Raw genomic sequence first — 68,656 nt, 5'->3', positions numbered from 1 at the left:
GGGGGGCTGCCAACGGCCAGGGCCATGTGGGGGGACTCCAGCTTCCGGGGGCGTCTCCGGCCACTGATGGAACAAAGGCATGCGCCTGCCTGCATGCACGCCTCCTCTGTGGCTGCGTACATGCGTGGGCCCTGGGCTAGCAGCTGGCCACACATGCAGTGCTCGGGGCAAAGGCTGCCCCCTCCAGGCTGCTACGGGCAGGGGCATGCCCTCCGCTCCCGGGATTCTGGCCCCTGGGGGTAGAGCAGGGCTGCCGAAGCCCAGGCCTGGAGGCCGGTCAGGCTGGCTTGGCATTCCCGGCGGGCCCCCCAGGGCTCGCCCAGCCCCCGCCCTTCCCCCTCCATCTGCCCCGGGGGCTTGCCAGCGCCGGTGCCGCCGTTTCCTGACAGCACGTCGGTGTTCCTTGGCTTGGCCCTGCCACTCGCCTGTGCCCCCCCCCCCGGACTGCACACCCCAAGAGCCTCTCCAGGTGGAACTGGGCCCCAGGTGCTGCAGCCAAGTACCAGCCGCACCTTCAGGTCTGAGCAGCTTTCTCGCAAGGAGGGTCCTTTCCAGCTCCGAGGGCTGAGCTCTGGCCAAGCGCGCTGAGTGGCCCTCGCAGCTTAGGCTCCGCAGAGCGAGGCCTTTGCCAAGGAGCTCGTTTGCTTGGGGGCCGTGGACACTTAACACAACAAGGGGAAATTGCCTGGCTGCGAGAGCAGTGCAGCAACGGGGCCGATTCCCTCCGGAGGTGGCGGGCTCTCCCACGCCGGAGACACAACCAGTCAGCCACCGGGGGGATCCTGCACTGCGCAGAGGGTGGACCCGAGGGTCCGCTGCTCCCTTCCAACTCCACTCCTGCAGGATCCTGTGAACCCTCTCCAACAAGGAGGAGCAGAACCGGTGTGGGCAAAGGGAAGATTCGGTGCAGATGCCTGGGAAACCGCCGGGCCTTCTTTGAGTCACTTCTCCAAAGCAGGAAGGCTGGCAGGCCTGCAGGGCCAAAGAGGGAACCGCAAAATGACATGCTTTCAACTTCTATATTTATCCACCCCCTTTATTGCTCTCACTTCCTCAGTTAGTGGTGTCATTATTTTATTTGTACGAAAAAGCAACTCACTCAGCCTGATCTCTGGTCTTGGCCCAGGAGTGGAGATGGAAAAAGGCTTTGCTAGAAGTTGACGACAGTTTAAGGAACCATGAGCACACACACAAGCCAAACAATTCAACAGTGGAACAAGCGATCTGCCCAGAGGAGCCGGTGCGATGGGTTTACACACTCGAAATGGAGGTGAAATTTGTTCTGCTTTTGCACTTTGGAACCACTATGCAAACTGAAGTCTGGAGATCCCTCAGTTCTCTTACTTGTCTCCTGACTTTCCAATAGGGATTCCCTGTAAAAAAAAAAGATGTTCAATATATAAAATCTATATATTATTTATTTTATTTATTAAAACATTTCTATGCCGCCCCATTCGCCAAAGCCTCGGGGCAGCTCACAACATTAAGTTAAAATATTAACTTAACATTAAGTTAAAATGTTTGTAAAATACAAACATTAAGTTAAAATACAAAAAATAACAATATAAAATAAGTCGCCCTGGCCAGAAATTATGGGAAATTATACTAGAATATTTGGAAGTGCGTGCAGTCAGATATATTAGGCAAGATGCATGGAGAAATTCATGTATTAGGACAAATGTGCAGAAAAATGATTGCGTTTGCACGCAAACTGTACAAAATATTCTCAAAGTTCAGCTTGAAATGAACTCAAGACATTCTCAAAGCTCAAGGCAAACTGAAATTCAGATAGGAAACGTGAGAAAGGGTCCCCCGAAGCAGCCCTTCTTTCAAACAACCTCACCCTGGGGAGCAGGGAGACCAGTCGGCCATCTCCCATTGGCCTGTTTTTGGCCTCTCGTTGCATTTTGCTGTGCGCAGAGAAAAATATAAGACAAACGGAAGAATGAGATCAGCCTTTCCCATCTGATGGCCTCCAGATGTGTTGCAGTGCAATGCCCATCATTCTGGGGGGATGATGGCAGATATAGTCCAACCTTTCTGGAAAGCATCCTACGGAAGAAGGCAGCTGAAGGAGGCTGAGGGACGGGGCTCTCATTCCTGGTCAGTCACTAGCAAGCAGGGAGTCTGTTCTTCTGGGAGGAAGCCAGGCTTCTCACGGTTGGCCTGTGGCAGCGCGTTCTGTCATTTTGCTGTTTGTAGATCTCTCAAGCAATGTTTGCCAAAGATATTAGCAGTTTGTTTCTAAGAGGCTTTTCTCTTGTTGGCAGGGATTTTGATTCTGTGGATCCAACTTAACAAATATCTGAGTTATTCCTCAGATAGATCAGAGAACTGAAATATGTTAGACCGAGTATGTTCAGTCATATTAAATATTTTTCAGAGATTGTAATCCTCTGCATGCTTCCTTGTGTGTAAGCCCCTGTGAAGCCAGTGAGGCTTAACTTCCGAACAGACACGCACAAGATGTCATTGTCAATGAACTCTTCAATTTCTACTTTGACAGCTATGAATTAATGCCCGCCTACCTGTCTGTACATCCTGCTAGGAGTTTATTTGTATTCATATTATTCCTTGGAAATATATTAAAATGACAGATTTGGAATTCATTGACTGGATTCAAGCAACACAGCATATTCACTCAGAGGTTGAACCCATAAGGATAAGCCACCCTGGAGGTCGGATTGCAAGTTGTGGGTTATTCTTGCTTAACAAATCATGGTTTGTTCATCTTGCTGGATTCAGACCTGGATCTACAGCAACCCACATTCAGCCCATGAATGTCCTTTATTGTGCTGTCTGAACCCAACCATTTTATCCTTAGATGTTGTTCTTTAACGTTTTTTAAGCTTAAGGGCGTCAATTCTATGCGTGGTTACCTGGGAGTAAGCTCCCCTGAAAACAGCGAACTTCTGATCAATCCCAGGAAGGCTTCCAGGGCAGATCTGTTCCCACCACCAACCTGTTTAAGTGAAAACGCCAAGCTGACCTTTGAGGCAGCAGTGTCAAACCGGAAGGAACGTGGCACGTGCATAAGCGTGTTCCCGTGGCACATCCAATACATGGTCTAAAACTGGAGAGACCGCCTGATGTCTGGGGCAAAGAGGGGCGCATGCAGCCCCTCCTCTCAGGGCTGTTCCAAGCCTGCTCGGTGGGAAGAAGGCCTGGGAACCCAGCGAAGCAAACGGCAGGCTGCTCGCATTGATGCGGAAGTTTCACTCTGCCCGCCGAGCTTGGGCTGCTCGGTGTTGCAAACCCCATGCCCTTCCGCACCCAGCAGCTCTCAGGACTGGGTATTCGGAGTCCCATGTGCCTGCTCAGCTGGGTCGCAGCCCACGAGGCTCCTGGACTGAACCTTCTGGCCCCCCAGACGTCCTGCAGTTCGGGTCTTCGGCAGGGAAACCCTGTGGCCAGAGCTGGCCATCTCGGAGGCCCAGGGCCAGCCTGGAGGACAAGCTGGCACCCCCGGTCCACGTACGGAGCTGCCTGGACCGGCCACTGGCTTCTCTTCCGCTCTGGCAATGGGCAGTCTCTCCACCCCATCTCATGCTGGCCAGGGGGGCGCCAGGCCCCAGCCCCCTCTCCTTGCTTAGGGCAGGTCGCCCTGGACGGAGCCTCTCTGCCCGAGGAACTGGCAAGATGACACCGGGGGGGGGGGGGGGGCTGTGCCCCCCTGCACCCCCCGCCGGACTTGGCCTGTCCCCGCTGCCCGCAGTGGCCTGGGTGCCCCCCGCGCAGGGCCGCCTCCCCCGCAGGGGCGAGCGATCGCTTCCGACAGCTCGGCTCCGGTCCTGCTCTCCGACGCCGTGTTCACCGCGGGCAGAGCGCCCCCGCCGCGCCTCGTGCAGCGCAGTGCCGCGTCGTGTCGTGTCGCGTTGCGTCGCTGCTCGTCTGGCAGAAATGGAGCAGCGAAGTGCCAGGAAGCGGCCCAGGCCTGGTGTCTTTGTCACAAAGATTTAGGCTCCGGGCCTTGAGGGGGAGGCAGACGCGGCTCTCGGCGGCCGGATAAGTGGCTGCGATGTCGGGCAATTAGGGCAGGCGCTGTTCTACCAAGGCTCCCTTACCGTGTCGCTCCGTTCTGCGGCTCTTTGCGGGGGCCGGGAAAAGGATCGCCCTCCTTCGATTTGCCACGAGCCATTAGCCGCTGGCAGGGCGCCGGGGGCGGGGGGCTCGGCTGGGAGCGCCGAGGCTGCGTGCTGCAGGGCCGGGCCGGGCCGGGGTCGCAGAACCGGGGCCGGCGGGCCGGCCCCGTGCCCACCCCTCGCTCAGGCTGGCAGGAGGTTTCACCGCATCCCCTCCCAGCCGGAGGGCTCCCGTGCAGGTTCCAGCCGGGCGTTTCTTCCCCTTTCGGCTTTCCCTCCCAGCTCCCCGGTTGACTGAGCTGGAAGCTCCGTGCTCAGTTCCCCCGTGAAAAGAAGAGGTCGTGGGACCAGCGCTCGCAAAGACACCCACCTGAGCTTTACGAGGGTCGCCAGCACTGGGCCCGATGGGGGAGGCTCAGTGTAAGGGTCTCTCTCTCCGCCGGAGAATTCGGCTGGTGCTCAGTGTGTCCAAGCCACCAGAGGCCCATTTATTTATCTTTATTTATTTATTTTTTTTATTTACATCCTGCCTTTTTCCTACAAAGGGCTCAAGGCAGCTCACATCGTTCTCCTCCTCCATCTTATCCCCACAACAACAACCCTGTGAGGTAGGTTGGGCTGAGAGGCTGTGACTGGCCCAAGGTCACCCAGTTGGCTCCATGGCCAAGCGGGGACTAGAACCCAGATCGTCTGAGTCCCAGTCCCATGCTCTTAACCTTACACCACACTGCCTCTCACTGCCGGCAGGGACTGCTTCCCTGTGGTGGTCACCTGGCACACATTTCACATTGATGAGTCCTGGAGTGATTAGATACTGTTGGGAAAATTCAGATAAATCCTGGCAGAAAAGGTTGCTCATAGGTGCCTTTGCGTTATAAAATCAAACCTGCACCCCTGTCTCAGAAGGCACTCGATTTCCAAGCCAGGTTAATGTTTAGCATTTGCTGTTGCTTTAAGAAGGTAGAATTCTTAACTGGACTGAAAAGCTGCTGCAGGCTAGCGCTATCAGTGAGGAAATACCTGTGTCCTCATCAGCTGCAGAAAAACTGGAACAAGGGCATCCATTTGCCCCTGAATGGACCCACCTAAGCAGCTAGTCCCTCAGAGGCAAGCCCCTGCTGCATGTGGCTGTCAAACCAGATTTCCGGAATGGTTCCTCCATCAGACACATTTGCATGTTTAAGCAGGATCCAAACTGCAAACAAGTCTATTGAACTGACATGTCCATAAAGCAATCAGTCATGTTTTCCATCCTATTCTTACCAGTATTTCTGATCGGTTTAGAATATTATGTCACGCCTAAAGACATCCGGATGCTCTTGTACCAACGTGATCTGGAAACTTAGCACTCTGTTTTGCTGTACGTGACCAGCAGGTTATAAAAGTGTCTGTACAGGGGCTGAGATTTTGTAGCTGGCAGAGAGAACCACAACCTGGGAGCAGGCCGTTGTGAGTCGCCGCAGGGGTCCTGGGTGATCTTTCAATAACACTGCTGGGGTTCAAGGGGAAAGGGGTCCTTCCTGACTGAACCCGGCTATCTGCCTGGTGGCCGCCATCGAGGCTTCCCTGCAAAACCAGGTCTGAAAACGGAGGGGTGAGTTCTGGTCTGCAGGCACCCATATCCGAAGGCAGGGGGTCATTCCGCTGAAGGCTGCTAAAGATGCCCCTACGCATGGTCCTGGTTTCTGCCACAACCTGCAGGCCAACGGCGTGTGTCTGCGATACGTGCGTCAAAGCAGGCGGTGGTCTCCCTTAGGCATGAACGGAATGTCTGAGGGAGGGACGGGAGAAGCCCACCGCCCTCCCCGCAGCCCTCTGCGCCTGGGGCCACCTTCCCGGGCCAGCTGCCTGCCTACACCGGCAGCCGAGTGCATGAGAGGGGCGGAGAAGACGAGGGCAGGGAGGCAACCTGCTGCTCTGCGGCTGCCGTCGTTCTTTTTTGATCTGCCGCTGCTGCTCCTGTGCCTTCAGCAGGTAAGGTGCCATCATCCCAGGAAGCCCGAGGCATTCGCTGCCTGCCCAGCTGGCCTTAAAGGCACATCATAGGCCTCTGTCTGTCTGTCTGTCTATCACATTGACGCTCATAGCCGGCAAGGCTCTCTGGGGGGATTACAATAATAATAATGACAAGAAGACAAGGATTAAATAGATGAAATCCACTAAAACAGTTAATTAAAACAATAGCGATGGGTCGGACACGACTTCGCGACTAACAACCACAAAACAATTAAATAATAAAACTATAATAACCTAACCATTAAACTTTAAAGACAAATCAGAAAAAATTAAAGAACCGAATTTTAAAACCATTAAAAAACTTAAGCACAATTTGGCAACCTCAGGATCACAGAAAGGCAGCAGCAAAATCATTAGCCCATGTTGAAACCAGTCACATTCCAAAGCATCTGTGAAATGCAAAAGTTTTCCAGTGGCGCCGGAAGGAGAGCCGCGAGGGTGCCCGGCGCGTCTCCCTGGGGAGTGAGTTCCAAAGGTGGTGTGCGACTTCTCCTGGCCGTGCCACCTTTTCACGCGAGCTGGCAACCATTAATATGTGTCCGCTAGATTTCTATCCTGCCATTGTGCCAGGGTGGGACTCAGGGTGGCCGGCCTTCCCACGGCTCCAGAGATTCCTGTGCGGAGAGAAAAGGACGCAAGGGCTTTCTTTGTGACGCCTCTTTCCAAAGAGGTCGCCATAAAAGCACAAGCTTTAAACTACCTTCCTGCGGCTTGTCGGGCCACACTCTCATCATGCTGGGGAGTGTGGAACTTGCATTCCGGGGCGACTGCAGGTGCCTGGCCGGAAAGGCTGAGCAGAACAAAGCAGGCAGTGTGCATTTCACATTCTCCGCAGCCCCCCAGCATCCCCCCCCGCCCCGTGCTGCTTCTCTGAGGGCTGCGGGGGGAGCGTGCACAGCCAGCGGCCCCCCTTCCCCTGCCGTAACAAGGTGCAGGTGGGCTGGCCCCGCCAGGAGAGGCAAAGCTTTCCATCTGGAAAATCTCCACTGCGCCTGACGTGCGCTCAGGGCAAGATCGGGTTTCCACATGTTTGGGCTGAGCGGGAGAGGCACCTCGGAGCTCAGCCGGCGGGGCGCCTTTGTTGCCGCGGACGGATCGCAAGCTGCCCGGTGGCGCCTTCCGCAAAGCAGAAAGCGGGCCAGGGAGCCCGAGGAAGGCCTTCGCCGCCGAGCAGGAGCTGCGGGCTTTCTGCACGCGAGCCGGAGCGTGCGGGGCTCATGCCATGGCGAGGGCATCGCCGTGCCCCCCACGAGCGACTGCGTGCTGGCCACGGGCCAGAAACCTCTGGGGAGCAGGACCCGGAGAGCCAGGCCCCTCAGCTTTCCTCCCTCACGCGGCTGCCTCCGGTCACTCACTTCTGCTTCCAAAGCTCTGGCTTGATTGGATCCAGGACCCCCTCATCCATCTTTCGTTTGATCCAGGGTACTGGCCAAGCTCCTGTCCAGCTCCTGTTCCAAACACACCCGTTGGAGTCCTGCCGGCTTTCTCCCCTGCCCAGCTTTCACACAGCCCGAGCGACCAAGAATGTCCCCGTGCAGACGATCGGGGGGGGGGGGGGGGCGTCCCTACACTGGACGACAGAGCTGCTCTAGCCAGCCTCAGAAGGCCGCCCACCGGGGTCTCCGAGGTGCCCCCTCTCTCAGCACCCACCCAGCTTCCTGCCCCTCTGGATTTTATTTTAGCTAATAAGGGTTTTTGTAACGGGGGGGGGGGGGGGGGTGGCCTGCTGTTTTGCCTCGAGCTCCGTCTTTCCTGGAGTTGAAAATGGCGTCTGCGTGTGCAGCGGCTCAGCTCGCCCCCTGCTTTCCCTTGGTCTTGGGCAAGCTGTTTTCTTTGAGCCTTCCCAGCTTGCCTCCTGGGAAGTCTTTGTGATCAGACCCCCCCCCGCCCCCCCCCCCCCCACAGCTGGCATGTCTGGATAAGCAACAACACTGTGGGGGCACCATGGCATTCTCTGGGAACTTCGGATGTCTCCATCAACCCAACTCGGCTGCAGCCGGCCAAACGCCCTGCCCGCCAGCCGCTTTCCAGGGCTCAGGGAGAACGGTGTCAGGACTTCCAGCTGCAATTCCCAGCATCCCCAGCTACCAGTATAAGAAGGAAAGAACTCGGAAAGGGTCCTGATGGATCCAAGCAAGGGTCCCTCTTGTCCAGCAGCCTGTTCACACAGCGGCCGGGGTCTCTCCTGCCTGCTCCACCCACCTCCACCATGCCCACCAAAAGTTGCCCTCCGCAGATTCTGCCTTCTGCCCCAAAAGCAAGGACTGGCCCCGGCCCCGTGGCTCTTCCGGTCCCCGGGGTTTCACTTGATCTGCATCGCTTGCCCTGGGCAGAGGGTGGGAAGTACTCTGTGGAAGCCCCTTCCTTTGGTGGGAGGCTGTCCCTCCTGCACAACGGGCCTGCAGGGAAGGGGTCTGGCTGGGAACCTCCGCTCCCCTGGTCTGTTCCCTGTATTCCTGTCTGGCGAGGAGTCAGGAGAGAACACGGCCTGCAGCAGAGAGGCTACCGCAGGGGCGCACAACCTTCTTGCTTCTGACAGCCGCACTGGGTGCCTTGCTCGCCGTTTGCTCTCCCATTTGCTGCACCGTCACCAAAGGAAGAGAAGGAAGGGGCAGCCACGCCTAGGAACTGGCTCTGCAGCTTTGGCCTTCTGTCCGTGCTAGGCAGCGGGCAGGCACCTCTGGGTGCAGCTCCCACCCTTCCAAAAGCATTGCAGCAGTGCTTCAGCCCCGCGGGTCGCATGGAGACTTCCTGGCTGGAGAAGAGGGAGGCGTCATTCCGCACCATGAAGGGGCACCAGTTTGGGAAAGCGGCTGGGAAGGAGCCCTGTGGCTGCGTCGCGCTGGGTTCCGACTGTGCCACTCAGACATATTTCTAGGATAAAGCACGATCTTGAGAGCAGCTGGGCTGGAAAGAAAATGCGATCCCTTTGTTCGTAAACATCACGTGCCGACTCCCCTAATTATTGCCATCCTGAGCTCAGCTTTGTGTGCCGTGTTTGGCTAAAACGTTGCCCATGCGGGTCGCTTTTCAAAAGCCTGGCCGTGGTGGAGCAGAAACTGCCGGGAGGGCAGGAAAATTCCCTTTGCGCGAAGTTCACGAAGGCACAGACCATGGGATGCTGAAAAGAGGGTGCGAATCGGCCTTCAGAGCACACCTGCACTTTCACGCAAAACCCAAAATCACAGTAAAAGTACTTGGGAGGGGGGAATATTGGTAGCAAAGGCAGAGACAAAGGGTGGGTCAAATGAATGGATTTCAGAGCAAGAAGAAGAATTCGTTTGGAAAGGGCTTCAGTCCCTAGAATTCCTCAGCCTTCTGTTGCAGCTCCAGATGAAGCCCCCTTAATGCCTCCGGCATGTCGCAGGATTTCCTTTCTACAAGGCAGAGCGCTGCTCTGTTTTTCAAACCACATCTGGTTGGTGGAAAGGACTCCCCCCCAAGATCAAATGAATGTAAACTTCAGAACAGCTGGATGGGTCTTACTGTAAACTTTCCAAAACAATCTGCTTTTCTCCCCCGCTCCGCAATCCTTCCCACCCTCTTGGATGGTGTCCAAAAGTGTCATTTCAAAGCTGGATGTTTCAAGGAATGATTGATGAACAGATCTGGGGGTCTGCTCTTCAGGCTGGGCCGTGGCTTCAAAACCCTCAGCGTTTCATGAGGGTTGGATGAAAAGCCGCTCAGTCTTCTTCCTGGTCATGCATCGTGGTGGGGCGGCTGCGTTGCAGGTGGAAGGTCCCACGCCGAATGCCCTGTGCAGGGTCCTGCGACAGGCATTGCAAAGTGTCCGCCTGGAGGGCCAGTCCTGCTGTTCCACAGGGGCAAGCATGCCGTGGCCACCTGGGATCTTACCACGCACGCAAGAGCCTCGTTTGCAGAAGAAGTCTTCCGTTCGAAGGGCTGTCGGAGAACAGCCTGCTATTTGAGGGTGCCCACCACTTTTGAGGGGCTCCTTACCGGCCCACAGACTGGGCTCTCACCTGACGTCCACGCTGGATTCCGAAAAGGAAGAGGCACTCAAGATCCTGCCACAAAGATATGCTGGCCACTGGAGCACCCCAGGGAATTCCCAAAGAAGACCAGTCTCTGGTCTATAGACTAGGCCAGTGGTGGCAACCCTACAGCACCGTGCCCAGCGGGCACACAGAGCCCTCTCTGCCGGCACGCGGGCCGAGTCGCCCTGCATCGCCCCAGCCGCCGAGCATCAGATAACAGTGCGCATAGGGGCCATGCGCTTGCTTGGAAAGGAGTAGCGGCGCCAGGCAATGACGTCACCAGCTGTGACTCATTAGCCACGACCCGTCTGAGCTTTGTGATAAATAAGTGGGTTTTGCGTGGCAGTTTGGGGACTCGGTCTCTAAAAGGTTCGCCATCACTGGGTTAGGGTTAGAAAAATGACGTGTCCTGGCATGATTTTGACAGTTGGAATGTGTTTAGAATGGGCAGAAATGGTGAGCTGTGCAGGAAATGCTACTCAAGGAGGGCTTTTGCAAAATCACCCCTTTCAATGGTATTTTGCCCCTATATTAGGGTTAGGGAAGTGCACCAGGTAGGGTTAGGGCATAGCGGTGAACCTATGGCACATGTGCCACAGCGGGCATGCAGAGCCCTCTCTGTCGGCACACGAGCCAAGTCGCCCCAGCATCGCCCCAGCAGCTGAACATCGGATAACAGCACACATAGGGGCCATGCGCACGCTCGGAAAGGAGTAGTGGCGCCAGGTGATGACATCACCAGCTGTGACTCATTAGCTGCAACTCATCCGAGCTTTTGCATGGCCATTCAGTGCACTGCCAAGGAGATATATATATATATATATATATATATATATATATATATATATATTGTTGCTTGGACTGGCTGTGCGTTGTTTTTTTCTAAACTAAATCCTCAGGTTTCAGGTTTTATTGCAGTGTTGGCACTTTGCGATAAATAAGTGGGTTTTGGGTTGCAGTTTGGGCACTCCGTCCCTAAGAGGCTCGCCAACACTGGACTAGAGCAAAGCCTTTGATCACGTGGAGCTTGAGAAGCGAAGGATGGTCCTGAAAGAAAACGGTGTGCGTCAGCACTTGATGGTTGTCCTGCGTCAGGGAGGAGAAGCTACTCTGAGGACCCAAAATGGCAGACAGGATGGTTTCCCATAAGCAAAGACATCAGACAAGGGTGCATTTTATTCCCCTATCTGTTCAGACTGTACACAGAATGTATCAGAAGGAAAGGTGGATTAGAATCAGGGGAAGGAGAGCAAATTGGCATAACTGCTGAAATTATGATATAATTCAGAATTATGATATTCATAATTCATAAGAGGTGCAGATGATAGCATATAACTAGCAGGAAGCAGCAGGAGGAGAAACGACTAGGATGAACTAGCAGGAGTTGAAATGACTCCTCCAGAAAGTGAAGGAAGAAAGGGTCAACGCAGGACTGCAGCTGAACATTAAGAAAACAAAAATCATGACCACAGAACAATCACAAACTTTATTGTTAACAATGAAGAAAAGGACATGATGAAAGATTTTACATACCTCCACTCAGTCATCAATTCAAAGAGAGGCTGCAGTCAAGATATTCGAAGAAGACAGAGACTGAGAAGAGCTACAACAAAGGAACTAGAGAAAGTCTTCCAGTACAAGGACTTTTCACTGCAGTCCAAAGTCAAGATCACCCACAATATTGCATTGCTCAGTATTTATTCATTTATTCAACTTACATTCTGCAATTAAATTTGTCCCAAGACTCTCTGAGAGGATTATAAAAGTACTAAGTCTGGGTGTGAAAACCAGACCGTGCGGGAGGCTGCCGGAAGAAAGTGGAAGTGTTCCAAACACGGTGCTGAGGACCGCTTGGCAAATGCCCCGGACCGGCAGAAAGGGTCCCGGATCGACTCAGGCCAAAGCTTTCCCGAGAAGCAAGCATGCCAAAACGGAGGCCGTCGTGCTTCGGGCACATCGGGAGAAGGCAAGGCCGCCTGGAGAAGGCACCACGCAGGGAAGGTCCGAGGAGGAGAGGAAGGCCGACTCTGAGGCGAGCAGGTCCAGCAAGGAGCCCCCAGCCTGGAGGTGGCCAGAGCTGGGCAGGGCTGCCAGGAGAGGGCCTTCCGGAGGCCTTCACTCCGAGGCTCGCCAGAAGCCGGGGACAACGTGGCGGCACAGAACAGCACACTGCTCTAACCGTGGCGTCGTCTGGTGCGTCATGAGAAGTTCTGCCGGCTCCAGGCGCCAAAAGCTCTGCTGGCAGGGACCCAGCGGGCACGACGGCTCCTTCCTCCACAGCACGACAGTCATGGCCACACAGGAGGCAGGAGAACAAGCGGGTTTCAAGGCAGCCTTCAGCAGGGACACGCTTTTCAGTCTTGGCTGCAGCTGCTGAAGGGGCTCGGAGGGCCCAGGAGTGGCTGGGACGGGGCACCGGAGGCCCTTCCCAGAACCTGCAGAGGGCCCCAGAAGCCCTTCCAAGGTCTAAGGAAGGAAAGACAGTTCTTATTCCAGCCGCAGAAGACATTCTGAGATGCCTCTCCTAACAAGAAGCCTTTAATGAGCGGCCGGCTGCTCTGTGCAAGCAAGCCTGGTGCAAACACATAATTGAGCAGGGGCACAAAGGAGACGGAAGACGAAGCCACTTGCTTGGGGCACTGAGGTGCAATCAAGCGACTGCAGCTGGTGCGGACGCCACGAACACAAGCAGCAGCGGTGCTGGTGCCGCTTTTCGCCGATTCAAGGAGGCCCTGAGCAGCTCCAGCCCAGAAGTCTAGTCTGCCCTGGAAACTTCCCTTCTGCCCCGGGGAATGTCAATGGCTTCCCTTGGATCCCCGGCACTGTCTCCAGCCTCAGGGACTACCATGGAGTTGTGGGTGGGACTTGGCCGGTGCTGGAAGGAGTGCAGTCAGCTTTGTGTGCATCTCCCCGCTGGGGATGGTGGGCACCATGCAAGGCCAGCACCTTGCCCCCACTCTGCCCCCCCCAGGGCAAAGTGTCCCTGGCCAAGGTGGCAACTGCAGTGGGCCGCGGGGGCCTTGCCCACAGCTCTCCTTCCTGGGTGCAGCAGCAAAGCCCCTCTGCTCTCTGTGCGTGCTTGGGCCGTGCCCCCTGGCGAGACCTTTCGGCCTGCCGAGGGTCACGGCATGTCCGCACAAGCTCTTCCAGGCTCCCGGGCAAATCGTGCTGCCCCAAAGAACACTCTGCATGTGCTTGGGGAGCAGGCTCACCTCGGGCAGCGGCACCTCCCTTCTCGTGCCAACCCGTTCCACAGAGGAGGCGAGCAGCTCTGCCGAGCACCCCTGGGCTGGAGGGGACTCTCGAGCCTCACGAATTCCTGGCCGCTGAGTTATGGCCTCTCCTGACTGGGTAAATATTTTCCCTGGCAGCTGAACTCCACGGATCTGCCTGGCCGGCCTGGCCTGCGAATGGTTGCACGTCGTTCCGCGCTGGAAGGCTGGGCCGGGTCGGGCTGGGCCTGAGGGCACGTTAGCCGATAAGGGGGTGCCAGAGTACAATCCTGCTACTGCACAGCCCCCCAGAAAAGGAGCTGCAGCTGAGCAGGTCCAGACCCACTGGACAATAACATGGGGGGGGGGGTCCATTTTGGCAGGAAAGGTGCTAGGAATGCTCTTCTCCAAGGAGGAATCTTTCCTATCCCCGGAATGCCCTTGCGGAGCACCCCACCCCCCGCCTTATCAGGGCAGGCGGGCTGCACGTGGTTCTCTCTACCGGGAATCCAAACAGCCAAGCCCCGCGTTTCTGGGCAGGCAGCTGCCCATCCTGCAGGTACATCCAGCCTTCCCCAGCCCAGTGCCTACTACAACTTCCATCACTCTGGCCAGGGTAGCCAATGTGGGGGGATGATGGGAGCTGTCCACCAGAACACTGGGAGGGCTGCAAGGGGCCCACGTCTGATCTGCGTGCCATGCATCCTGACAAGGCGGGGAAAGCGAGTCTGCGGGAAAGAATCTGGTGGTTCTGCTCTGATGAAACCCGGCCTGTAAGTTAGCAAGAATGCCAGCCCCCGCCAGCTTGCCAGCCCCCCCGCCTGCTTCTGAGCCCAACCCACAGCGTGTGTTCACGTCGGCCCGCTTTGGCAGGCTCACTGCTTTACTGAAGAAGTTGAGCTGTGTGAATCGCTTTGATTTTTGTATGTTAAAGCTCATTTTCAACCCCACCCAACCGCTGAAGCCCTCGGCATGGTGAACCACAATAATAAACACAATGAAATACAACGCAGAATAAAGCAACAAAACCCCATACTGTTGTATTAAAAATTAAACCAAATTTTACAAGTGACCAACCCAAGCCAGTCCACATTGCTCACAAACAGCTGGACACCCCTCTCCCGCGCGCGCGCGCACACACACACACACACCCCCCAGGACCATCAAAGCCTAAGCAAGGAGGACAATCTTGCCCTGGCACCAAAAGGATTCAGAAGGCGGTACCAGGCAGGCCTTGGTGGGGGGATCGTTCTGGGCTTTGAGGGCTACCACAGAGGCGGCAGCCCGTTTGCTTCCGCCAGCCCAGCCTCCCTCGGGCTGTGGATGTTGATCCCAGTGCCTGGGTACACTGAGGTAGGAAGGGGGTCCCATCAGTCACCGCGCCCCCAAGCCACGCTGGGCCCCGAGCCATGCAAGGCGGGGCTCCGAGGGTTCCCTGCGGTTGCTTCGCCTGCACACGTGCTTCACGCTTTTGCAAGCCACCCAGAGCCTTCGGCAGTTCAGTGGTGCAGAAATGCCTGTACTGTAATACACATCGCCATCAACTTTCGAAGGGGGTGGCACCACCGCCCCGGGGGTCCTGGAATGCTCTGGCATCCTCGCTTCCAAAACAGATGCAGCGCTTTGACCCCGGCGCCGGGCACTGGCATCCGCCCCCTGCTCTCCAAGGCTGGAAGGCAACTTCGGAGAGGGGCCAATCCGGGTGGGGCAGGGGGCTGGGGAGGGCGAAGGGGAGGCCGCGGGTGGCGCTCCAGCCTCCTCTCCTCCCGCGCCAAGGGCCTTGGAGGAGCGAGCGTGGAAGCGAAGACCGCGCCGCCCCCCTCGAAAGGCCCGCGCCGCCTTGCGAGCCCTCCCTTGCGGGGGTCCGCGGCCGCCCCCGGGCTCGCCCCGCACCAGCCCCTCCTCCGGGAGGCCGGCCCGAGACAGCCTGGCGCAACGCTGCGGCGCACGCTGCGCGCGCTCGCGCTCTGCGCCCTCCCCGCCCGGGAAGAAGCCCCGGAGCTGGACGGGCGGGGGGCGCGCTTCCCCTTTCCGCGCCTGGCTGCAGGCGCCCCGGCCCCGCCGGCGCGAGGAAGCCGCCGAGTCAGCCCGCCGCACGTGACGCGAGGGGGCCACGGGAGCCGCGGGGGGGGGGGCGTCCCGCTGGAGTCGCCCGGGCCGTCTCCGCTCCGCGCGAGCACCCGCGCCTGCCTGCCGCCGCCGCGCCTCGCGCAGCCTCCCCGCGACCTGCCCGCAAGGCGGAGCCCTTTCCGCCCTCCTTCCGCAAAACGCTCGTCCTCGGCAGAGGCTGGGGCGCCCTCCCTCTTCCCCCTGCGTCCATCCCAGGGAGCGGGGTGCCCGGCTGGGGAACCTGGGTCCTGCCAACATTTGGGGCGACGTGGCCCGCGGTGGGCCCTGTGGCGCAAAAGACCCGAAGCGCAGGGAGCGCCTTGGTGCGCGCTGCCGTTTTGCTAGAAGCTTGGTTCGGCGTTCCTTGCAGGAGAGGAGACCCGTGCATGTGCGAACAGATGCGCAAAGGCATGGCACGTGGGGTGCAAAGGTGGCCACCAGAACGCCAGCCTATTCTTCCCTGGAGAACCCCGCCCTTCGGAGGTCCTTCTGACCTTAGGAGAGGCTTTTCATCCTGTTGGAAGCAGAAAGGTTGTGCGAATGGTTGTGTAGGGGTTGCGTAAAGGGCTGGGTGAGTGGGGCTCTCCGCAAGGCCATACTGGGACCCCAGACCACGGTCTCCATCCCAGACTTCAGAGAAGCAGTGGTGGGAATTCTAAAACGCGTATCATGAGGAGAAAATAGGCACCCCACGTAGCCAGCCTCGGCGTCCCTTCGCACGTGCGCAGGACGGCTTGAGCGCATCGCTCCTTTCCTGCCTGACAACAGGCAGCTCAACATCTGTGCAGAAACGCAATTCTCTCCCGAGGATTCAGAGTTCTCTGCCTTGACCTCCTGCAACCAGGCTGGCAATTAGATGGATTGGAAGTAAATTTAGCGCAGATGAGAGAAGATACATAAGGCGTAAATCACACTGGGCTTTTTCCGTGGCAAGATGCAGTGAATGCTGCCAGTTTCAGAATGTCAGAAGGACCCTGAGGCTGGGTCTGGCCCTGCTTCATCTAGTCCAGCTCTCCAGCCACACGGTGGTCAACCAGCGGCCCACAAGCAGGACGTGGGCGGCCCAGTTCCCCTCTGCCCAAGATCCCCAGCCACTGCTCAGGCAAACCACCTCTGCCTCGGGAGAAAGTGCCACGAATCTACCCAGTCGGCTACTAAAGCGGCCCAGGCCATCAGCGCTCGCTGTGTGAATCGGAGCCTTGCATGTGGCTGGCAGTGAAGGGGGGGGGAGTGACGCGGCCGTTCCGTCTGTCCCAGGCCCCGCACTGTGGCCCCCGTGCCAACGGCAGGGTCTTTCTGCTTGGGCGCAGGAGTGGAGCAAGGCTTGTGAGGACATGCAGGAGGTGAAGGTCGCCCCCCTGGCCTGCCCCAAGCGGATCAGGCGCGCACAGGCCTACATTTGTGTGACCCTGGTTTCGGTTTCCTGGCTCCTTCGTCATGTTTGCTGCTTGCTGAGCCCTTCCCAATTTTTCAGCAGCACCAGCAATTTGAACAGCAGTGCCCAGTGCTAAACCCCATCCCTGCCTTCCCCCCACTTCCTCCCGAGAAGCCTCGTCAGTGCTGAGGAGTATTTGAAGCACCGGGGCTTGGAATGAGAACAGCCGACGCCACGAGGGGGACTTCCCAAAACGGCAGGCGATAAAGCTGCCCCAAAGAGGAAGCCAGACCATCCTTGGACCGCTGTGCGTGTCTTTGCGCTCCTGCGTCTCGTCCGCAGGCTGCGAGGAGCCCCGGGCTGGGCAGACGGCTCCGGAGGAGCACGGGAGCAATTTCGCACACGGAGGTAAGCCGCCCCCTTTCCAGAATGTCCCCCTGGGCCATTGCCTGGTTGGGATGAAGAAGCCAAGGAGAGAACAAAGGCATGGTCTTCTGCTGTCCCAGCCCGTGTGGGTTTGCCGTGGCTGCTGACTGCCTCCGGTTTCAGTGCTATCCATGTGTAGACCAGAGAACATCGCACGATTCTCAGCATTCCTCAGCCGGTGTAGGACTGAGCCCTTCAGGCGCTCTCATAGCAGGCACTCCCTTCCATTCTCAGTTTTCAGTCTGAGAATGGGGAAAATGTCCATCCACCTATCTAGCCAGCGTGATTTGCGGGTGGTCCAGAAGTAAGTCTGAAATGCTTTACCCAATGAGGGCAAGGCATAAAACGGACTAAAATTGAACTGAGTTGATCCTGATGTTGAAAGACAATGTGGACTAGGGACTTGTCCAAGCTGTTGGTTTAGAATGCTCAAAATCGGGTTGGCTCCTCAGCGGTTGGGCATTCTTCAGATCACATGTTGGGAGTGATTTAGCTCAGGGTTTTTCTCAGCCTGAGCGATGCGGCATGAAGAGATGGTCTGGAGGGGGAGTCATACGCAGGTTCACTCAAGCGACTTTTCTGAAAGGGGAACCTTGGCTTTTCGTAATGTGGTGACCCTGCAGGGATCTGGGCAATACCAGGACACGCGTCTCCCATCCCAGAGAAGGTTCGCACATGCAAGGAGTTCTCGTACGATGCAAGGACAGCTTGCACGCGTGAGGAAGCAGTGGCAGATGGAACATCACCCGTCCTTCCGTTACCCCAAACATCATATTTGCAATGGAGTGGCTGTCGCTGTTTATTAATTTATTGTAATGACATATTAATTTATTTCATTTCTACACTGCCCTGCAGCCAAAGCTCTCTGGGCAGTTTACAACAGTCCATAAAATGGATAATAAAGCACGATAAAATAATAAAATCAGAAATGCACGAACAGTTTAAAACAGGCAAAATCAAGCCATGATGGGGAGAGACACAGTAAAACACCCAGGGTGGGCAATCCCCCAAGCCCCGGGGTCTTTAAAAGCCTCAGCGCAGAGGACCATCTTCCAGTAAGAGTTGGAGGAGGCCGTGGCAGCTTCCGTATCCTCATCGCGAAGCTTGCATGCCACCTGGTTGTGTGCGTGGGTGCTCAGGGCGAACTGATCGTCACAGACGCATCTATGCAGTTAAGCAGCTTCCGTCCACCTGGTAGAACTGCTGACTACAAACAGCCATCCAGGCCACATTTGGCAGGGAGTCTGAAAGGTTGGGGGCAGAAGGAAATGCCCCCTCTTGTATTGCTACCAGACATGCCCCTGATGGTGTCAGGGCAGAGAGAGGAACCTCCATGAAGGACCTTCAAAGCCAGGCAGGGTCTTCTGGGAGGAGGAGGTTGTGCCGAGTCCGGTCAGGTCTGGCCGGCGCCTTGATTCGTGCTCGGTGTGGCTCCCTGATTGCACATTACATGTGTTGGGAATGTGCGTCCGGGCTTGCGTCTGGGCACGCTCCGGTGCAGCAGTGCAGTGCGCGGGGGATCCACGGCCAGATGTTTCTGCAGAAGCACACCCATGTTGCGCCGAGGCAGGGCATGGCCACAGCCGCCCTCTGCTCCAGCCCCAGCAGAGGAGTTGTGGCGGGTCTTCCTTGGATCCCACGTTTATTGGGGCGGCTTCCTGTTGGGGGGGGGCAGGGGAACGAGAGAAAGGCTGGAAGGAATGCCAGTGAAGGAAGCCCTCTTCTCCACCAGCTCCTGGGGGCATGACTGCAAAACGGGAGCCGCATCCTTTTTGCCACATCTAGACTTGCCGCCTCTGTGGTCAGAAACTGCCTGCTTCTGCTCTGCTGCATTCCTTTCCGTGTGGGAGAAGAAATCCTGAACTTCGCATCCCAGATCTTGACAGCTGGAACAGAGCTCATCTAAACGTGCCTCCCAACCCAATAGGAAGAGGAATGGTTGAAAGCTGGGCATATTTAGACCGGACAAGAGAAGCCTCGGGGGAGACAAGAGGGTGGCCTTCAAATACCTGAAAGGCAGTCATGCAGAAGATGGACAGGCTGCTTCTTCGTTGCTCCAGAGGACAGAACTGGAACCAGGAAGGGAAAGTGGCAGTGGAAAAGGAAGGAGCAACATTAGCAGTGAGCACGGGGAAGGATGGGTCGTCCTTCGCTGGAGGTACATGAATGGGGACTCGGTGGCCTTCAGTCTGGGGCGCTGCTGTTGGCACAGCACCTGCGCCGACCGGGGCGTTGCGTGAGAACACCTCCGAGCTCTCGCCCAGCTCCATGGCGCTCTCCTGTATCCCTCCAGTGAGAACCAGTACACATTTTTCCTGCCTGCTTCCATGGCAAGAAGAAGAAGAGAACAAATCAGAGCAAATCGGCACAAATCAGAGCAGATCAGCTTTCCTTGGCTGGGTGCCCTCTAGATTTTCAGAGTTTTTCAAAAAGGCCACGATGTCCTCTGTCACTCTGGATGGGAGAGAAATTTGCTCAGTTTGCATTTTAACCCAAACAGACCCAATTTCATACCTTTGACCTGGGTAGAGATGTTGAAACTGGGACTCTTTCACTCTTTGAAATGAGTACTCCTGACTTTTGCAATGGCATTTCCCAATCCTGCCCCCCTCCACCCCAAAAAAATGCAGATACGCTTCTGTTAGGGGAAATGATGCATTAGTTAGTCAGTTGGTTTTATGCAGTGCCTGCATAAAAACTTTGGATGTCTTCACTGCTGCCAAAAAGAGAAAGAAATTCACAGAAATTAAAAACAGCACCCAAATCAGCTCATCATGTGCAGAACTTGACAATTTATATGACCTTTGATCTGATCTTTTCAGAAGTCGCTTCAAATGAGGGTACTTTGTTAGTGACATAAAGGTCTGTATCTACAAGTAGTTCATATATTTGCTCAGTCAAAGCTCTATCAGACATTCCTTCCAACAAATGTGCAAAACATACTTTCTGAGACTGGCATGAAGATTACAGAAAAATATGTGATGAACTATGCCCTCTGTAAAGCTCCATATATGCAAAGATGTTGAAATGTGGGAACAATTGTTTGCTTTATGTAGGGAAGAGAACTTGCACAAAATGCATATATTAGTCACAGAGGCATACCAAGACGTGTGTTTTAGGAGGCATATGCACAAGACAAAACATAAAGGAAATCTACATTCTGAAAAGCCAAGCTTAACACTAGATAAATTCTCAGAGTTTGAGAGGAACTGAAATTAAGGCTGGAAAAATGAGGAATGGAGTGAAATGGAAACTAACCAATTTGTTCATCTGTGGTGCTGCAAGCACATTCTGTGCCAGGGCTGCAAACAGAGAAACCAAACTGAAACCGTGTCTTTGTGGGCAGATGCAAATGGAGGAGAAATGAAACTTGGTCTGACAGTGCAGCGTCAGGCTGAGTCCAGGGAGCAAGTGAGAAGCTCCCAGTGAGTAAGCGGGACGGACGCTCGGTCCCTTCCTTCCTTCCTTCCTTGGTTGGGGCCACCTTGTCACTCGATCTCGCCAATGACACAAGGTGGCATTTTGGCAAAAGACCGGCGCGTTGCTGCTTTGCTTAAAGTAGGCTCCTTCCCACGCAGCGCTTCTGCCAAGCTGCCTCGTCCCAGGAACTCTAACTCTGCCTTTCCGTACCTGGGGCTCTCCAGATGTGCTGGATTACAGCTCCCATAAGCCCCCAGCTTTCAGGAGCCTGCTGTAACCGGAGGAGACGGATAGTTCTGGCCAGTCACAGGCCAGAGCCAGTTCAACAGCTGCCCATTAGATTCCCAATGGGCCCACACGGCTCAGCTCCACCATCATCCACGGTGCCATTTGAAGCAGAAAGATGGGATATAAATTTGGTAAATATTGCAACAAGTCCCTCACCTGAGGACTCGCACTCCTATGGAAGGGCTCAGAAGGATACAGACAAGCGGGAATACGTGTGAAATCTTGGCACCAGCGTGGGCATGGCCCGGTGGGAGTGACCGGAGCTCAGTGGCAGAGCATACAAAAGTGAGCAGAGCCTTCCTGGATCCGTCCAGCTCACCACCATTCCGATCGCCAAGCAACTGCCGCCATGGGCCACACGAAGGCCGGGGAAGAAAATTGGCTCAGCGGGTAGCCAGAGCCCCGCAGCTCATGTTGATCACGAAGCCGAGCGCAGTCGAGGCCAGGGGTCTCTCATCGAGCTCCAATTATTACGTTCCTGGGAGGTGGGGCGTTTTTGCTCTTGCAGTCCATACTTGCAATCCCCAGATGTAAGACCCAGCGAAAGTCACCGCATCCTGTGATACCAGATTTCCTCTTCCTTACTTTAATTGCGTTCCAAAAAGAGACCAGACATAATGACTTATTTTATATTGTAATTCGTTTTATATTTTTAACGTATTATATTTTAATGTTTTGTGAGCCGCCCCGAGGCTTCGACGAATGGGGCAGCATAGAAATTTTCTAAATAAATGAATAAATAAATAAAATAACTGGTGTGACTTATTATTTACTGAAATCCTCTGTATCCCCTCCTATATCTGATCAGGATCTCAGGATGGCTTATACAAAGACTATAAAATGGCAGTAACTCCTAAAATTCACAACAGCACTTGAATAGAATCGCAGTATGAACATATACAATAAAATCATTCTAGCCGCCAAAATACTGGGCACATGAAAAGGGCTTGGCCTGGCACTGAAATAATCAAGAGTTGGTGCCAGGCACACCCCTCCGGGGAGCAGATTCCGCGGCTGGGGTGCCACCACGGAGAAGGCCCTTCCTCCGCAGCCGCTCTTCTAAGAGGGATCCTGCAGAAGGGCCACAGCAGAGGATCGCAAGGTATAAAAAGCCCTGTGCCCGTGGCAGGAGGGGAGCGGTGCTGGCTGCCCCCACGGGCACTCCGTGATGCTGCCCTGCTTCTCCAGACCCTCTCCCTGCAAGAGCCCAGCCTTGACGAAAGCCTGTTTGGATCGCAACGATTGGACCGGAGTGTTCGTTAAATGCGGTTTTTCTCCCGCACGAGTCTGCTCTGCCTCCAGAGAGAGAAATAGGAAGCATTCCGTTCACGCAGTGCCCAACCTGCCGCCTGCAGGAAACCCACGAGCAGGACAAGAGCGCAGCAGCACCCTTCCACCCATGTTCCCCAGCCGCTGGGGAGCATGGGCATCCCGCCTCCGATGCTGGAGGGAGCGTTTAGCCCCCAGGACGAGCAGCCGCCGCCGGCCTCCCCCATGCATTTCCTCTGAGGGCCCTTGGGCTGGGCGGCTTCCGTGGGCGCCTCTCCCTCCGTGGATCTCTTGCCCCCCAGCGTGGGCTGCTCTTCCCCATCCCCGTTGCCTGCTTGCTTTCCAGGCGGAGAGGCCACGAGCAGGTCCGCCACGGCATGTGCTGCTCCTCCAAACTGCCCCTGGAGCCTGGGCCAGAATGAGTGGCAGGGGAGCCCTCCTAGGGCTCGGGGGGGGGGGGGCTGTGGGCCCCTGGTGGGCGCCTGTCCAGGCAGGCCCTGGGTGCTGGCTGTGGGCAGACCATGTGGGGTCCCAGGATCCTCTGCTGGCCTCTCCCGCCGTAAGGATTTCTGGAAAACCTGCTTCTGACACCCTGCAGAACAACCGCCCCTCAGGACAGGAAGCGGAGGGTTTGGGGGCCAAGTGGCCCCAGCCAGCGCTAGCGCAGCTCCTTGCACGCCCAGCCCCGTGGGCCAGGGGCCTCCCTGTCCTCGCGCGGTCATGCACCCGACTGCATTTGCTTTGTTTTCCACTCCAGGAACTTGCATCGGGTCAGCCTGGGGGAATCGCCATGTCGACCCTCCTCTTCCTCCTGGGATTCGCTCAGTGTGTCGTTCAAGGTAATTGTCAGAAATGGTGCTCCCCCCCCCCTTTTCAGCTGGCCAGGTGGAGCCCTCCGGAGATGCCCTGAGTGGAGGAGACGGGCTGGCCACGCTTCTGAGCAGCAAGTGCCGGGGGTGAGCCGGAAGGGGAGCGCGGTGGCCGCCATGATCAGAAACGTGAGGCTGCCTGGGCGAGACAGGTGCCCTTCCGGGTTGGCAACCAGCAGCTGCGTCTTCCTGCAAAAGCAGGGAAGGAGCTCCCCCCTCCCCGCGCCCAAGGGCAGCAGGCGAGCGGAGCAGGCGCAAGGCCGGCCACGGGGTACCCAGGCCCTCACGCGGCCGCCCTCCAAAGCCCCGCCAAGGCCACCACTCTAGCTGAGGGAGCCGCCCAGCGACCGGGCCCCATGGGCTTGCGAGGGCCTCGGGCCACCTGGCCGAGCTAGCCACCGCTGGCCGAGCTGAGCCCGGGCCGAAAGCAGGGGGTGCCCTTGGCAGCCCTTTACTCATTCAGCTGGAGGATGCCTTCGTGTTTTAGCAGTTGCGTTTGAAACCAGCCTCAAGTCTTGGACAGCTGTTTAATGTCAGCGATTCTTTCTTCCCTGCCATAGGAGACGACACACACACACACAGAGGTCTGAGGGCAAACCCTCGCAGGAGCCCCTGTGCCTGGAGGGGGGTTGCTGTGAGGCTCGCCCTCTGAGTTAGGAACCCATTAAATAGTTCCTTTAAACGTCCGCTGGATTTCCTGTGCATGGTCCACTGTGTGTCCATGTTTCTTGTCAGGATTTCAGTCTTGATTCCGTTTTCAAGCTTGCAACTGCTGCCACTCCCAACATTTAATGTTCGTTCATTTTGTTCATTCCTTGCTCTTCATGGAAACCTCTCCGATCCATTTAACACAAGTGCGGCAGCTGTAATCGCTCGCAGGGAGAGTGACGTGTCCCACGAGAGACTGAATGAGCCTCCCAGGAAGAGCCCTTCTTGCCAGAGCATGGGCCCCGCGTCCTGTTCCCCAGGGGTCAGTCCTCGGGAAACCCACAAGCACTGCTGGGCACTGGAGGTCCCCTGTAGCCCGCAGGACCACTGGCTGGCCTTCCCCGCAGAACATGGGACCAGCCCTGCTGGACTGGAGCCAGGGTCCCCGCAGGTCAGCTCTCCACACACACGGAGGCACACCTGCTGCCCACAGGGTCCCTCCGGCAGGATGCGTGCAAGGCCTCTGCCTGCCAGCTCCTCAGCCGCTGGTGTGTGGGGCAGGCCACCACCGGTGAGGGAGGGAGCACTTGGTCCACAAGGCTTGGAGCCACGGGTGGCCCCTCCCTCATGCGTCTGGCCAGTCCCCTCAGACTGGCAGCCACCACCACTTCCCGTGGCAGCGAGTTGCTGGGCGAAGAAGGACTTCCAGTGATCTGTCCTCCCCTGCAGAGGAAGGCAGGATGCGCCCCAACAGAGCCAAGCTCAGGGAACCAAGGTTCCATCTGGATGCCAGGAAGCGCTTCCTGACAGTCAGGACCCCGAGGGTGTGCAGTGGGCTTCCCCGGGAGGTGGTTGAGGCCCCATCGGTGCGGGTGTTCAAGGACAGGCTGGACATGCACATGGTGGGCATGTCATGAGCAGAGCCGGCTGGAGCCGGGGGTCAGTCTAGATGGCCCGGGAGGCCCCTTCTCACTCGCTCTGTTTCTGTGTTTCTGTGTCCTCAGCCTCCCCGCATCAGCTTCATGGGATGGCCCCTCTGGGTGCTTGTGCTGTGGGAGAGGGAGAATTATGTCTCCTCCTCTCCTAATGTGTCCAGTCCCCTCCGAAGGTGGCCGAACGGGCGGCCACCAGGGCAGCTCCTGGAAGCGAAGTCCACAGTGCAGCTGCAGAAAGGACGTCTCTCATCTGTCCCGAATCAGCTCATGGGAGAAGAAAGTCTCCCCCTCCGCTTCCTCCGCGCCCAGCAGCGTTTGGGGGGCATCGCGTCAGTGCGGCCTTCTCCTCTTTCACGCTCCTTTCCATTGTGTGCCGCCTTCCTGTCATTCGCAGGCTCTGCTTCGTGGGGAGCAACGTACCCGGGAAGCCTGCTGAGCGTCAGGGGGTCCTGCGCCGTGATCCCCTGCACCTTCCGCTTCCCCAGCAACGTGGACAGCAGCGCTGGCATCACGGCCATCTGGTACAAGGAGCACGCGGGCCAGCAGATTACCGTCTACCACTCGGCGACGCCTGCCAGCGCCGATGAGCGGTTCCGGGCGCGCACAGAGCTGCTGGGCAACCCTCTCCAGAAGAACTGCTCCCTGCTCCTGAGGGCCGTGACGACCTCGGACAGCGGCAAATACAACTTCCGCTTCGAAGTCCGTAATGCCAACAGCTGGACCGAGAAGCGCACGGTGCAGCTGACCGTCACTGGTGAGCGTGCGCTAGGCCCGGGGCCCTCCTCGTCTCCTGGGAGGTTCCCAGGCCGGTGGATCCTACCAAAACTCGGAAGCCCGCGCAGGACTGCAATAAGCGAATAAGCGGAGTGCTGCTTTCCTGAGTCCTGCGGAGCCGCGGGCCGCTTGTGTCGGGGGGGACCAAGGTCGTGGCTGTGACGGGCACGGCTGTCCTGTCCTCGAGACCCAGAGCAGGGAGGAGCTCCGGCTCGGGACAAAGCGGCTCTGGCCGATCTTCATGGCCTGTCAGAGCCCAGCCAAAGGCAAACAGTGGGAAGCAGGAAGCCTGGTCAGAACGGGGAAGCCATGCCCAGGAAGAGCCGGAATCAGGACAAGCTGGGCGCCAGGATGTCTATTTTTGCCCAGGGAAAGCCCCAACCTGAGCAGGAAGCCTTTCTGTGGAAGGCCACCCCATCCAGCTGGCTGGGAGGGAATTCAGAGCCGGAGAGCAGGCAGCAGGCTGGGAAAGGGAGCTGAGCTGCTGGGGAGAGGAGCCTCCCGCGTCCAGCAGCTTCTCGGGCAGGAAGTCGAGGTTTCATGGCTGCTGATGGGGACCTCGCTGCCACTCATTAAGGGCACTGCAGTCGCATGGCAGGAAGGCTCCTGACCGTGACTGGTGGGGCTGCTGCAGTGGGGCAGGCAAGGAGAGCCCTAGCAGCCGCTGGCTGAGCTGCTCGCGCCCCAGAGAGGGGCAGTGCAGGAAAGGCAGCCCAGGAACGGAGGGAGCAACCGAGGATGAGAAGGCTGCACGGCAAGGGAAGCGGGAGAGCGCAGGGGCAGGGGGCTTGAGCTGCGAGTGGGGCAGAACGGTGAGGGGCGGGACCAGAGCACGGAGAGCGGAGCGGAGCTGAGGAGCTGGCCGGCAGCATCAGCGGGGCAGGGCAGGGAGGCCTCACGGGGTCCAGGCACGGGGGCCGCTTTATTGGTGGGGGAGGCACTGATGCTCCCTTCCTCGGGCATCCCTGTCAGCTGCACGGTAAGTGAGGAAATGAACCTACATGTGTCTTATTCCTCTTGCATTGCAAAGCCTTTTGATCGGGCTTGGTCTGGAAAGGGCAGTTAAGACCCAGTGTTGATTGACTGATTGATTGATTTCATGCTTATGCCACCTAAAAGCCAAGGCTCTCTGGGCAGTTAATGAAAGTTAAAAGCACGCAAACAAGAGAAAAATTAACATAAGCCATGCAACCACAATAATTGCGACCGAATCAGCACAGAGCGGTGCAGGATAAAATGCAATATTAAAACTAAAGTTAAAACGTTAACTGTCAAAATACTGGGAATCATAGAATCATAGACCAGAAGAGTGGGAAGGGGCCCTGAAGGTCATCGAGCCCACCCCCTGCTGTTGCAGGACACCAGGTCGCACCACCCCACTCAGAGGGCTGCCCAGTGTCTTTTGAATGTCCCCAGTGTGGGAGAGCCACACCAGATAAAAATGTTTTCACGTGTGCCAAGAAGAATACAGCGTAGGCTCCAGGTGCACCCCTTTAGCAAGCTTGTTCCCAAACCAGGGTGCCACAACCGGAAAGGCCCTTCCCCCGGAGGCCACCCTCCTCGCTTCCTCTGGAGGGGGATTCTGGAGAAGACCCTGAAAGTGGCCTTGGGGTCCAGGCAGGTAGAGCTGGGGCGAGGCGTTCCTTCACATCACCTGGCCCAAAGGCGTTCGGGGCCTTGAATGGTAAGACTTTGAATCAGGCCCGGCAGTCAGTGCAGCTGGAAGGGGACTGGCGTCACTGTTAGCAGGTTTCCAAAAGGCCTGCTGATCGGGGAGATGAAAGACGAAACTGCAAGGATTGGTTTGTTGACTTGGAGATTTGGGTCTGGCTCCGCATTTAAGCCGTGGTGGGCTACGGTTTTGGCATGTGCCACGCTGACTATTCAACCCCTGGGAGCGGGGGCGGGTTTCCACGGTTTCTTGCTTGACCCAAGCCTGGATGGCAAAGTTTTGACTCTGCAGCCCTCAGCAACACTCAGACAACTCTTGCACAGACCACGGTTCCTCGACCCCCAGGCAAACGCTGGTTCCCAGGTTCAGCTGGCACAAGAAGCCATATCGGGGCTGAGCAGGCAGCCTACAGGCGCTGCGGGTCTTGGGGGCTGAAGCAGGTCAGACGGTTCCTCCTGGACATCTCAGGCTGGCGTCCTGTGTGTGCTGGGGGCCTGTGGTGTCCCCCGCTTTCCCTCTCTCATGCAGTCTTCCCCCAGCACAGGGCAAACTGGCATTGCAGTACGTTTCCCGAGCATGCTGCGTGCTTCAAAGGGAGTGGTAGGGAGCAGCTTCTGCTGACATTTGAATCCTTTACCGGTGATGTGCAGGATTCGTCCCTTCATATGGCAAGAGCCTCCCCGGTGCTTTCTGGGCCTTTTAAGGCATGAAGGTGTTGGCAGGTGTGCCGGGAAGCAGCACGATCGCCCCATGCCCTGCGATAAGCGGCTTAGAGCAAGTCCCGAGAGCAGCACGGGCGATGCGCTGCGCAGCCCCCGGTGCTTTGAAGCGCCTCCCCTTTGGATTCCAGCGCCTGGCCGGGCTCTCGCGAGGTCCCACCCTCCAGCGGGGCCCACTGCCAGGAGCCTTGGGGTCCCTTCCCCTCTTCCCCGTTGCAGCCGAGACAACCGCAGAGCCCAGAGCTCCAGAAGTGGGAAGACACGCCGGCGTTCCCAGGCTGTGGATTCCCCGGCCAAAACTCGGCCATCGAGGCCCGGCCAGGCCCGGCACACGCCTCCTGTGGGGTCAGCCGTGTGAGGGAGGGGGCCCCTGCCATCGCCGAGAGGTCGGCACAGAACGGCTGCCGCAATTGCTTCTGCCTCCGCGGAGCTGCCGTTTCTCCCGCCGGCCTCGCTCCGGCACACCTGCGCGTGCAGGTTCTCCGCAGGGAGCACACACCTACTTCCAGGGCTTGCTTCTCCAGGACTCAGCTCCCTAGAGCTGGGACAGGCCACGCATGGCGCCCCGGCCCTTGTGGCGCCCTGGCTTCATCCAATGCACTGTGGCAGGGGCAAAAGAGGGATTTCGCTCGGAAGCAAAGCTGGTGCTGGTTGGGAATGAGTGCGGATGCCATCCTGCTCACCTGGAGGGCATGCGGTTGGAGATTGCCGCTTCTGCCAGCCAGCCAGCCAGCCATATTACCTGGAAAAGCAAAGGCTCGTTCCTTGCTGACCCAGAAAATGGAGGTACAGTGCCCTTTTGCCTCGCTTCCTCAGACAAGCTGGAGCCTCCAGCAGTCGCCTCTCTGGGAGATCTCCAGGAAGGAGTCCCGGCCACCTTCAACTGCTCCAGTCCCTACGTTTGTCCGTTCGCAACCAGCTCCCTCCAGTGGACGGGCTACAATGCGGAGGCCTCCCTCGTGTCTGAGCAGGTCCAGCTAAGCACCGCAGGGGTGCTCTGGAGAGAAACCCTCCACACGTCGTTTTCCTGGAAGGAGCACAACCAGAAGCTGAGCTGCGAGCTGTCTGTGGGCACGGAGAAGGCGGTGGGAGACATCACAGTCCGAGTGAAGCGTGAGTGGCGCGGGACCGGAGTGCTGGGGAGGGGGCGTGAGCGGTGGCGCTCGCTATCGTTCCCACTCCACCGTCTCCTTTTCGGCTTGGGAATATTCAGCGTGCTACAAAAGCAGGGCAAAGTTGCCCTAAAGAAAAAGTAGGCCAAAGAAAGGACAGCAGAGCTTGAAATAGGCTAGCCCAGGGGTCGGCAACCCGCGGCTCCGGAGCCGCACGTGGCTCTTGCACCCCTCTGCTGCGGCTCCGTCGCTCAAAACACGCGCCAGCACAGCCCCCGATCTGCTCGAAGCTCCACTCGGGAACACAGCGATAGCTAGTTAAGTAAATCAGCTAGTAAATTACTACGTTCCTCTGCTAAACAAGCTTCCTGCAGGCGCTCGTGTTACACAAAACACTGCTGAAAAGATTTATTTATTTATTTATTAAAACATTTCTATGCCGCCCCATTCGCCGAAGCCTCGGGGCAGCTCACAACATAAAATTAAAATATAATACATACAACAAATTAAAGATTCCCTTTGTCCCAATGTAATCCCTTTTATCTGAATGTTAAAAGCTGCGCTTGGGACCTGTCACAATTCACAGCACTTGACTTTTTATCTGCTAATCGGTCACTAACACACCTATAGTGATCTGTGTCGATTTGCTTTTACTGCTGACGAACTTATGGGGTTTGCTGTTTAATGCATGCAGCCCTTTAGCACTGACTTTGACTCTTCAGGAAGCTGTTCTCCTATTCAAAATATATGAAAGGAGTCCTACTAGCTTATAATGTAAGATTAAAAATAACAGTTTTTAGTGACTGAACAAGAGCTGCAGCTAAATCATAATGAAGATAATACATAGCATTAAGGTAAAAAACGATATATGCAGTGTTATCTTCATTTTAGAGGTCAAAAGGGTTTTGCGGCTCCCGGTGTTTCCTTTTGTGTGGGAAACGGGTCCAAATGGCTCTTTGAGTGTCAAAGGTTGCCAACCCCTGGGCTAGGGCAACCCGGACTCTCGTCGTGCCTGCAGCTAAATCTGGGCTTTGAAAAGGCCCGCGGGAGGCCTGTGGAAGGCCAGGGGTCTTCCTTGCAGGGATCTCCTCCAGTGATTCCCATCTTTTCTTCCTTCACGGATTTTTATGGGGGCAAGAAAGGCAGAAGAATCAGTGGGGAATGCAGGAGAGCTGCAAGGGGGAAGGATGGCGTCTGGGCGGTGCTAAGAGTCGAAGAACGAGAGACAGTGTGGTGCAGTGGTTAAGCACATGGGATTGGGACTGTACCCGGGTTCTAATCTTCTAATCCGCACTCAGCCACAGAGCCAACTGGGTGTCTTTGGGCCAGTCTCCGCCTCTCAGCCCAGCCCACCTCACAGGGGTGTCGTTGCGGGGATAGGATGGAGAGCAGCAGGGGGAGACAGTTGTAAACCTTCCAGAGTTCTTTAAAAAGCCCAAGGCAGGCTGTGAGTCTAACAAATAAGAACTGGGCAATGTGAGAAACCCTCAAGCACAACGTTTCTCTGTCTAAAAGCAGCCCCAGATTTTCCAGACCATGGGCTGCTTCTCCTCCAGAGGGGCTGGCCAACAGCTCCCATTCTCCTCAGCCATTTGGGAGCTGTAATCCAGCCCTGGCCCAAGGGGAAGGCAGACCCTCCCCTGCTCACCCACCCCCAGTGCTGGGCACGGCTTGGTCTGGCAGGAGCTGCTGAAGCGATTGCTCCTTGCAACCCGCGGCCGCTCTCAGCCCCGCTTCACCTGCTCCTAGATGCCCCGCAAGGCGTGGCGGTGTCCCTGAACCCCCCCGCCCAGAACATCCGAGTGGGCGACGCAGCCTCCCTGGTGTGCAACGTCAACAGCAGCTACCCAGACGTCGCGAGCTACCGGTGGTTCAAAGATGGCGCTGCCAGTGGAAACGAGCGGGTTAAATCCTTCCCCAGCGTCGCCCGGGAAGATTATGGGCAGTACCGCTGCGAAGCCACCAACTCGGTCGGCACCGGAAGAGCTGAGGAGGTGACATTCTTCGTTTTCTGTGAGTACCAAGGACGCGGTCCCCCCGAGACTGGGCGGTCGAGCCCAGGAGGGGCCCCGGGAGGGGTATGGGGTGCCCACCCGGGGCCCCACACGCAGACTTCCGGCCCTTTATCTTGCCATCTCTGCGAGTGCGAGTTTACCTCTGTCAGAACTTCGCACTGTATCTGTGTGGTCGGAACACCTTGTATAGCCAACGGGATGGCTGGGGATGATGGGGCTTGTCCGCGCTCTGTCTGGGGAGCTTGGACGGCCGGGTGCTGTGGCACTCCCACTTGCGGGGTCCCGTAGGCAGCTGGAGGGCCACGGAACAGAGCGCGGGACTGGTGCCCCCGGCTGCTCCGGCACGGCTCTTCTTGTCCGAGTGTCCCGGGCCGGAGGGGCTGCCACAGAGAGGAGGCGGCGGAAGCGCTGCCACGGCACTTGGCGCGGGGCTGTTTCACACATGGCTCTCCCCTGCCCCTTCCCCTCTCCCCGTCGCCCCAGCCCCGGTCTTGTCGGTGAGCCCTTCCTCGAGCGTAAGGGAAGGCGAGGCGGTCACGCTGGCGTGCGACGTCCCCGGGGAAGACAAGCAGGAGCTGCAGTACAGCTGGTCCAAGAACGGTGCCTGGCTGCAGGACGGCGCCACCCGGAGCCTGGCTTTCCACGAGGTCGGCGTGGCGGACGCGGGCTCCTACATGTGCCAAGTGCAGAACGACAGGGGGAGCGAGACGTCGCGGGCCGTGGAGCTGAACATCGTCTGTGAGTTCCCGGGGGCCCCGTTTCCTGCCCGACGTCCCGGGCCCTGAGGCGCTTGTGGTGCCACTCCAGTGAGGCCCTTGCTGCCCAGGGTCTTCTGGCCGGGAAATGAAATCCAGCCAGGACTGGGGTGCGCCCTGAGTGCACAGAGCTCTGCGCTCAACCCTATGTAGGTTTGGCCAGAAGCAAGCACCGCAATTCCCAGCATGCCCCAGCCAGCAAGGCTGGCTGGAGCATGCTGGGAGAGAGAAGACAGGATCCGGGGTCAGACTAGATGGCCCGGGAGACCCCTTCTGCCTCGCGCTGCTTCTGTCTTTCTGCGTCTTCGGCCTTCTCGCGCCCTTCCTGGGACTTGCTGCTGGCAAGGAGAGCTGCAGGTGAAAACAGACTCGGCCTTATCCCGCTGGGCTGCTTCGGAGCCTGCCTCCTCTTGTATTCTGGGCTGTGGGAGGTTCTCCAGAATCCACCTCTTGGGCTGAGTTTGGGCTCTCAAGTGCAACTCCCCCTTTTCGCCTGTCCAAGCCTGTCCCCTGGGGACTTAACTGGCTAAGGGGGCCACCCCAAGCCAGCTGCTCCCACCGTTCCTCGGCCTTCCAAGAAAGGGAGGGTTTTTCTGGCTAAACAGACACAGGATCGCACCTGAAGGTCGTTTGCTCTCCTCCATCCTCCGACAGAGGATGTGCCCCTACAGCAGGGACACAGGCACCCGTAACTCCGGGAAATTTATTTTTCCCAGGGCTACCAGAGTAAGCAAAAGAGGGTGGAGACCTGCAGTGCAACAGGGGCTTATCTTGCAACGAGTTGGACTTGGAATCCATCGCGCTGCCTCCCAGTATAGCCATGGTGTTGTTAACGCCATCAGGCCTTCTTCGATGTAGGCTGACCCTACAAATGACAGCCCCGCAAAATGTCCCAGCCGTGGCAGCCCTGCTCAGCTCTTGTCAATGTGTGTGCTTGTGCATGTACATGCAGATTTATATTCCTCCGGAGAGAGGCGGAAGTTGCTCTCTGAGCCGGTGCCAAACTGGATGGGAAGACGGCTCAGCCTGAGGAAGCGAGAAGTTTCGGAGCCCGTTGAAACGGCCAGGCCAGCAGTGTGCGCAGCAGAAATGCAGCCCAGCTGGCCAGATGCCTGTGCTTGATGAGCGGGGGTCTGCTTTGCGTTACACTAACCAGGGAGCTTCGGGGACAGATGAAATGGGGGGTTTATGAGCGTTGCACTGAAGTTAAAGAATGAGAGCCGGCAAGGCTGGCTCTGTGAACGTGCATCTCCACCCGCTTGAGCAAGGCTCAGGTTCAGCGCTGCCTGCTTTCCTTTTACACTCCGAGCTGGTAAATACGACCACATCCCCTCAGTCTTTTCCATTCCCGTATAGTTGCCCTTCCTTATCTGTTTCTGTGAATTTGTTTGTGTACGTCTAGCACACTTGGAATGTGGGTTCGGACGTAGCACACGCAAAACCGGCGTTGTCAGATCGCCTCCAAGCCCATTCCAAGCTTTGCGCTAGCTCTGGGCCAGCAGTGCTGAGCTTTACGCCATGAGCAGAAGTACGGAAATGGCAGACCCGAAGCTGGGGCCTGGAGGAGGCGACAGGGTGCCGTGGCGCAGGGCAGCGGGCTGAATAGCGGACGTGCCTGGAGGGGGCCGGATGGGGAAGAGCCGTCCTGATGCCCGGCGTTGCCAGATTCCTCAGGGAAACGAAGCACAAGCCCCAGAGATGTTTTAAAAAGCCCTCTACTGCAGGTTTTGATGTGCACAGCCTGGCTCTGTGTGGCTTTAAGGGCCCTGAAGGGCACCCCTGTTTGTATGGAAGGCGAAGAGGGCATTTGATTTCGGGACGAAAAGCCCGCGCACGTCCAAGGAGTGCGAAGGAGGTCCGCCGGGCCAGCCGGCGGAGGGGCAGGGAGCCTCCCAGGGAGTCAGGCGCTTCCCACTGCGTCCTGCCTCAACTAAGCCCCCCGTGGTTGCCTTTGCCCTGCGCAGATCCTCCCAGGAGCCCCTCCCTCACCCTCTTCCAGGAGACCCGGGAGGGACAGCTGGCCTTCCTGGCCTGCACTGTGGACAGCAACCCGCAGGCCACCCTGAGCCTCTACCAGGACGGGCGGCTCGTCGCGAGGAGCAGTTCCCACTCGGTTCTCAGCCAGCGGCGCAGCATCACCTCCACCCGCAACGCCCTGAAGCTGGAGATCAAGAAGGTGGTCCCAGAAGACGCGGGGGAGTACGAGTGCGTGGCCACCAACAGCTACGGCAACTCCAGCAGCACGCAGCTCTTCAGCGTCCAGAGTGAGTCGGCCGCTCTGCAAACGCACGGTGGCGCTTGAGTAGCGTGGGTCTGGGGGCACCTTAAGAACATGCAGATCTAGAGGGGCCCGCAGTGAGGGGACTTGTGCGCAGAAGGGACCTGGCCAGTCAGGGATCTTCGCAGGTGGCTTGGCTCCGGCCCGGCTCTGCCTGACCTCTGCTTGCAGGGGAGGGTTTCCCTGCTAAGCCAGCCGCTGTGCTTGCTTGCGTCTGGCCGGCCACAGCCTGGAGCAGAGCGTGCTTGCTGTTATCGCAACACTGGGAATAATGCGAGTCGCTGCCCAGGGCATCTGGAAGGCGCCGGGCTGGGAAGGCTGTTTGCAGCGTCGGGACAAAAGGCCGGTCTCTGCCCCAGAGAGCCTGCAGTCTCGACTTGAGGAAAATGTTTACAGGAAGAGCTGTGTCCAGCGTATCCTCACAATGCCACACAAGGCAGCCGTCAGATGGACGAGCGTTCCTGGGGGATCCCAGGCCGGTCTTTCATCCCGTTCCGTTCATTATGCTTCCAGGCGGCCCAATAGCCAAAGCTCTCTGGGCAGTTTCCAGGGAGGGAAACTTTTAAAAGCACAACATGGTACCTAGTATGCAATGTACAATTTAAAAGTCCTGAGACGTTTATGTATAGGATGGGATAGAAAAGTTTTAAATAAATAAGTTTTATAAATAAAATGACTCTGTGCTTGCACAGGTGGCAAGCTCCCCTTGCCGCACCCACACGTGCCCTGTTGAGGGGGTGTTGGGAGTCGCAGGCCGAAACGTCTGCCAGGCCTCAAGTTGCCCGCCCCACCCCGGGCCGATCCAGCTCGTTAGCCAGGCAATTAACCGGTGTGCTCTGCCTGTCCCTGCCGCCCTCCTCACAGCCGCCCGAGTGCACGTCAGCCCCTCCAGCGAAGTCCCCGAAGGCGAGCGCGTCGCCCTGACCTGCCTGGCCGCCTCGGGGCCGGGAGAAGAGTCCACGTACACCTGGTACAAGAATGCCAAGTGGCTGCGGGCCGGGCCGGAGAGCGCCCTGGTCTTCCCCGCGGTGGCCAGCACGGACGCCGGGACGTTCCACTGCGAAGCCCGGAGCAGGAATGGCAGCAGCGCCTCCCCGGCCGTCCCTCTCCGGGTCCTGTGTGAGCAGCCCTGCCCCTGCCCCAGGGAGGGAGGCGGGACCACCCCCCCACGAAAACAGGCAGCTGTGGGGTCGTGGGCTGCAGGGGACCATGGCAGGGCGAGCCGCTGGCGGGCCCTCTCCCCACGTGCCCCTCCGAGGCACGTTGTGGGGCGCCCAGCTGCCGCCGCCGCCACTTCCCAAGCCCAGTGGTCCTCTGGGGACAGAAGAGGGAGGCCGTTGCGGCTGATGCCTCCCCTGCAGCGCGGAGAAGGGGGCTCCACGGGAGGAAAGGGGGTCCCCGGGTGGACTGCCCTGAGGGGACGCGGGAAGGGCAGGAGGGGCAGCGCTGGGAGGCGACGGGGTTGGCGCAGGAGGCCCTCGTGCTTGGACACCTGAAGGGAAGGAGGGGGTGGGGACTGGGGGGTCTTCCAAAAGCAGGAGTGGGGTTTTGCCGTGTGGGGATGGGGATGGGGAGGGCCTTTGTGTGTGTGTGTGACAGAGAATGTGTGTGTGGGAACTGGGATGCGGGGAAAAGGGGGAGGGCGGCGAATGTGGGGGGCAGAGCATGGGGAGTGATATGGCATGGGCCTTCACAGAGCAAGGTTCCCTTGGCCACGGGTGAGGTGAGCCCCAGGGCCGCCTTCGGCATGCAGGGGCCCCAGCCCCCTCTGCGCCTCGCCTGGCCAGGCTGCCCGGCCGTTGGGCCAAGCTGCCCCCAGCAGCCCTTCTGCAGTGGCGCGGCTGCCCCGGCTGCTGCCCCCAGGCCCTCCAGGGCTGCCCAGCCCCAGGCTGGGGCACCTCGCAGGCTGGTTTGGTCGGCTTGGCCGGGAGGCAGGCTGGGGGCAACGGGAAGCCGAGGGGAGGGGCGGGGGCTTGCCCTGCTCCGGGCAGCGGAAGGCGTGCCTGCACCACGCGTCAAATGCGGGCCAGTGCTGCGTCTCCCCCGCCCTGGACGTGGCCAAATGCAAAGCAACACAAAGCAGCAGGAATGGCACGCAGGGGCGTAAAATCGAACGGGGCAGAATCGAGCCCTCCGTGCCTCCTGGGGGAACGACCGGCTAGCGGACCAACAGCCACGGCTCAAGCCACCACAGCCACGGAGCAGGCTCGGGGGGGGCAGTGGCCCTTTGGACGCCCCCTTCCTACGCCATGGAGGACTTTAGGGCCAGGGCCGGCACCCCGGCTTGGCCTTGGAGGCACGTGGGCGGCTGGAGCAGGACCGGCACAGCACGGCCCACGATGCCACAGCGGCCAGCGATGGGGCTGTGCGTGCCGCCCCAGACTGTCACAGCTGCTTTGTGAGGGACGCTCCATCCCTTGTGCCGGACCCCTTAATTAGTGGGGGGGGGCGGTGTGAGGTGGGCACCACAAGTCTGCTGCTGCCAACAGTCTCGGGGGCAAATCTGCCCGTCCGCATTCCCCACCTGCCCGGTCCCCAGGCAGTTCCCCAGCCAAGGGCAATTTTGCACAGCCCCCTCCCCATCCCAAAGCGCTGCGATGCCTCTCGCAAGACGCCACGCGTGGCAGGAAGAGCATCCCGCTAAAGTGTGCGGCCGTTTTCCGTGCTTTTGTCTGCACCCCTTTGGTCTTTGCCGCCGTGATGCAGCTCCAGAGTTGGGCCCCCCAGCCTGGATTAGGAGCTGGGGCTCGGGTGCGAGATCTCTGGTTTTGCAGCCATTACTGGCTCTAGGAGGGAAGCAGGCAGGCCTGCGACCGGGTTGCCATCCCAGAGGAGCACGGGCTGCAGGGGCCCGTTTCCTTGCAAATGCTGACCCCCTCCCTCTGGTTCCCAGTGGCCTCCTCAGAGAAATCCGTTGAGGTGGAAAAGATGGAACAGCAGAGCAAGGCCTTGTGGGCGGTGGCCCCTGGAGTCCTCTGCCCGGAAGCTCCCTCTGTGCCATGGGCACCCACACGCCTTGCTTTCTGCCCCATAGATTCTCCACGCCTGCCCATTATGAGCTCCTTGCTGCAGACCCGAGGGGGGCGTCTTGGCATCCTCCAGTGCACCGTCGACAGCGACCCCCCGTCCGAGCTGGCCCTGTACAAGGGGGACACGCTCATTGGCTCCACCAGCAGCAGCCCTGCGGACGGGGACCCACGGCTCCGCGTGACCTCCGCGCACAACACACTGAAGCTGAGCATCACAGACGTGACCCTGGAAGACGAAGGGCCGTACGTGTGTTCCGCTGAAAACCGCTACGGAAAGTCGACGGCTTCCCTGGACTTCGCTGCTGAGAGTGAGTCCCTGGGAGAGACGCATTTCCGCACGTGCGAGAACAGCGAAGCTACGATTGGCCCCTCAGGGATAAGGCAGGATGGATGATCCCCCTGAGAACATCGGATGATCCCCCTGAGAAGCACACCTGTGGAGATGCGGTCACCTGTTTGTGTGTGTCTGCTGGGGTTGGGAGCGCCTGCATAGAAACAGAGTGAGTCAGAAGGGGTCTCCCGGGCCATCTAGTCTGACCTCTGGCTCCAGCCGGCTCTGCTCATGACATGCCCACCATGTATACGTCCAGCCTGTCCTTGAACACCCGCACCGATGGGGCCTCAATGACCTCCCGTGGAAGCCCATTCCACACCCTCGGGGTCCTGACTGTCAGGAAGTGCTTCCTGGCATCCAAACTGAACCTGGGCTCCCTGAGCTTTGCTCCGTCGGAGCTCGTCCTGCCTTCCTTTGCAGGGGAGGACATGTCTCTGCCCACCTCTGTGTGACACCCCCTCACGTACCTGTGTGTCGCCAACGTGTCTCCCAGGGATGCAGCACAGAGGCCCCGATCCTCCGGCCTGCACGGCCAGTCTGGTCTCAAGCAGCCCGCAGAGCTCCTCCCCTCTTTTCTGAGCAGCCTCCCCTGGTTTCCTCCCTGCAGCGGCGGAAGTGGTGGCCACGCCATCTCCAGAGGTGCGGGAAGGCGCTCCGCTCCGCCTGTCCTGTGCGGTGAACAGCAGTGCTTCGGGCCCGGCCAACTACACGTGGTACAAGGACGGCCTCATCCTGCGCGAGGCCTCTGGGGAGTCCCTGGAGTTCCAGCGAGTGACGCGCGAGGATGCCGGGGTGTACCGCTGCCAGGTGGAGAAGCAGCGCATCCGCAAGGCCTCCCGCTCTCTCGCCGTGTCTGTGCTACGTAAGAGCCCTGCAGGGAGCTTCCCCACAAAACCGTGCTTTTCCCATGATTTTGTAGGCACGCACTTTACCTGCTTACTATATTTCGTGATGCCCAATGGCTGACTCTCCCTGGGGGGGCGAGGTCTGAAGAGCAAAATGGGGAACCATATTTAACGTGTGCTTGCTCGAACGAGATTGGGTGGAGCACGGACACCTGTGCAGGCGGCCGGCACAGGGCAAAATGCAGCTCCCACAGTAACCCGGAGCAAGTATCAGCCTCCATTCAGGACAGCCTTCTCCTACTGGCAGCCTCCAGGTGGGCTGGACTGCAACTCCCATCATCCCCAGCCAGCTTGGGCACCGGGGGTGATGGGTGTTGCAATCAGCATGCCTGGAGGGTGCCAGGCTGAGAAAAGCTGCTGCAGAATAGCCACCGCTCGCAGAGACTGTGGCTCCTGAGCAAAGGGAAGGGCTGCTGCAAACCCCCCCACACAGTGCCATGGGGTGCCCCAGACACGTGCCACGGGTCCAGCCCAGGAGCGCGGCAGACCGGGGCCCCTCGGCCGCGGCACCTGAGGGGGTGCCCACTTTGGGTGTTCACCTCTCCATCCCCAAAGCGGGCGTCCCTTGGTGATGCCAAGAGGGCCAAGCGACCGGAGGTGCCGCCTCTTCTCTTGGCCCCACTGCTGCCTCCTTGCCCTGCCCCCTTCCCTGGCATGCCAGGCCCCTGCTGGCGGCTGAAGCCCCTGAAACTGAGCCCCGAGGACAGCACTGGTGGGAACCCCCACGGGCCGGCCGTGCCCAGGGACAGAAGCGGCTGCTCCGTCTCCCTGCCGGCTGACCCACCCCCAGGCTGCTGCCCCGGCTGTGGAGCCCCTGGGCCCAGCAGCTGCCCAGAAAATGCTCCTGGTGATGAAGGGCACCGGGATCCAGAGGAAAGCACAGCCCAGTGTTGGGGGGGGGCTCTTTCCCACCCCCTTGGACAGCCATCTGAGTGGGATGCTGCAGACTGGCGGCCTGCAACAGCAGGGGTTGGACCCGAGGGCCTTCTCGGCCCCCTCCAACTCCACTGCCCGAGGATTCTCGATTCTGTGAAAAGAGCTTCCTGCTGACAGACTGACCCTCCCCTCTGCCCCCGGACCTTTTTTTTCCTGGCCTGGGGATGGTCGCCATTCAAGACAGGCTCTGCCAGCGAGGTCCGTTCCCTCCCCTTGGAGCAGGAGCAAAGAACCCCATGGCCACGGTGCCAGGCCAGCCCTCGGGGGTTCCTCCAGTGGCCCTGCTCCTCACCCTAACTCTAACCCACTCCCATGGTTTGCCTGTTTCCTAGTCTTGGTGTAGCTCCCCCCCCCCAAACCCAAAGGGGGCGACACCCCCCCCCCCCAAGTTCCCTGCATCTGGGCTGCTTTGGTCCTCAAAGGCCTTTTTGTCGACTCGGCTGCGATGCCCACCCTGAGCTGGGGAGGGGGGTGGCCTGCGCCAACAGGCGTTACCTGGGGAGAGGTTCGTGCACCCGCCTCCCTGAGCAGCACCAGCCTGGCCACCTCCGCCGGGCCCTCCCCGCCCCCCAGCCCCTGAATTTACCAGAGTTTCTTCGCCGTACGTGGAGCTGAACGTGCGCTTGGACGTGCGCAGATTGCATGTGTGTGCCAGGGAGCCGGGACCAGCGGCGGGTCCTTCTTGGGCGTGTTTCCCACGGGCAGCTCATGCCCGTCGCTGCACTGCGATTGCAGGGAGCCCCCCGAGCCGCTCTGGATCCCATTTCCACGCACATACGCTCCGAGGGGCGGTTGTGGGGTGCGCCTGTGCCGGCAGGATGCGTGCTGGAGCAACAGGGCCCGTGCCTGTGTTCTCTTCCAGACCCCCCCGGGACTCCCCGGGTGGCCGTTTTTGTGGAGACCGAGAGGGGGAGGGTGGCCGTTTTCCAGTGCTCCGTGGACAGCAACCCCCCAGCCAAACTGGCTCTGTACAAAGGAGGGAAGGTCATCGCCTCCAGCGGATCAGAACCCAACGCGGCCCCCCAGAGGGTCCGCGTCGGAGCGGCCCGCAATGACTTGCAGGTGGAACTGAGGGAACTTGTGCCGGAGGACGAAGGCAGCTACAACATCACGGCCACCAACGCGTATGGCTCCTCCTCCCGGCTGGTGTACTTCCACGTGCAAAGTGAGTGCGGGGGGAACGTGCCTGTGGGCGCTTGCGGGGCGAGGCGTGGGGGTTCTCTGTGTTCTCTTCCGATGGCGGTGCCAAAGCTCCCCAGGCAAGCCCCCTCGCTGCAGCCGCACGGACGAGCCACAGGTGCGGCAGCTGCACGGATCCGGAGCCGCACGCCGCCTGGCCAGGCTCCTCTCCCCGCGGAGCAGGGCCTTTGGGAAGCAGGTGGGTGCAAGTTGCCCCTTCCTTCCGGGCTCAGCCGCCCAAAGGCGTTCGCACTGTCAGAGTGAACGCCGCAGCGCTGCAGGGAGGTTCGTGGCTTGCCCCCAGCCCGCAGCGGATCGCACTGTCGCTCTGCGTGAACGGGAATGTCCCGGAGGCGGCAGGTGCTGCTGCGGCCCGCTCAGAAACAGGCCCCAGCGTCCCGGCAAGGCCAGGCTCCGCAGCGCCACTGCTTTGACGGAGATGTCCTGCCGCAGAAAGCCCAGTTTGGTGCACGCATCCACCTCTGCTGCTTGTGACACCTGGTTCGGGTTGCACAGCACTGACGTCGCTCGTGGGGTTGCTGCCTGCCCTGCGGATTCCTCTGCGTTCCTCGTCAGCCTGTTGGAGGAAAACTTGCTGGGCATTCTTCCCTTCCCCACAAAGCAAGTTGCTAGGTGTAAATACGCTCGAGGTGTGGAACATGTCGTCTTTGTGGTTATCTGTTGTTGTGGTGGTTGAGAAGAGGAAGCAGACACTTTGGGAAGCCCCTCCACAGTTTACCCAAGAGAGAATGAGTGGCTAATGGGAGAGGCTGTGATGCATTTAGACCCCCTTCCTCTGGCCACCTCCTGCCTAGAAATATAATGCCGGGTGGCAACAGGGTGTCAGTGTCAAAACAAAAGTTAGAAGCAGACAAAGGCACTGCTCAGAATGTGATGCAGCCCAGCAGAGAATGGGGCAGAGTTGCCCCGCGGCGCCTCGATAGTGGGATGCCACAGGCTCCCAGATCGGAAGCCAGCGACAGAGCTCGCTCCCCGCATGGGCCCAGGGGTCTGTGCCTGGATCCCCTTCCCCCCTGCAGTCAGCGTGGAAAGGGCCACGCTGGCCGCTTCTCTGAGGATGGAGAAGAAACCCCGGAGAAGGGGGCCGGGGGCAGGCTGGGCATAGGGGGCAGGCCGGCACTGCCGAGGTGAGAGACACCCTGATGCCGCCCCGGCCCCTTCCCTCGCCCCCGAGGGAAGCTGGAAATGGCCACGTGGCGGGACCTGCCATGCCTCCCGCCCCGTGCGGGGTGTCGTCATCCTCAGAACGTGGAGGGAGTCTCTCCTGGATCTCCTCCAAATAAATGGCTGCTCGGCCTCTGCCCGAAAGAAGCCCGAGAGAGATTCACGGCCGCTGCCCCATCTGTCAGGGTGGATCTGCTCGCTTTTAGGGGTGGGCCCAGCCCTCCGCAGCTGCGTGGACTGAGCCGGCCTGCTTCCGTTCCTCTTATTTTACAAGGCCCTCCCGGCACCTCTCAGCCGGCTGCCGTCATGTGTTCCGGCTCCCATTACCAAGGGGAGAAGTGGGGAAGGCGGCGCACTCGGCCGGCAGCTGTCACCCACCGGCTTAGCCAACCAGTGCTTTTTGGCTTCTGCAGAGTCAGCAGCCGCGTGTGCCACGAGCTCAAGCACCCCTGTGCAGCTTTGAGGACGAGGAAGTTGCTTTTGTAATGAAAATTGGAAGCTGAAATGCCCCGGGAGCAAATTCTTGCAGGAAGCACTGCGAGGGGAGCCATCTGAGCGGGATGGTGTAACTGGGTGTCCTGGGCTGAGCAGGCGGTTGGACCCCGTGGCCTTTTGGCCCCTTCCAACTCTGCTGCTCTGTGATTCTAGGTTCCTGCTGCTCTTTTGCATCTGCACAGCCCTACTTAAGATCATTCATCATTACCAGTTGCTAATCAACATCTTGTTTAACGACATTGTGTTGTTTCTGCTGCCCGCTGAAAGCACCTGCACTTCCAAAGCCTTCCTTGGTTGGCCAGCCACTGTTTTTATCGATACTCCATTGGTCCTTCATTCACTGCTCCAGAATCTATATCAATGTGGAGCAATATGGAAGTTTTGTGAATCCATAGGTGTTTTTAGCCGTCTGCAGCACAAGTCTTTTCTGACACATCTCCACCGAGGTCCTGCTTTTAAAACGCGAGCTGCGTTTGCGTCATGGCTTTGCTCTTCAGCTGCTCCTCTGCTCTCCCCCGGGCTCCAGCGGCCCGAGTCCAGGTCACGCCATCCCCAGAGCTGCTGGAAGGGGACTCAGCCAGCCTCGCTTGCAACATGAGGGCCCTCTCCCCCGAGGGCTCCGTCTTCTCCTGGTACAGGAACGGCAGGCGCCTCGCGGGGCACAACGCCAGCGTCCTCGCCTTCCCCAGCATCACCAGCGGGGACGCCGGATCCTACCACTGCCAGGCACGCTCTCTGGAGGAGGGAGGCGCCAGCATCTCCCTGCCGGTCAGCATCACGGTCTACTGTGAGTAGCGCTCCGGCACGTCCGCCATGTTGCCCTGTGGCCCTCGCTCCCCATCCCCACAAGGAAAGCTTCCGGGGCGCCCGTGGCCCAGGGCTGGGCTGGGCTCTCTTCTAACCAGAGGGCTCCATGGTGAAATTCGGAGAAATCCAAACTGGGCATCACCGGAGTCCAGTTCGCCCAGCATTTCCCAAATGCAGGGGATCTGTTGGCCTGGCGTCACTCGGGCGCTTCCTGCCCGTGCGCCTCACGCAGGCCGTTCTGGGGAACCCCGAGCACAGGAGGAAGCGGGGCGGCTGCAGGCACCTCTCTCTGCCCCCCACAGACCCGCCTCGGAAGCCGCAGGTGGCCGCCTTCCTGCAGACGCAGACTGGGCGGGTGGCCATCATCCAGTGCACGGTGGACAGCGAGCCCCCGGCCCAGCTCGCCATATCCCATGGCAAGGAGCTCCTGGCCTCCAGTGTCCGCGCCGGCCCCAGCCGTGCTGGCCAGGGGCGGGTGAGGGTCTCCGCCGCCGTCAACAGCTTGAAGGTGGAGCTGCGGGACGTGGTCATGCAGGACGAAGGCGACTACACGTGTTCTGCCGCCAACGCGTACGGCAACCAGAGTGCCAGCATGACGTTTACCGCAGGGAGTGAGTATGCGCGGGGGCCTCATGTTCCGCCACTTCTGGGCACGGAGGGAAAGGGGACTCGGGGAACTCTCACCAGAGCCGGTGCTGCAACGGCGAAGGCTCGTCTCCAGGCGACACCGGCAGATGTGTTGGACTACCAGTCCCAGCAGCCCCAGCAGCACGGCCAGCCATGAGGCTGATGGGACTCGTAGTCCTCCACATCGAGCGGGCGCCGAGTTGAAGGAAGTGGGTTTAGTCTTTGTAGCTTCCCCTGCCCTTTGGGGACCGACCCGCACATCGAAAAGCTCCCTGCCGAAGGAGCGACATTTCCGATTTTAAGGGCGGTGGCAGGATTCACGGCGAGTGGCACGGCCGGCAGAACGTGGTGCAGCCTGAGCACTTTCGTGGCCCCCGTCTCCCACCTTTTCAGCTGGTAAGGCCTGCAATATAGTCATCAGCGCGGTGGAAGCAGGGCAAAAGCAGCTGGGAATTTTATGGTGGGAGCCGGTGCAGCACCGGGGTTCGGGACATCCGGGTTCTGGACCTCACTCAGCCATAAATCTCCTTGGGCGAGCTTGGGCCAGTCACAGACTCTCAGCCTGGCCTGCCTTGCAGGGCTGTTGTGAGGATAAAATGGAGAGGAGGAGGTTGTGGAACCCCCTCCCTTGGGTTCTTCTCAAGAGGCAAAGAGCTGGCTATAAATGCAATGTAATAATAAGATATAAGACCCCAGCCAGGTTGGACCAGCAGGCCATCTGTCCCACCAGCCCATTTTTAAGGTGCCACAAGCGTCTTGCTTTTGCTGAGTTCTGGGATAAAAGGAGAGGGAGAAGAAATCTTTATCCACACCATGCATGACTGAAAAGACCTCTCATGGGACCATTTAAAGAACTGTCACCAGAGAGAAAGAAGTCAAGGAATCCCTTTAGGGTGCAACCCATGGGAATTTAGATGAGAGAACTGGCTCCCAGCGTGCCGCAGCCACAGACCCTTTTCCGTCTAAGCAGCTGCCCTTGTATGCTTGCCACAAATGTTTATTATTATTATTATTATTATTATTATTATTATTATTATTATTATAACATTTCTATGCCGCCCCTTGCCGAAGCCTCGGGGTGGCTTACAACACAATAAAATACATTGAAATACAATAGAACATAATAAATTACCACTAAATACAAAAATACAAAAAATACACTGAGATACAATAATATAAAATTAAAATTAACAGTATAAAATAAGTACATAAAGAATATAGGAGGAGAAAAGAGAAGGAAGAAGAAGTTGCCCTGGCCAGATCATATATTTTAACAATTAAAATGATGTTTAAATAAAAAGGTCTTTACCTGGCGCCGAAAAACCAGTAACGAAGGTGCCAGGCGGACCTCTTTGGGGAGTGAATTCCATAGGTTGGGCGCCACCGCAGAGAAAGCCCTCCTCCAAGTACTTACTCTCCTAATTTCTTTCATGGAGGGTTCCCGGAGAAGGGACTCTCTCGCATATCTCAAAGGGCGGTCGGGCATATACGGACGTAAGTGCTCGTTCAGGTAGCCAGGACCCAAGCCGTTTAGGGCTTTATAGGTCATCACCAACACCTTGAATTGGGCCCGGGCTTCAATGGGAAGCCAGTGAAGCTGATGGAGGACTGGAGTCATGTGAGTTTATGGTGCTCCCCCTGTGGGGAAATACAGGCACGATCCTATACAGGCATGTCACTGAAAAGCAGCTGTGCCTCCTCTGTTGCACATCTGCTTTCCAGCCTTTGGAAGCGCCTTCATTTCAAATGGCCCAACACATCTGGGGGGCTTCCGACTGGGGACGCCTGAGAGAAAGCCGAAGGAAGGCGTTCCTCAGAGCAGAATGTGCCCGAGGTGGGATTGGCACCCCAGGCCAAGCTCTCGTTTCCCCTCTTCTCCTGTTCCTCTTTCTTTGCTTCCTGTTGGTTTGTTGGGACGTGGCCTCGAGAGACCTTCCCAGTGGATCGTGCCCTTCAGCTTGGCCATGGAATGCGCTTCCCAGAGAGGTCCGCCAGGCGCCGTCGTTATTTGTTTTCCGGCGCCAGGCGAAGACCTTTTTATTCAAACGTTATTTTAATTGTTAATACTATTTATTCATTTTATTCTTTGGCCAGGGCAACTTAATTTATACTGTTAAATTATATTGTTTTATGTTATTTATTTATGATTGTGAGCCGCCCTGAGGCTTCAGTGAATGAGGCGGCATAGAAGTTCCCTAAATAAATAAATAATAGATAGATAGATAGATAGATAGATAGATAGATAAGTGGCGTACAGGACACAACCCGGACAAGTCCAGAAGAATGCAGCCTCTGTCTGTCTGCATTCCATGTGCGCTGACGCAGCGGCAAGAATCTGGATTTCTCCCGCAAACGTCCTGGAAGGGGACTTGGTGAACCTGACCTGCGTGGTGGACAGCGCTTCCGAGGACGAGAAGCGCTACACCTGGTACAAGAACGGCAGGTGGTACGCGGAAGGCTCGTCCAGGGTGCTGGCGCTGAGCCAGGCCACCGCGGCTGACACCGGCTCCTACTCCTGCACCGTGAAGACTCCGGACGCGGTGCGGAATTCTTCCGTGGGCACGCTCAGCGTCCTCTGTGAGTCCCGGCATGGCGGAATTTGGGCACGGCTGTTGCACACGCTCCAGCTCCTCAGCCGCACGATGTTTCGGTTTTACTTCCCTGGGGTGAGAGATGCCCCTGAGCCTCACGGCCCTTTCCTCCTCGCTGCATTATTTGCAAATCTGTGGACAAGGCTTCCGTGGAGCAGAACAGCTCGTCAACGGTGGGGGCGGGAGAGAATGAGCTCCTCGTTCCCCCAAGAGGGGCACTGGGACATGCGGGCTTCTCGTGGCCCCAAGCCGGCTGCCAGTGCGGGAATGGGGCAACCGGCAGCTGCAAATCGACGGGACCCCCCATGGGAGGCAACCCTGGGCAAACATAGCTTCTTCCACCCCGAGGGGGGGAGGCCGCCTGGAGGGTGAAGGGCCCCCAAGCTCATGATGCTGCCCACCCAACAGCTGACAACCGGTAACTCGGGCCCTGGGATCCAAGCGCCCCACAGCCAACACGGGGCCTTGAGTGGCAGTGGGGGGGGGGGGGGCGCCGGCAAGGCCAGGGCCCTGGCACATTTGCCAGAGGTAGAAAGTCTGTCAAGCCCGTGGGAGTGAGATCTGCAGGGGGGAAGAGCCACCGGGGGCAGGAAACATGAGGCATCCCACTGGGCACGGAATATGGGCAGCGACCCGGGAAAGGAGCGCATGGCTGGGAGAGGGCAGGTGCGCTGGAGCATTTCCCTTGTGTGCCACCCACCTTGTGAAGCGCACGCCCCTTCCCTAGAAACAGCCTGCTGGCAGCCGGCTCCCCCTGGGGAGATGCCCAGCTGGACGGCTGGCTGGGCCCAATCCTCCACCATGGTGCCTTGGGTGACGGATGTCCAGCAGACCCTCCCCTGGAAGGGGGGCATCTGCCTCTGGGGGGCTCTCGCTGGCACCGCGCTGCAATTCTCACTTCCCGGGGGCTTGAAACTGCCCCACCAGGCCGAGCAAGCAAGACCAAGCGGAGCCCGGGACGGGGGGCTGCTTTCTCATGCCAAGACCGGACAGCCGAGCGCTGCAGGGGAGCCCGCAAGGGAAGGCTGGAAAGCACGAAGTCTCTGTGCCGCTGCTTGGGCTGATTCCTCTCTGCCTTTTCCTCCCCTGGAAGATGCGCCCAGGAGAGTCCAGGTGAAGTCATTCCTGGAGACGCAGGGAGGGCGGCTGGCCAGCATCGTGTGCACCGTGGACAGCAACCCGCCGTCAGCCCTGCTGCTCCGCCGAGCCGGCCAGGTCCTCGCCGCCAGCGCCTTCCAGGCCGCCCGGGGGTCCGACCGAGGAGTGCGTGTGGCTTCCGCACCCAACTCCCTGAGACTCGAGATTCCGGACGCCGGCCGGGAGGACGAAGGCGCCTACGAGTGCCTGGCGAGCAACGCCGTGGGTGAGGCGACCGCCTCCTTGGACTTGCGCGTGGAGAGTGAGTATCCGTGCCCTCGCTGGGTTGCTCCGCACGTGGCGTGCCGGCCTGTGGGCTCCTCCGGCTGGAAATGAGGGCAGCTGCGGCCCAACAGCGCTGGAAGGGGCCCTGCAGAGAGGGCTGGTCCCCCGGTGCTCCAGGCAGGTTTCTGCCTCATTCACGTCTGACTGGAAAAGAACAGCTGGCCAGGCAAACCGTGTGCCATGAGAAGAAGGCATGTGCACCCTTCTCCAGCGGGGGGCCCCATCAGGGCCGCGGAGTCCAGACAGTGCCGTGTGGCATCAGACAAGAGGCACCCTCCTCCCACTGAGCCCAAGCGATCTTCCCCCGGGAGAGGGGCATTCTGGGAAAACATGGTGCTTCCCATTGCCCGCCCCGCCCCCATGGGCCTTGCTTGCCAACCGTAGGGAGCGCCTGGAGAAAGCTGGCGGGTCGGGGTCCCAAGCCTTTCTCCAGAGAGCCCACCTGCCCACGCGAGGGGGAGCGCAAAAGCCCCCCGGGCAGCAGCGGCCTCGCTCTTCCCCTTCCCCATGCCCAAAGACGGGTGACTCGGTGCGCTGCATGGACTGAGCTTCTCGGGAGCAGGTGGGCCTGTTTTGCGCCAGGTTCAGCCGGATCGGGGCTCTCCAGAGTTGCAGGCAGAGCCCCTCCCAGCCCGGATGCCCAGTGCCAGGGCCCGGAGACTGGCGCGCTGCAGTCCCAGTGGCACTGGGGGGTGTCCGCTGGAGGGGCCTGCCTCCCCATTGCATTTCAGCCCTCCTGCTCTTGTCCTGCTTGCAGCCACGAGGGTCGTGATCCGGCCGCAGCCAGAGGTGCGCGAGGGACGTCCTGCCTCGCTCACCTGCGAAGACACCAGCACCTCGGCGATTGCCAAGTACACTTGGTACAGGAACTCCCGGTGGCTGTCGGAGGGCTCGGCCAGCGCCCTTCTCTTCCAGGCCGTGGCTGCCAGCGACGGGGGCGTGTACTCCTGCCGAGCGCATCACACAGAGGGAAGCCGGGCCTCGCCGCCCGTCACGCTGCACGTGCTCTGTGAGTGCCTTCCGGCTGCAGGATCAGGCCCCTCTCTGGCCCAGGGCAGTGCGTGGCCCAGGCACAACTTCCCTGTTGCTGCAGGGCTGGACTTTGGGACCACGTCAAACCATGGGGGGCAGGCAGAATGGAGCCCCCGCAAGCCTCCACGCCGCCCTTCCCTTCCAGGGAGCGGCTTCCTGCTTCCGGCCCAGGTGCCTCCTGCCCACACACCTGGATTTCATTCCGTCCTGCTTCCACAGCAGCCATTTGGGCAGCAGGGCGGGGGCGGGGATGCAGCCCCTGGCGGTGGCTTCCGGGGGGATGCAGCCCGGCCTTGGGCCTTGGCTGCCCGGCTCACAGCGGGCCATTCGACCGGGGCCCCATCCGGGTGGGGCTGAGTGCGCTGTTTCGTGCCAGGCAGGCACCGGGCCGACGGCCCCTTGGCTGCACTGCCCTGGGTCTGCCTCCCTCAACCACTTCCGGGAAAAAATGCAAATTCTCCCTTTTAATGAGGATAATGTGAAGAATGGACTTCCCAGATACAGCTCGCCAACCCTGTATCATTTCAAAGGAGGAAGTGGAACTATTTCTTTACTGAAGATCTTGGAAACTACTTAAAAATAAGAAGCACATGCATATTTTTTAAAAGGATTAGGGATGGGGGCAAAACCTAGAACCTTCCCAGTGGCAAAGTGTTTGTGGTGTGCAGGGCAGTCCCCATGGAGGCAAGGCCGTGGGGGCAGCTGTATTTTGGACATGACTGCGTGCGACCTAAGAGGTGTGTCGTGAGGCCTGGAAGCATCCGCCCGCGCTGACGGAGCGGTTTGGGATTTGCGGTGGGCGGCCACCTCTGGCTCAGAGAGCGCTCCTCTCGGCTGACGCATGCTTGCCTCCCGTCTCCACACAGATGCCCCGAAGCAGCCCCTCCTGGCCTCCTTCCTGGAGACACGGTCCAGCAACCGGGCCGTCCTGCAGTGCACTGTCGAGAGCCACCCGCCGTCCGATTTAGCCCTGTTCCGAGGCTCGGTGCTGGTGGCTTCCAGCCGGGGCTCCGGGAACTGGCCTCCGCAGCGGCTCAGTATCCACGCGGCCCATAACTCCTTGAAAGTGGAGATCAAGGAGCTCGTCCTGGAGGATGAAGGGCAGTACCGCTGCCTGGCCAACAACACGTACGGGAACTCGGCTGCCTCCATGCGCTTCAGCGTAGAGGGTGAGCGATCCCACGTTCCCGCACAGGCGCATCGGAGGGGCGACATGCTCCGACAGCCTGCCCTCCAGACGGGTGGGGGTACGCCCCCAGCATCTCCCAGCCAGCCCAGCATGTCTGGAGGGCACCGAAATGGGAAAGGCCGGGAAGAACTTGGGCACGTGGGAGTCACACGGGAGGGCTCCGGGGAGGGTGGCGTGGGGGCCGTCCCAGCCCAGCCCAGCCCAGCCCAGCCCTGCGGGCATCTCACACCAGAGTGGGGTTGAAGGCCAGGCCAGGAGGCCGGCCGGCCAGACCGTTGGCCGCCGAGGGTTAAGCAAACCTCCCGCGTTTGCTGACTGAGGCTGCCTTGTGGTTTCCAGAATGAGCTGAATGCGGAACTTCTCCAGCCTGGCGCGGCCACAGCGCCGGCCCCCGCTGGAGACAGCTGCCCCTCTTGCCCGGCAGAGTCTCCTCTGGCCGGCAAGGCTCCGGGCCGCTGGGCAGCGCTGCCTCTGCTCCCCAGCCGTCGCAGCCGCGGGTGCCAGGACCCCATCGCAGCCCCTGCGTGCCGGCTGCGCCCCAGCCCTGCGCTCTGCCTGCTTTCGTTGGCTCGGGGCAGGCGGGTGCAATCAGACAGTGGGGAGGAAAGGCACTCTGCACACGCTTAGCAGCAGGCTTTTCCTTGCCACGGCTTCCTGTGCTGTCTTGGTGAACAATGTCCGACACGGGGCCCTGGTCGGTCCCGGCCGATCAGCCTCGGTCGCCGCCTTCCCGTTACGGTGAAAATGGCCCAGAAAGGAAGGCGGCTGGAGGCGGCCGCAGCCACCGTGCTCTGAATGGAGCCGAGCTTCAGCTGCTCCCCAGCCAACAATTCCCGAGACGTGAGCAGGACGCGCGGCCACGTCTCCCAGCCTGCCTCTGCCACGGGCAGTGTGTGTGGGAACCGGCCCTGCTGGCCACGGCGTGGACCACAGCAACGCCTGCAGGGAGGGGCCGGCGCGGGGAAGCCATCCACGTGGAATGCTACCACGGTCGCGCTTTGGGGGCCTGTCCCTTTTCTTTTCACCCCCCCCCCATGGAAGGAGGGACCCCACTGGGCTCCGCTGGAACTGCGCTCGGCCTTCCGGCTGTGCCTCAGCTCACAGGGTCCAGCTGCTGGGCCAAAAAGGAGGTCTCGGCAAACGGACCCCACCCGTGGCCACAGAGCGTTCATGTCGGCGATTCCCCTCCTGCTCTTCCCCACCTCAGGTGCGAGGGTCACCGTCGACCCCTCTCCAGACATCCAGGAGGGTGCCACGGCCAACCTGACCTGCGTGGTGGCCAGCCGGGGCGCACAGGAGATGAACTACACCTGGTACAAGAACAGCAGGTGGTTCCGGGAGAGCCCCGGCCGGTCGCTGGTGCTGGGCGGCGTGACCCGGGCCGACACGGGCACGTACCACTGCCGGGCAGCGGGCGGGACGAGGAGCGTGACATCCGCCTCAGCCAGCGTGAATGTGCTCTGTGAGTGCCAGTGGGGCTGGGGGGCTTCGCCAAGGGGCCGCTCCACTCCTGCAGGGCAGCTCAGCCCGAGGGGCAGCGGCCAGCTCTGGGGCAGCAGAAGCCCAGAGCCCTCCGGCCTCCGGCCCAGCCGCCCTTCCTTCCCCGGCTCCCTCGCCCACGCGTCTCACCCTGCTCTGCGTCTTCCGGCCCGGGCTCGTCCCACCGCCCACGCAAGGGAACGGAGCAGGAGGCCTTCCCCTTGGCTCCATGCGTCTGCGTAAGGCAGAGAAGCAGGACTGGCGGCCGGAATAGACCCCGGCCTTCCTGCTCCAAATTGTCCGTCTGCAAGAAACCGCATACATGGACCCCCCACCCCCCGGCAGGGCTTTGAGGGCCAAAATATGGCTCTGTGCAGCCATTCAGCTTTCCCTCCTCAGTGGACTTGCGTTTCCTCTGGTAAGAAAAAGACAGAAGCAGCAGTGGGAAAGCCCGGGAGCCGAAGCGCCGCCCTCTGCCACCCCGTGCAATTCCGTGAGCGAGCGAGCAGTGGCACAAGGGAAGCCTGTCCGAAAGCAAGGTTTTGGGGGCGGTGGGGGGGCCACCAGGGGGCTGCATCTCGGGCAGAAAACTGGCAAGAGGGGAAGGAATTTAAAAGAAATGAGGTGGGGGTGCTCCACCACAAACACACGCTTGCCTCATGCCCAGCCCCGTACTTTTTACCAGCAGTGTGACAGGCAGTATAAAGCAGTTTGCGAATTTAAAAAAAAGAATGCCCACTTCTTCTCTTTATGGCGCCATTTAGCTGGGCATTTTCTTAATGCCCAGAAGGGCTCTCCCGGCTGTGCATCTGCTCCCTCCGGCCGAGTGAGGGAAGAAACCTTGGCGTTTGATCTTCTTCGGAGAACGAGTTCAGAGTCCTCCTGGCTGCAGAGCAGAGCTGAGGTTCCCTGGGCAGCTTCTGCCAAAGGCCTGAAAGAGAGAGGAAGCCCAGATGGGGCTCCCAAGGCCGGGGGAGAAGAGGCTGCCCTGGGGCAGGGTCCGCATGCCCTTCTCCTGCTCCTGCAGTCCCCGAGCCCCGGCTGATCCGCCCCAGCTTGCCCGCCCTGCCCCGAGTGAGCTCTCGCCTTCTCTCCGTGCAGATGCCCCCCAGAGCCTCTGCATCAGCGCCTTCCTGGACAATGAGAAGGGAAAGGTGGGCATCATCTTCTGTGCAGTCGACAGCCATCCGCGCGCCACACTGACCTTGCACAAAGGAGGCCGGCTCGTGGCGGAAAGCAACAGCTCCCGCTCGGTGGCCGGCCAGCGCTTCATCCCGCTGCCCTCCTACAACAGCCTGAGGCTGGAGATCCGGGACCTCCAGGCGGAGGACTCGGGGCTGTACGTGTGCCGGGCTGCCAACCGGTTTGGCCACGCCGTCAGCACCATCGACTTCAGTGCAGGGAGTGAGTAGAGCCCACAGAGGGTCAAAAAGACGGGCTGCAGCCCTCGCCTGTTTGGGCAGGAAAAGGCCCCAGGCTCCCAGTTTTCCCAGTCAGCCTCACGGGCCCCTGTTGGCCAGTTTCCCTTCTGAGCTTGCCCGCAGGGGGTTTATTCCCAGTGTTTCCTTCCAAGGCCCTCACGGTGACCTTCGTGTCTCCCTCTGCAGCGCTTTCCAACCTCCGCTTGTTCAGAATCCTGGCTGGAGTGTTCGGGTTCCTAGTTTGCATAGCGGTCGTCTGCGGCTTGGCCTTCTGCATGGCAAGCTCCGGCACCCGGTAACCCCCCTGGCTTCTCAGCCGGCCGATCGGGGGCGTTGGCAGGCCTCTCCGACGGGAGCCCGGCTGGCTGGCCCACAGCGAGCACCGATGATGCCGATGCTTCTTGGCCCAAGCGCCTCGCCTCCGGCCTCGGGGCTCCCGACTGGAGCAACGGGCTGGGCAGGGTGGGAAGCGGGGGGGGCCAGGGTGGTCTTTGGTGCAATTCTGCCGCAGGGTTTCTTCTCACGCTCTCGCATTCAGCGTGGCAGAAAACGGACCATGCTTTCTAGCATCATCGCGCCCCGAGATACAATCTGACCAACTTCTCTGATGTTTTCCAGGATGAACAAAGCGTGGAAAAGGTGGAAGCAACTGAGGAGCAAGACGGTGGAATCTGTGGACCGTAAAGAAGACGCCCAGGTCTGGTGTCCTGCTGCGGCGAAATGCGTGTTGCAGCTGTGGCTTCCCTGGTGGGAACCATCCAGGCTGAGAGCAGCAGCTGGAATTCTTGATGGGAACGGGAGGCAGTCCAGGAGAGGCGGCTGTTCGTGGCGTGCAGCCTCAGCTCAGTTTTGCTCAGGGGATGCTTGGTCCACCCAACCCAGCCCGGGATTGCCTCGGACTGGCTCCCACTCCCCAAGCTTTCCAGCAGGGGTCTCTGGGAGCACTGGGGACGGATCCAGGCCTCCCACACGCAGAGCCAGCCTGGTCTGGAAGCTCCCCAGCGGTCTCCACTTGAGGCCGGGACTGGGCGTGCGCATGAGCGCTTCATCAGCAGGTGCTTCTGCCTCAGGTCTCCAAACTGCGGCAAAGAGGTGGCCCCCTGGTGCTTTGGCCTACAGTTCCCATAAGTCCCGGCCAGCGTAGCTTGTGAGCTAAAGTAACTGGAGGACCACAAGCTGCCCATTCCTGCTGAATTTGCCTCTCCTTCCCTGGCCTGATGCCTGGTGGGACATCGAAGGACAGCGACTGGGTTCAGGGGCTGAATACGGGTTTTACAGGGGTCATTGAGCTGTGGGTCGCTGTGTTGTCTGGACTCAGCTGCACTAACCAGCCATGAAGAGAACCCATGGCTTGTGGCCGGGTTGCGAGCTGTGGGCTGTTTGTGGGCGACAAACCATGGCTTGTTCACGTGGCTGGGTTCAGACAGCACGGCAACCAGCACTTCAGAAACAACCAACGGTTCAGTGCCTTCCCACACTCAGCCTGTACTCAGCCCTTGGCATGCTCCCCCTCCCCAGCAATGGGGACGCCCAGGCCTGGACTGCACCGGGAGAGCCCGTGAGGCAGGGGAGGAGGGGGAGGGTGCCACTGGAGCTGGGGGCCAGCCACCGTTGCGGCTCTTCCCCCAAGCCAGCCCCACTAGCTTGCCAGCAGCTGGGCGCTGGGACAACAATCCGGGCTTAGGGGAAGGGGGCGGGAGTCTGGCACAAAATGGGATTGCCCAGGGGCCAGATGTGCCCGGAGGCCGAAGGGCACCCCTTCCAGGATCAGCTGGGCTAGCCCAACCCAGCGGGCGTCCACGGTGAAGGGTCCTGAGGGCCTTTGATGCCGCCGTGTGCTTGGCCGAGTGCCTGCAGAGGCTGTGAGGAGCTCTGGCCGCGCAGGCCAGGAGGTTCCGGGTCCGGTTCCAGGTCTGCCACATCTGGAAGCTCAGCAGAAAGGAGACCTGGGAAAGAGCCCGCTCTGCTGGAGGAGGGGGAGCGGCTGCCGCGGCATAAGCCAGCCCTTTGTGGGACCAGGCCCAGCAGGGGGGCTACACGAGGGAGGCAAGCAGCCCCCTCCCTTCCCACAGGGATGGCTCTCCCCGGGGCAGGCCTCTCTCAGTTCTGGTAAGTCCAGAGCAGGGTTTCATGCAGAGCGGCAACAGCCACTCCCTCCCCTGCAGCACCGCCGCCCAGACGACCCGCTCCGGGGCAAGCCGATAACGCAAGGGAGCCGCACGTCCGGCTCCCACCCCCTCTGGCTCCCAAGGGTCTTCATTAGGCTGACGCGGGTTCTTGGTTCATGCGGACCTCAGCGCTGTACCCAGCCAGCTGAGCTGGATCAGCCTCGCTGCTTTTCCGAAGTTCTTGTGACAACCAGGTTGCTTGGATTTTCCCACAGCTGACGGAGCAAAGCTCAGAGACGCCCCCATCCGGACGTTTCTGCCTGTCCTACAGAAGGCTCCAGGGCAACACCGAAGCGCCCCGCAACTGTGCCCCCTCGGAACAGACCTCTGTAAGCACCCTGTGAAGGTGAGAAGACATCCGGAGGTGCGGAGCCAGCTGGGAGACCCGGGCAGTCCTGCAGGGCGAGGGGAAGACGGTCTGCTGGGGATCCTCACTCCTGACATGGCACTGATCCTGTCGCAGGGGACTTGTGTATTTCCCCTCCCACGTATCCCATTTTCTGCATGGCCTTGTCCACACACCCAAAGCTCAGACTCCAGCTAGGAGTCTGAAGGTTCTGATCTCACGATTTGCAGTGTGATAAAAGCAGATGAACACTCGGTCCTCCTCCCCACCCTCGGCGCGGTGCTGAGCGTGGACTTCCTTCATGGCACTTCCCGTCCCATGGGTACAGCGCTGCACACACGGGCCAGGAGAGTACAGACCGGCGGCCGGCCGGATCACCATCAGTCCGGTCCTGGGGAGCGAGACGGCGGCCCTGGTGACACGCCAACTCGCTGGAACGAATACCGTTGCTCCTCAGCCAACGTCGCAGGGGCCGTGCCCGCACCATGCTCCCCGAGAAGCATAGGAAGCGCCCTGCTGGATCAGGCCCAGGGTGACCCAGGTCCAGCTGCCTATGGGAACACACAAGCAGGAGAGGAGGGCAGCGACACCCTCCCACCCACGTTCCCCAGCGCCTGCTCTCTGCAGGCAGACTGTTCCTGCTTCCTCGAGCCACCGGGACCTGTGGCACGGATCACCTCTTCCTCCGTAAACTTGCCCATGGCCTTTTGAAGCCACCCGACTTGATCACCACATTTTGTGAAAGCAAATTCCACGGTTAACTGTGCAAAGCAGGACTGCGTTCTCTCCGAATCGGCTTCACCCAGGGCCTTTTCCTCTCTGACCTTTCTCCTCGCCATGCATTATTCTGCACAGCTCTCCCTCATTCACTCCCTTCCTAAGATAAAACAAACCTGGATTTGCCGTTTCTGGTGCTTTTTCCAGCTCCCGCGTTCGGGTGTGTGGCGGCAACCAGAAGCATCGGTGGAAGGGGAGCATGATAGCGGCAGAGAAAGGCCAGGCCTTCCCGGGCAGGGTGGGCATTCATTCCTTTGCCAGTTCGCGGGAAGAGGCTGAAATCACACGTGCAAAGGAATCACGTGGGACCGCTCCTACACTCCAGCTAGCGTTCCTCGCATTGCAAGACTCAGAAGTTACGACACGCACCTGAAAGGGGTTCGGAAACCCCCGCTGTGGTGGTCGGGCAGCCTCCTCTTGAAACCCGGTGTGGGCGACCCCTGGCGGCCAAAGGGCGCAGGCGCGAGCTGCAGCCCCGTGCGTCCCCTGGACCGGCCTCGGGGTGGGTGGGCGGGCGCGTGGGCGCAGACGGAGCGGGCCCCCCGTTGAGGCCGGCCAGCTGGAGCCTTGTCCCGGCAGCCCAGCGCCTGGCTCCGGAGGAGAGGGCAGCTCCCTGCACGGTGCCCTCCGCGGCCACGACTTAGCTCTGCCCGGGAAGCCTGGCAGACGGAAGCGGCCTCACGGGTGCCCTGGGTGCGGCCGGGCGGAGGGGCGTCCTGCGCCTGGAATGTGTTCTGATTTTGCAGCACTGATGTGCATCTGCTCCCAGATCACTGCAGCTCCCCTCCGCATGGCCCCGGAAGTTCAAGCTGGGGTGCTGGCCCCTCTCCTGGGGGTGACCTTAGTTCCTAGGCACTGCTGATGCTCCCATATAATGAGGCCAGGATATCTGCCTCTCCCCTACTTCCCACTGTGATCCTGAAGGTCTCCCCAGAATGCTTCCTTAATCATGCCAGCACCAGCTGCACACCCAGGTCTCAGCGACTGGGTGAGAATTTATTTTGGGATTCGTGAGGAACATCCACATCGTCTTGCAGTGTGACGTGTGGTGCCCAAGACACGCCACTTGAAAAGCCTGAGGAGCACATGCTACCGTTTCCCCTCTGTGTTTGAGATTCAGACCCTGCGCACTTCAGAAGGACCCCGTATGACGATGCACATGCAGAAAATGCTGCTTTGGGCAGACCGGTGGACTGTGCTCTTGGTAGGAAGCAAGCCCCGTGTCTTTAACTGTGCCCAGTGTGCTTCAGGAAGCAAGCCAAGAAACAGTTGACGAGCAGTCCCTCTGTCCTGGGGCGGGGGGGACTCTTTCCCATCACACATGTGGCCCCCGATAATTGACAGAAATGCTGGGCTGGGGCAGTTGTATTTCCCCTCGGCGGCCCACCCATCTCCACTGCGTTGCTTGCACTCTGCCGGAGGCAGGGAAAGGGGGCGGGGTGGGTGCAGGTTCCCTGGGGGCACAGCGACTGCATACCTTCCTTTTCCAGTGCCTCTCAGTTTGTAAGGTCACAGGCATGGAGGTCTCCAGCTGAAAACTGGAGGACTAGCAGAGAAGGCAGCTATTCCATAGAGTTATAGAGCAGAAGAGCTGGAAGGGGCCAGAGGGCAACCTGGAATCTGCCCAAAGATGCGTAGTGTTGTGGGGTGGCCTCTCCAGCAGTGCCCAGAACCCTGGATGTTGCCACTGATCCTGGGGGAGCTGGATTTGCTTTCCAAGTTTATTGCTTGCTGCGTATGTATCAGTGGCACACCTGTGGGGTCTTGCCCCAAAGAGGAGGGTGCACAGGCAACATGCAAAATCAAAGAGCTGGTCTCCTCACAGCTCATCAGCCCCTCTGGATGCATCCAGTCCCCTTCCTCCCTTCACCCTGGAGCAAAAGTTGTGAAGGAAGCATTTGGGGGATGGAGGAGAGCGCAACCTCACTGATTTCTGACGCGCTTTGCTTGGTGCCCTGGAACGCTGGGCCAAAGGAGAGCACTGCGCTTGTCGCCCTGTTTCCTAGCAGGAGAAATCGCCCTCAACGATTCACATTGGAGACGCTGAGCATTTTGCAGGAGGGGCTGAGCTCTGGCATCATGTGGCCCTTTTTCTGTGCATGACCCACGAGGCGTCCAGGGCGCGCTGCGGAGAAGGCGGGGAGAGGCCCTTTGGCTCAGTGGGGGGCCAGGCAGCAGTCGGGCCCCAGGGAGCCGCTGCAAGCACACGCATGCGACGTGGAAGGGCAAACTGAAGCTGGGCACGGGGCTCTGGGTGCTCCCCAGGAGCCGGTGTGAGACTAAGAGCCGCGTGTAGGTGGCAGCATTGGAGCGAAGATGCAGACAGGAAGCCGCCCGCTGTTGGCGCGTCCTGCTTATTCGCTTACGTGTTTGTGGTATTTCTGTACCGCTCCATCCCAAACAGGTCCTGAAGTGGTGAACAGCGTGTGGTTAGCACAAACCTTTCTTTCTTTGTGTCAGAAGCACCACAGTTAAAATAAGGCATATTAGAAAACACGTTGTCTTAGAAGTAGTATAAAACAAGGAATTTAAAACATAAAATATAAAATCAAAACGTACCAGTTAGACGGCTCAAGCCCAGAAGCTGGCAACTTTAATTGCATTCTGTTGAGCTGCCATAAGATACCAAGTGCACACCGATCAGAGCGCAAGGGGCAGGAATGCATGTGCGTTGTTCTCTGTATATCACCACAACCCGTTGGTTCAGGGCACCTCTGGATCTTGCTATACCTGTACGCAGACTATTCGGCGATTTCCAGTGGTTAAAACAAATTAAATTGAAAGAGTGCATTAAAAACAACATAATATCAAGGCCGTGCCTTGCCAAGCAGGACAGGGCTTCCTGGAGTAGGACTGTCTTTAGCAGGTGCCCAGATGGGCACAGTCCTTGTGCTTGCCTGACCTCCTGTGGCAGGGGATTCTGCAGCAATGGGGCCGTCACACGGCAGGACCTGCTCCTGGTGGAGGCCAGTCAGGCAGTGGCCTGTGTGGAGCCCCCAGGAGAACGTTCTCCAATAACCTCTGGCTAGACAGAGTGGGGGGGGGGGATCTCTGTCAGGCATGTGGGTCCCAAGTTGTTAAGAGCTTGGCATGCTACAACCAACATCTTAACTCTGACCCGGTAAATCGTCAGCCTGAATTGGCAGCTCCGGTCGCTCCTTCAGCAAGAGAGCGGCACACCGAAGAGAGGGGCAGCTCCCCCAGGGGTCAAACTGCTGCCGTCTGCACGCACTCCAGGCTCTGAAGCGTTCCCAGCCTGTTGCAGTGTATTTACCTGCGATAAACCAGTTGAGGTCACTGGGTCACTATGGCCAAGCTGCCCTTGTCTAGGAGAGGCCGCAGCTGGCTAACCAGACGGGGTGGCCAAAGGCCCTGCGACGGATCTGCCCACACTGCGGACCCCCTCTTTCAGCCCCGTCCAGGACAGGCGATGCAGCCGTCCCACGCGAGCCGGAACCGTTCCCTTGCAGGACTTCTGCCTCACCACAGTCCGGCTTCGTCTCTTGGCCCTCATCCAGCCCACCCCTGAGACCAGAAGCTGATCCAGGACTCCCTGGCAGCTGCGTGAGCCTTTCCTGCTTCAGCTGTCCCAGGCGGACAGAGGGGAGTCCCAGAATCGTAGCATCATAGAGCTGGAGGGGGCCAGGGGGCCACCAGGCCCAGCACAAGTTCCCAGGCGGCACAGCTGGGTCCAGCCAGCCCCTCCCAGCTCACCCCACCGTGTGGGCTCCCCGTGGCCCGAGCTCCCCTTGAGCTGCAGGGCAGGGGGCTCAGTGGATGAACCACTGCAGAATGAGAGCCGCAGGAAGGGGCTCCAGGGGAAGAGCGAGCGCAGCAGCCCACCCAGCGCCCGTGCTCCTCCCCCAGCACCACCGGAAGGATGGCGCCACTTCCAGCAGCCCTGCAGCAAACCCTTCCGTGCACTCCAGAACACGCCACACTCCCCAGCTTATTCACGGCGCGACACGACACACACCCAAAGCACATGCCCACCAGTCACCCACAGGCACCACATTTCGCCAAGCGGAAATGCCACGGTGAGGATGCCTCGCCTGCCAACGCCCAGGCAGCCCCACGGCCGTGCCGGCTCTCCCCCAGAGTGTCCCCGGCACTTCCCCCCACAGCTCTCCCCCCTGGGGGCCCTGCTGCTGCTCCTGCCCGTCGCAGGCTCCCACCCTGCATGGAGGTGGCGGTGCTCAGCACGGGCCTCTCGGCCGGCCTCCCCCCTGGGCAGCGGCCCCTCAGCCCACGGACCGCCTCTCGCCACCGCATGAGCCAAGCTCACGGCCACGCGGCACAAGTCTTCAAGAAAATGCCCCCCCCCCCCCGACAGAGCACGCCCCGAATGTCCCCCACTCGGGAACACTCCTGCTGGGCGGGCCACCACCCTGCAGCGGGCCTGCTGGCGCGTCCCGGGGCCGCCCCTTGCCACACGGGCCGACCCACTGCGCCTTAGTGGCGAGGAGGGAGTGCTGCGGGGCTGCAGCTGGCCGAAGGAAGCGGCAGGCAGCCCTTCCCTGAGACGCACACCTCGCCTCGGGGTGCTGGGCACACGGTCACCCAGGTCCTTGCGCTGGGCTGCCGGCCCTGCAACCCCGGCTGCGGGAAGGCACGCCAGCCATGCTGGCTCCCGTCCCAGCCCGGGGGCATCCACAGCCTCCCTTCCTGCCCAGTTCGAGAGCCACGGCTGTGGGATGCCCCCAACCCCTTTTCTGCAGCTGTTGCACTCACATCCTGCCAAGCATCCCGGGACCCCTCGGGGTTCACGCGCAGGTATCCAAGCTCCTCCAAAAGACGGTTTTAAAACCGCCTGCAGGCTGCTCTGCCCAGACGCAGGCAGGGCTGCACTGTCAGCCCAGGCAGGGAGGGATCGTGGGCTGAAGGCTGCTCCGCCGGAACTCCTGGCCAGCTGTTGGCCCTCCTCAGGAAGGCCCTTGTCAGGTGTGCACAGCGAGGCAAAGGGCCCGTTGCAGGGCTGAGCTTGGGACGTGCCGGATGATGGGATCTGAGCAGCTCTAATGCCCGGCAGGCCTGCCTGTCCCTGGGCCAGCTCCTCACGCGAAGAACTTGCCAGGAGCCGCGAGCCCCGGCATGCGCGGCCGGGGCCAGGGGCCTCTGGCAGCCTTTCGAGGAAGCGCCTGCATGGCTTAGACACCCCCCCAGCGAGTTCGCCCCCCAGGCCCCTTGCACCGTGCCTGCTTTTCCACTCTGCCGTGACGGCGCCCAGAGGCTGCAGTTCCCCCTCCCAAGAGGGCCCCCGGAGTGCCCACGCTTGTCGCCACACCGCGGCACTCTTCAGGGGGCTCCTTTCGGTGCCCGTTCTGGCGAAGACGTTCTCTGAATACTGCGATTATTTCACAACCGCCGCGTGGACTGTTTCATCCACCGATGTCCCACGTTATTTCATGGGTGACGTGACCATCCTTGAGACTTTCCTTTGACAGTGTCTGAAAGCAGAGAGGCCGGGGCCTGCACGGTTCGGCAGGACTGGTGGTTAAGAGTTTGTGAGATTGCATAGCTCTTCTGCAATTACCTTCTTGTGGGCTCTCAGTGGCCACTGGCCTTGCTTGCCACGGGCTCCCCCTTCACCGCAGGGGGCTTGTCCGCAGGCACCCATTGCTGAGGAGCCTGGGCAGCCGGAGGTCTTGAGGGGTCCCGTGGGCAGCCGGCTTGCCGCTGTGCACACAGAGGGTGGGATGGGGTGGACCGTGGCTCTGACCCAGCCGGGCTGTGCTTAAGTCCTTGTGCTCTTCGCTGGCCTGTGGCAAAGTCAGAGCAGCCAAATGGTGCCAGCATCACGGTCACCGTCTCAGGGAGGACATTTCACAGCCAAACGTTTTCTGCGCTTCGACACGCGTTCACTCCTGCTTTAGTCCAGAGCGTATCCATCTATTTCTTGGTCCATTCGGGAAGCCACCATCTTCAGCAACGGACAGCAGCTTCCCAGAGGCCCAGAGAGCCGAACCGAAGGACGTGGCAGCCTTGGAAATGCTCCCCTCCTCGAGGGATGTGACAGAGCCACACAACTCTTGGCAGGCACCGGCTGAGGCAAGGGCAGTCCGAGGCAGGCACCCCAGCTGGGGCCACTGGCAAGAGCCCCCGGGGTGGCAGCTCCCTTCCCCACTGCAGCCTCCTTTCTGGCCTGCCTCTCTCTGCCCCAGAGAACGCTGCCGGTGTGAAGGAGAGACTGGGGCCCACGAAAACATGGCGCAGAACCTCGTGGAGGCGGCTGCTTCGGATGGTGCGGCCACTGGCCTTGGGAGGAACGCACTGGCCAAATAGGCTGTGACGGGAGCAGCTCAAGGTCCCAGGGAGACCACGACTCTGGAACAGCGAGACGCCCTCCGCTGCCTCCGCTTTCTTTCCCCAGCCTCTCAACCCCCACCTGCAGATTTGCTTTGAGATGGAAGGCAAGACACAGGTAAGTACTGCAGATATAATATACATACCTGCGTCTGGCGAAATAGATACCTTGTCATTCATTTTAAGGGTTTCTAAACTGTGTTTCATCCAATAACTACTAGGGCAGTGAACCGAAGCCATTTCTTACACATTGCAGGAAATGCAATGCCATAAGACAGTCGCCTCCCGACTGCTTCCTGGTGCAAAGACAGAAAATGACTGCACACTTGAGACCTGTGCGCAGCTGAGCCAGCCCTTTAAAATGCCAAGGCAAGCAGGGGAGGCTTTACCTGTGCTGGCAAGGTGGCGACCTTGGTCCTGGGACCATCTCTTTGGGATGGATAAACCGATCAGGGTATTTCCAGGGAGGGTTGCAATACCAAAGCTGCAGCTTGCCAGCATGTAGGACCTGTTTGGGTGTCTTCTCCTGATCTTCTCTGGTTTATGGCCCGAAAGGGATCAGAAGCGGTCCAGAAGGCTTTGCAACCCAGAACAGTAGCAAGGTGCCGAATTCCAAGGGGTTCAGCCATGCCTAGTTAGTACCCTTAACAGTCAGGTGGGTGGAGGGCACGCCGGTTTGCCCCGCTGAGCTACGGAAGGGCAGACTGACGTGAATGTGTTGGTGTCGCCTCTCAGGGGAAGGCAGAGTGAAGCGGAGTCGCTTCTGCCCCAACACCAGCTTCGGACCGTGGATGTCAGCCCGGCAGCCATTCCGGAGAAGCAGCAGAAGAGACGGGGGCTGCAGAGGGCCACCCAGTGGGTTGGCCGCGCCAAGAAGCAAGTGGGGTCACTGTGGGGGGCAGCAATGTGGGGTTCCATATGCAGCCAGGCAGAAGATGGCGGAAGAGGCCAGTTCAGCACAGTTCAAAAGAGGAAGCCTCTCTAAAGTGAGGGTACTGGTAAAAGAGAAGTTGAAGTGGGGAGCAAGGAGGGTGAAACCCCTTCAGGATGCTTGGAAATTATGCCAGACCACAAAGCGGGGGCTCGGATCGTGCCCGTGCCACGAGGGAGGGCGGCCGCATGAGGTCTGAAAGGCCGCCAGCAATGCTGGCCAGCAGAGTCGAGGAGAGTGTCTGAGAGAAGGCGGCTTCAAGCTTCTAGAAATGGAAATCTTGCCCCGGCGAGGAAAACAAAAATGGACATGAGCTTGCGCAAGGGAGAAGTGAGCAGGCAATAAGCAGCGTGCTGAGGGTCGCGTCGCTAACGTCAAGGCAACAATAGATCTATCAGAAGAAAGAAACCAGCCAGAGAGGCTGTTGGGCCAGCCCTGAAGGACGGCCAGGAGGTGGCAGAGAGCCCTGATTGGTTTCCCATCTCTCTTCACAGCTGGAGACACAGGACGGGCACCTGTTCCTGAAGTCAGGTATTCAGGAAGGGGGCCTGAAGCGGAAGGCTGATCATAAGGACAGAAGATGAAATTCTCAAACTTACTGACAAACTGAAAGTTGATATATTATCTGGAGCTCTTAAAGAGATCAAATGTTAAATCGCGGACCTTCTTACAAAAATATGTCATATGCCCCAAAGCTCAGCCTCTGGACCAGAGACCAGTGTTTCATCATTTTTAAAAAAGGGATCCAGCTGCATCCAGGAAGAGGAATCAACATGGCGTCTGCAAGGTAAATCCTCTCTCACCCAACTTACTGTAATTCTGTGAGAGTGACTCCAAGCATGTTGCCAGGCCGATCCAATGGCCATTGTCTGCTCGGACCTCGAAAACCATCTCACCGAAGACACCTGAGCAAACTTAGCAGTCATGAAATAAGTGAGCGGGGAGGTTCTTATGGACTAGTGGCAGGTCAAAAACAGAAAACAGAGTGGGGATAAAGGGAAATTTCTCCCACTGGAAGGATGTAACTGGGGATTCCCACACGGTTCTGTGTTATGGCCAATGCTTCTCAACCTATTCATGAATGATCTGGAATTAAGAGCAGTGAAGTGGACAACTTGTTGATGACATTAAGCCAAGTGTAGAGGTTAAAACCAAAAGGCGTGGTGAGGAACTCCAAAGGGAAAGGGACCTTTCCAATCCCTTGCAGGATGGGCATCAAAATGGCAAATTCAATTCCATATAAGCAATTCACCCTGGAGCAAAACTCCCAACTTTAGTGGGGAGTTTAGTTGGTGGGATCTGAACCAGCAGCGACTGAGCAAGGAAAGGCTCTTGGGGTCGTGGTGGCAAACGCAATGAAAATGTTGGCCCAGCCAGCACGCAGCTGCAGTGAAGAAGGCAAACGCCATCCTGGGCTTAATTAGGAGCAGAATAGAAAATAGAACCCTGAAAATCTTACTTCCCTTATACACATCTTTGGTACGACGGCACTTGGAATATTGTGCCCAGTTCTGGTCACTTTAGCTGAAAAAGGACATTATTGAGCTGGAAAAAGTACGGGGACCCCCAAGAGGATCAAGGGCTGGAGCAGCTGCCCTGTGGGGAACCGCTACAGAACTGGAATTGTCCGGCTCACAGCAAGGGCAAGGCAGGCGTGGCAGAGGGGCCCAGGATGGTGCCTGGCGTGGAGAACATGGAGGGGGAGGCATGAGTGCCAGCGCCCAGAGGGGCCGCCCCATGAGGCTGGTGGGTGACAGGGTTAGGACAGACCGAAGGAAGGGCATCTGCACACCGCGTGTAGTTAGACTGTGGAATTGGCTGCCATGGGAGGCGGCAGTGGCCACCAGTCTGGATGAGGGGACAGATTCATGGAAAAGGGGCGATCCGTGGCTACTCGCCCCGCTCTCCATCCACTGCCTCTGTTATGGGGCCGGCCTGCTGGCCTGCCTGCACCAGTTGCAAGGAGCTTGGGCAGGCGAACTCTTGCCCCCATCCTGCTTGAGGGATCCTGTGGGTGGGAAGGGACTGGAAGGGATGCAGAAGGTTCCTCCACCCGATTTTCAGCCCAACAGCTCATCCAGCCAGAAGGTTCTGCTTGGCACCTCCGTCTCAGAGGTGGACCGCCTGCAGACTGTCCCGGTGGCTGGGGAGCAGGGGTGGAAGGGTGGTGCTGGCCGCTGTGAACAGGGCACAAGGCTGGGTGGAGCAGGGTCTCACCCTGCAGGTTCTTCTGATGGTCTTACTAAGCTCAGTAACTCTGTGCAGCATTTTAGGGCACTGTAGCAGCTGCAGTCAAGAGGAGGGGGCGGTGTGCTCACAGCTGCTATCCTGGTCGCTGACCCCCAGATCTGGATCCACCCAAGGGCACGAAGGGTCTCCAGCACCAGCCTGGTGAGAGAGCAAGTTTCGGCTTTGCAGGCCGGCCGAGACTCTTTGGCCAGAGAATCCGAAGGCTGGGGAGCAGCGTGCGCAATATCCTCCACTCCTCGCCAGCCCCCAGGTGCAGCTCTTCCTCCTGCGGGGCATCGCTGTCGAGACAAAACTCACCTGCCGTGGGTGCCGTCCAGAGACAGAGCGTGCCAGAACCTGTTTGGTGGTGGATGATGACACGGGGACAGCGTCCTGTCAAAGGGCAGCATTTCAGAGGCTCGCTGCTTCCGTTCTCCTGCAGCTCAGCATCAGATCCTGAAATGCCCTTGCCGCTTCCGAGGAAGCAGCCAGACCTGCTCAGTGTCTTGTGTCCCTGTGCTAGCCGAGGCTCACGGATACCGTGTCTTTTAAACAAAGACGTTCCAGTCCGCTGCTTGCCTGCGCTGGGAGGCAGTAATTAAGCACCCAGACCATGGCGGTAAAACAACACCACCACCATGAGAGAGTCTCGCAGCATCTTGAGGCAGGGAGTGGATCCCTGAGGGTTTGGACTGCACCCTCCAGCATCCCCGGCCATTGGCCATGTTGGCAAATGCGTCTGCACTCTGCAGTCCAGCGGGAGGTCTCCCTCAAGGGGCTTCAGGAGAACTTGGAAGTAGGTGTGCCCCCAGTCTTGGCTATTGTGGCCTTGCAACCAAGAAGGAAAGGGCGGAGTTTTGATGCCGTGGTACCTGCAGCTGGTACCCATAAGGAGCGCGTGGCACCAACAGGTACGGTTAATTTGCATATGCTGTGAAGTGTGCGTGCTCAAAGGACCCTGCCTCCTCAGGACCCTCCTCTTTGTGAGAAGGTGAGGAGGGCATTTGATTCAGGGGGAAAAACTCTCAGGAAGAGATTCAAGGGGAGGCAGCAGGAGGGACACACAGGTGGGCCAAAATCCAGGTATTCCAGGTGGGTCACAGAGACCCTCAGGGCCTCATAGCCTTATCTAGGACAGTGTTCCTGGCTAGCGGGGGAGGGGGTGGCCTCCCAAAGCGCCAGGGCTCCAGCAGGCCACCTCTCAGCCCCCCCCCCATGCGCTTGGGGCTGATGCTGCCTGCGTGAGAACGCAGCCACGATGCCTGTGCGGCTCTGTCGGTTGTCCATTGGCTGCGACCTGGCCTGGCCCTCCAGACCTGTGTCTTCAGAGGCACATCCGAACCCAGGCGCGGCGCCCGGGGATGGAGAGTCCTCCCTAAGAAGACTTGGCTGGTGCCGCTCGGCAACCTTGCTTGCCCAGACTTTTAAAGCTGTGATCCGGTAAAATTCTGCTTTTGTTGAGCTTTTCCTTGTATTTTTATAATGCGCCATAAGTTTTAATGATGCGTCTCCCTGAAATCCAAACAGGACGAAGGGCTGGATCAAGATGTTTTCATCCAGTCTTCCTCCACGGAGCCAGTTTGGAAAGGGAGGCAGCACTGAGGGGTCAGTGGGGAGGGGGTGTTCCTTTACCAGAGGTCCAACCTAGCCCAGGTGAGCCTCACTGTTTGATGCTGCTGATTCTCCCACTGAATCCTGTGGGGCTCACTCGTTCTCTCTCTCTCTCTCTCTCTCTCTCTCTCTCTCTCTCTCGACAACTGTGCCATAGGAAGAGTTCGTAGGCAACCAATCCGGTAACATGCCGGCTGGCTCCGAGCCATCAGAGACCCCACTGCAGCCTGCAAGCCGGTTAAGCTGGAAGGCTGGATTAAAATGATTAGCCCCACTGACGTCAGTGGACCCAAACTGGCCCCATTCCATCCAGGACTGCTAACTGTTCTCTTTCACGGTGCCTTGGGAAACGGGTGGCGCGCGTGCGAATGTTGCCTGGGTCTATTTGAAGGCAGGATCCGCGCGGAGCGGGTGCAGCAGGGGCCCTCCGCCCATGGGGCACTCGTCCCCGTCCTCTGCCCTGCAGGAGGAGAGTCCGTGGCAAACTGTCCTGCGCATGCGCTCACGTCTCCCAGGGAGACCCTTTTCCAAATGCCACCTCTGGAAGAAGTTCGTGGTGCCTTTCCAAACGCGAGGGTTTCTTCTGGGCTGTGCCCCAGCTTTGGAACGCCCTCCTGAGGGGGGTATAATTGGTGCTGACTTTGTTTGGGTGTTGATTGGTGCCAATAAAATGCTTCTTTTCGGCCAGGCATTTGAAGAGAAAAATATTCAGATAGAATGTCTGATTTAAAAAAAAAAAACCAAAACCAAAACTGGCCGCTGTGTTTCTGGTTGGCTTGCTGGCGAAGGGCTTGTGGCTCTCATGATTAATCTGCTTTCTAACAGGCCCTTGTATGGCTTCACCTTGAAAAACACCATTCAAGTCCCTCGGGCTCCTGGCTTGCCTTTCGCGAAGATGGGGGAACGGCGGCCCTTCTGCGCTGGCTTATCCCGCTAGTCTTAGCTGTGACCTGCACCGCGCCAAGCAGAGGCCCAGGTAAATCTGCGCCACGCCTCCGTTTTTCGGGAGCCACTCTAGACATGCTGGGCAGTGAACAGCCGTGCAGCTCAAGGACTCCCAGTATTTTTTTCTGGCTGTCTGGGGGATGCTGGGAATTGTAGCCCAGCTCTCCTAGGGATGCACAGAACTTAGCCCGAAGTCTCAGAGTATGCCTTGTCGTGCGGGCGATGCCCGGCCTGGCCACCCTCCCTGCTGCGGCATCCAGCGCGACGAAGGGACAGAGTGATCCGGAGGCCTGCACGTGCTTCATGTGCTGTCTGGAACTCCGCAGGCCTTTTCCTGCCCCCGCGGGCTTGGCGGGACAAAAGGCCTCGATCTGCGCCCTTTGAACGGCTTGCGCAGCATCCCTGTGTCGATTTAGATCTCGCTTTTGATCGCTTTGAGACGCCTTGGGCGCCATTTGGTTGGGCGGCGAGGCGGGATACAAACCGACTCGCTGAAGGAGGAGAATGACAGCGAGCCGCGCGGCCCCTTTCCTCCTACGGTCCGCCGGCTGCCCCCAGTTCCTGCCCTGCGGTCGCAGGCACGGGGGGGGGGACGCCAGTGGGGCTGGCCCTCGCCCAAGTGCATGGAGGATCGCGCCCTAAGAGAGGGAGGGGGTCCTCCGGGAAGTCCGCACCCGCAATCTGCCACACCGGCGCTAGTGGGGGGCACCAAAGGCGGGGGTCCCTGCCCTCCCCTCTCTGCC

General features: G+C 59.2%; 1 protein-coding gene across 3 annotated transcripts; it reads left to right on the top strand.

Moving 5' to 3' along the window:
- Positions 1-17,088: 17,088 nt before the first annotated feature.
- SIGLEC1 (sialic acid binding Ig like lectin 1) lies at positions 17,089-56,020 on the top strand. Of its 3 annotated transcripts, XM_044429386.1 has the most exons (22): positions 17,089-17,200; positions 22,953-23,034; positions 25,042-25,401; positions 28,629-28,925; positions 30,674-30,937; positions 31,423-31,677; positions 33,659-33,958; positions 34,837-35,091; positions 37,007-37,309; positions 37,943-38,197; positions 40,039-40,341; positions 42,562-42,822; positions 43,145-43,453; positions 45,795-46,046; positions 47,154-47,459; positions 48,240-48,491; positions 49,381-49,683; positions 50,911-51,165; positions 52,284-52,586; positions 52,790-52,898; positions 53,222-53,300; positions 54,987-56,020. In XM_044429386.1, the coding sequence occupies exons 2-22, from the start codon at positions 22,986-22,988 to the stop codon at positions 55,113-55,115; spliced, it is 5,199 nt and encodes a 1,732-aa protein (XP_044285321.1). In that variant the 5' UTR covers positions 17,089-17,200; positions 22,953-22,985; the 3' UTR covers positions 55,116-56,020. The 3 variants fall into 3 exon arrangements, with proteins under 3 accessions (XP_044285321.1, XP_044285323.1, XP_044285322.1); XM_044429388.1 differs by lacking the exon at positions 52,790-52,898 and having other exon boundaries at positions 52,284-52,336; positions 54,987-55,123; XM_044429387.1 differs by lacking the exons at positions 52,790-52,898; positions 54,987-56,020 and having other exon boundaries at positions 53,222-53,294.
- The last annotated feature ends 12,636 nt before the right edge of the window (positions 56,021-68,656 follow it).

Source organism: Varanus komodoensis, unplaced genomic scaffold (genome assembly GCF_004798865.1).
Source record: "Varanus komodoensis strain SLA01 unplaced genomic scaffold, ASM479886v1 scaffold2, whole genome shotgun sequence".
Lineage (NCBI taxonomy): Eukaryota > Metazoa > Chordata > Lepidosauria > Squamata > Varanidae > Varanus > Varanus komodoensis.
This window is presented reverse-complemented; position numbering and strand designations above follow the sequence as displayed.

Bases quoted from the DNA above. Each gene is read 5' to 3' on its own strand.
- SIGLEC1 (XM_044429386.1), top strand. From the start codon at position 22,986: ATGTCGACCCTCCTCTTCCTCCTGGGATTCGCTCAGTGTGTCGTTCAA. The intron at 30,938-31,422 runs GTGAGTACCAAG...CCGTCGCCCCAG, and splicing joins GGTGACATTCTTCGTTTTCT to CCCCGGTCTTGTCGGTGAGC. The intron at 47,460-48,239 runs GTGAGTATCCGT...TCCTGCTTGCAG, and splicing joins CTTGGACTTGCGCGTGGAGA to CCACGAGGGTCGTGATCCGG.